Raw genomic sequence first — 64,009 nt, 5'->3', positions numbered from 1 at the left:
ATATCAGAGAAGAATTTGGTATTGTAAATGGATAATACACAAAATCTGTTTCTCCACCAACCTGTGTTGGAGACATTAAATGCCTACATTTCAAAGATTAATGCAACTAAACTAAGCCAAGAGCAGTTTTGGCTTAAAACAAGAAATACAAAGAAGAAAAAATATTTCTTACAAGCTAATGATCAGGAAGACCCAGTGGAATGGATAAATGTGTTGAACGATGCTATAAAAATCACAAAATCACAGGGAAGTCAGACTTAAAGCTTCATTAATAACCCCAGTCACCAAACTGAATATACATGTGGGGAGAAGCAAGTACCATATAAAATAGACATTGTTGGTGCTGTACCTACAATTACTTACTCTGTACCCATAAGAGTAAGGACTCCAACTAAACAAAAAGTAAATAAATAGAGTGACATAATTTCACATGATTCCAAAGCCATCTCCCTCACAGTAGCCTAAACTACCTCTACGTAATGAGATTTTCAAAGTCAAGTATTGTATTGAACAAGGGGCAGTGATGAAAAATTGTAACCGAAGGTATTTCCAAATGGATGAAAAACATAGTGTTTTGTTCCAAATATGAACTGGAAAGGAATGTCTCCACATAAAACTATTTAAAGAGGTTTATAAAGTAGAGAAATGTACACAAAGCCACATGAAGAGGGCAACCTCTTCATACATTTGTAGGCTGACGGTTCTGAAAGAGATGTATAGTTAGATTAATGCAATCTCAGTGCCATTGTATCCCAACAGGGACCAGGAAGTCCAGCATCCCCTATGTGGCAGGCCAGAAAGTTGTCAAATCCTGGAATATAGAGAGGACCAATACCACACTGAATTACTGACCTTGTCATTAATGATTGACTGTCTAACAGCTCCTTTTCTTTACACGAGGAGTCTGTTTCTCAGCATGTTTGGTCCTTCTGTGCAACTGCAGCCAACCTCACATTCCACGTTCCCTCACAACAACTCTTTGGTCTCAAGCTTTACTTTAGTGGAGAGAGGATTTTATGAATCTCTTGCCAAGGTCAATCCAAAGATCTTCCACTTTATGCCTTCAAGTGAACCAACTTCCTGAGTGACTGTTCAGGAGACCCAGAGGGTCATGCCTTAGAGGTAGGGCTAACGTGGCCCAGAATAGAGGCTACTCCACACATAGCCTGAAACGGTTTTAAAAGAAGTCATGAAAGGATCAAACCAATCTGATCTTCCAGTAACTTCACAGCCTTCTGGAACAAAGCCAACCATTTGTTATCTTTAAATCAAGATGGCAAAGTTCAGATACTCAATAACATAACAACTCAATGTTCAGCATCCAATCAAAAATTACTAGAACCCTGCCAAGAATCAGGAGAATGTAACCCACAACACAAAAGAAAAAAGAAGAGTCAATAGAGAAAGACCCATTAAGGGCAGAGATGGTAGGGTTATTAATAGTATACAAAGACTTTGAAATAGCTACTATAAACACACTTGGGATGTTTAAGGGTCTTTAAATAATATGAATAAAATTAGGAGAGACGGTGAAGATATAAAAAAGAGCCAACTGGGACTTCTAGAGATGAAAATTAAAATATCTGAAATGGAAAAAAATATACTGGATGGGATTAACTGCAGCTCAGACATGGAAAAAGAAAAGATTAGTCAACCTGAAGATGTAGCCATACAAACTATTCAATCTGTAACAGAGGGATAAAAAAATGGAAAAATATAAATGACACCTGGGGATAATATATGACCTGGGTTTATTATATGTGTAATTGGAGTCCCAGAAAAGTGTGTGTTGGCAGGAGGGGAGGAGAAAGATACAGAAAAGTATTTGAAAAATAATGACTGAAAAAAAATTCTAAATTTAATAAAAACTATGAACCTACATATGTGAGAACCTTAATGAACACCAAGTAAGATAACACACACACACACACACAAAAGAACAACAACAAAAAAACCATTAAAGCACATCATAATCAAATTGCTGAAAAACAGTGATAGTGAGAAAAGTCTTAAAATCAGCCAGAGAAAAAAGACACATCATGTACAAAGGAACAAAGATAAAAACGAGAGTAGTTTCAGAAATTATGCAAGTCATAAGACAATGGTATGGCATCTTTAAATTGCAGAATGAAAAAAAAAATACTGTCAACATAGAATTCTACATCCAGCAAAAGTCTCCTTTAAAAATTACAGTGAAATAAAGGCTTTTAAAGACAAACAAAAGCTGAGAGACTTTGCCTTTTAACATCACTATAAGTAATACTGAAGTTCTTTAGGCAGAAGAAAAATAAAACCAGATAGAAACTTGGATCTACATAAAAGAATGAAGAACAGAACACAAGAAATGGTAAATATGTGGGTAAATAATGAAAGGAGTTTATTTTCATTTTAAAATTTCTTCAAAAAGCAATTACCTATCTAAAGCAAAAATAACAAATATGTTTTGGTATTCATAACTTACAGAAATAAAATGTATGACAACAATACTACAAAAGATGGAAGGATAAAATGGAAGTATACAGTCATAAGATTATTACAAAATATACAATATTATCATTTAAAGTAGACATAGTGAGTTCAGGATATAGATTATAAACATTAGAACAACCACTAAAAACTAAAATGTACAGGTATAGCTAACAAACCATTTGCAGGAAATCAGGGAAAACGTAAACAGAGAACAGATGGGATGAACAGAGAACAAACAGCAAGATGGTAGGTTTAATCCCAACTATTAAATGTAAATGGTTATAAACCCTCCAACTGAAAAGAATGAATTAGATCCAGCTGATGGAGGGAATTCCATGATGTATTGTGAAGTGGAAAAAGGAACATGCAGACTTGTGTACTAGAGTATCATGCAATTTGATGCCATGTTTAGTCTCTGTCTCTCTCTTTCATTCTCTGTCTCTCTGTGGATAGGTAGATAGACGATAGATAAATAGATAATGCATACAAACATACATACATGATAGTCAGAGAATGCAGAAAGTGGGAGAATAAATTTTGGGTGGTTAACATTTGTTTATCTACGGGTAGTAGGAGGGACAGTTCAGCCTTATATATGCCTTAGCATTTTCTCTGGGAATAGCATACAACACTGGCTGTTGTAAGTTGTCATTAAACATGGCAAGAAACTCCACCTGAAGTAAGAAATGAGCCGGTCGAAGTTCTTTGGTTATAAGTAGCAGGAACTGACTTTGGCTGATTTAAAGGAAAGAACATAATTAGGAAGATCAGAAAATGAGTCTTGAAATCAAGGCAGGTCCACCAGGGAGAAAGCAGGAGCCCAGGAATGACCGAACGCAGGAGCAGCCTGGGCAGGTTGCTTCCACTGGAGTGAAAGGATTCCAGTCTTACTTCAAACCTGCATCACTGGTTCAAGTGCCAGAGGCCCGGAAGAGAGCAGCAAACTCATCATGGACACACACTGGGAACACCAGCATCTATGGAGGGGCTCAGGACCCTGTAGGGTCTTGGTAGCAGGACGGCTGCTTCTTGTAATCACAGTTCCACCGAGATCTCCACCGAGATCACAGGCACATAGAGAGGAAGGGCTACTTTCCCAGAAGAATTCAGGGTGCTCTTTGGAAGGGTTGATGAAGCATGGGTGATCAAAACGTACTAGAAAATGGCAGAGGAACTACAGGGAGAAACATGCATGGGGTTGAGTGTCACCCCAGAATACAGAGTCCACCGGCAGCACGTGCTCCAGCTGCATTCCTGAGTCTGGGTCCAAACCAAGGAGGGCAAGGTTTGCAAGTGCTTTTGTGTTATGAATCTGGGGGAATTTAATTTGTTGCCCTAAACCCGATATAATAGATAATGGCTTGCCATTAGCTTGAAGGAAATTGATACAGTAGTTTGTGTTGATGGCTTATTTATAGGTATTATATGAAATATTTCCATACAAATTTTATTTTCAGTCTCTTGAGTGGTGCCATGAGTATATATTATTATGGATTTTTTTTTCTAATAGGGCTCTAAGCCTGACCAGAAAGAAAATACATTAATAAATTTGGGAAAGATGTTCTAAATGAAGTAAATGTTGCTGAATGATATGAAGTGATAGGGCACGTTTAAACCTCACAGAAGAATATAGGCAGATGGGCAATTTGGGGAAATCATTAAAGAAAAGAAGCAGACTGTTGAGATTCCATGCACCACGAAAGGAGAATAGTTTTCTTCCAGATAGGCTTATAGTTGAAGAAAGCAATCAATTAATCACTGAAGGAAAAGGTAAGCATTAAATTAAAGAATCATTATGGAATGGAAGTGGGAAGCTTTTGCTTTTTGAAATATTTGGACTCAAGATCCATCTCCCAGCTTCTCAGAATGTCGGGAGGTCCTGTTTGCGCTTGCTCAGAATGATGCATTTTCTTTCCTCAGGAAGAGAAGTATTATTTACGATTTTTGTTTTAATGAACCCCAGGGCTCCTATGGAAATGTACTCTGACCTTTGACACATTTTTATTTAAGCCAGAGCCAAGTAAAGAAGACATAGATCAAATGCCTGCCTTCCACTCTGTTCCCTTTAAATATCAATAACTCTTTTTGTTTTATTTTTGTTATTTTTAAGGAAGCAGCATTTGTCTTTATGGAATTTGAAAGAGTTAAGCATCCTATGCTAGTTATTTTGATATTTAAATATGATTACGATTGGTAAATGACAACTAAATTGGCACCATTTGAGTCAGAATGAGACTAATGAAAAACAGGGAAACTGAACCATACACAGTTCAATCTTTGCAGCTCATTCTGTCCACCACCCCCATTGCCGTCAAATAGATGAAAACATGAAGTTACACGATTTGACACAATTTTACTGTTCAAACATTTGTGGAACTTTTCTATATAATTTCTTATTTTGAAGTGTTAAATCTTAGAATTCTGTTATGACAGTTTTATATGAGGTTAGAATTAACATCGACCTTACAGGTAAATTCTGTTACAATAGGATTCATCATATAGAAATATGTGGAGAGACATGTATCTGCATTTATGTTAAGTTCATCTTTGGACTAAATTAATCAATTGATTTTTGGACTAAATTTAGATAGGTAAAGGATTAGATACACAGCCTTTAATCGTTTTCTCATCCTCAGAAATGGGCCCATTTTCAGGCCAGACATAGGCTTATGTCTTAGAAATTGGTGCCTATCTGCAGCATGCTTAAGAAGACAATTCTTTCCAGGAAAGCTCTTAAAAGAGTTACTTTTAAGCCAGAGTATATTCAGTAACTACTGTGGGCTTCTAGTGTCACAGCATATATGTGCTCCCAGAATAAAGTAAAATGCTTGATAATGCAATGGGGTGACTTGTTTAAGAATTCTGTAATAATACCTTTCATGGATGCACGTCATATGAGTTATTTCAGAAAAATTGTCTTAGTTTATCATGAATGTGCAATTTTTCAGAAGTTTTGGATAAGGAAATGAAGCTAATAGAGGCAAGTGAATTGTCTAAGATCTCATGTTGAGTGAGTGTCTGGCATCTAGCAATCAATTGGTATGTTTTGCTAAATAGATTAATGAAGTAGTGTAGCAGATCTTTTGTCTCCTGGTCAACTGCTCGCAAAATGTATAAATAAATGCAATCATAGCTGCCATAGTATACAGCAGTTTTGGAAAAGAAGACAAGTGTAATGGAAATGTCACTTTTAAAAACTCTTGCAGGACCTGGGGGTAGCCTTTTGTGTGCTACCTTTGAAAACATACTTGTGGGGGAGCTGTCCCTGGTGCTGAACCTGCTATGCTGCAAATAGGTCAGGGCATGGCCTTCATTGACTTTTGTACATATTTTTTTCCAGGTTTCTATTACCAATCATAATACTACCATGTTTCCCCGAAAATAAGACCTAGCCGGACAATCAGCTCTAATGCATCTTTTGGAGCAAAAATGAATATAAGACCCGGTCTTATATTCTAACATAAAAATATATTCTAACATATTCTAACATATATTCTATATTCTAACATATATTCTAACATAATAATATAAGACCTGGTTTTATATTCATTTTTGCTCCAAAAGACACATTAGAGCTGATTGTCCGGCTAGGTCTTATTTTCGGGGAAACACAGTATTAATAAAAGGTATATTTACAAAATGTTCTTTAAACACTTAGGGACTGTTTTAAATTGTAGGTTTGTTGAGTTATTACTGACATACCATTAAATTTACCTTTTTTAAAAAAAAATTATTGGGGAATAGTATGTTTCTGCAAGGCCCATCAGCTCCAAGTCATTGTCCTTCAGTCTAGTTTTGGAGAATGCAGCTCAGCTCCAAGTCCAGTTGCCATTTTCAATCTTAGTTGCAGGGGTTACAGCCCACCATCCCATGGTGGGAATTGAACTGGCAACCTTGTTAAGAGCACGCGCTCTAACCACCTGAGCCATCCAGCCGCCCCTCTGGAAGCTCAGCAGCAGCTCGTTGTCTTCAATCTAGTTGTGGAGGGCGCAGCTCATTGGCCCATGTGGGAATCAAACCGGCAACCCTGTTGTTCAGAGCTCACGCTCTAAACAACTGAGCCACCTGGCCACCCCTTAAGTTTACCTTTTTAAAGCATACAATTCAGCAGATTGTAGTATAGTCACAAAATTGTGGAATTAGCACCACTATCTAATTTTAGAACATTTTGATCACTGCAAAAAGAAACCTATCCCCTCAGCCTCTGCCAAGCAGGAATCTACTTCCTGTCTGTACAGATTTGCCTGTTCTGGACTTGTCATAAAAATAAAAACATACAATATATGGCCTTTTGGGATTGGCTTTTTTCATGTTGCATAATAGTTTTGAGCATTATCTGCTGTAACATGTATCAGTACTTCATTACTTTTTTTTTTATTAGTTTCAGGTGTACAAGACAAGGTAATACTTAGACGCCAACCATCTACATCCCTCACACTGTACTTCATTACTTTTTATTGACAAGCAATAATCCTTTGTATGGATATACTATATTTTTTCATCAATTCATCAGTGGACAAACATTTCAGTTGTTTCTACTTTGTGGCTATGCTGCTAGGAACATCCATATACAGGTCTTTTGTGTAGACATATGCTTTCAGTTCTCTTTGGTATATACCTAGGAGTGGAATTGCCAGGAAATTGCTAGGTAAAAAGGTTTCATAACCTTTTTCATATTTCAAGGAACTTCCAAACACTTTTCCAAAGCAGCTGCACTATTCTACATTTCCACCAGCAATGTATGAGGATTCAAATTTCTCCACATCCTTTTTAACATTTGTTATTGTCTGTCTTGATTTTAGTCACCATAATGGGTGTGAAATTGTATCTTGTGGCTTGGCTTGCACTAGCATTTCCGTAACGACTAATGATGTTGAGCATTTTTTCATGTCCCTATTGGCCATTTATTATCCTCTTTGGTGAAATGTCGTTTAAATATTTTGCCCATTTTTATAAAGTTGGGTGACTTTTCTATTTATTGTTGAGGTGAAAGGGCTCTATTCATATTCTAGATGCAAGTCCCTTATCAAATATATCATTTGCAAATATTTTCTCTCACTCTGTGGGTTGTCTTTTCACATTCTTGATGGTATAAAGAACTATATTCAATACAGTGATCCTTCTCTGCTTTCTCCCAATCCTTCCCTCAGGAACTCTCCAAGGGTTTGTTAATAGAATGTAACAAGAATTACAATATCTATGCTCTGAGTAGCTCATTCTGAAGCAGGGAACTCATTTACAACGTAACTATTAGGAAATATGATTATTAAAGAAAAATTTTGGTGGTTCTCTGGTAAAAGACTTGTTTATGAAACTGAAAGATGCAGAGTAGGTGCCATCCGTTCCCTGCAGGAGAAGAAGTCCTCAAATGCTGTACTTTTCTCATTATAATTCATCTACTCTCCTGTCAATAAGAGAAACTCTGCTTGGAAATGATAGCCAGGAAAAAAAGTAAGTGGAAGCACAGAACTCGTGTCTATCCTAACAAGTATTGAGCTCCTATTTTCAAATTCTGTTCTTAGGCAGGAAAATAATCCCTTTTGCACAATCAGAGAGAAATTAAACTATTTTTTAATTGGAAAATATTACCTTCTGCAAGATGATTTTCCCCTTGCTGAAAAGCGGAATAAGAGACAGAATCTAGTGAGTTAACTGAGAACAGTTTTATTCCCTTAAAAAGTTCCAAATACAGCATTTCTCCAACACTTACATTGAACCGAAGAAATACCTTCGAACTCTGATAGTCCTGAGCTGAAAATCTGTCTCCCCTATGTTGGTAGTTTTCCATTACATACTTAAGTTAAGGCGTTGTTCTTTCTCCTACTAAAATCAATAATTGCTATCAATATAACTGAAGACTCATTCAAACATTGAAATTTTAATATATCCATGATGGTAGATAATATTTATTAATAGGGATTTTAATGCTTATTTTGTTGGACAGAAATGAAAGTGATATAATAGTTTCATTTACAAATATCTGAAATCCCTGCTTAATTTTTATAACGGTCAATGTGTTTTATCCTAGTAACTTAAAGTTATAACAGTTAGGGTACTCTAAAGTACTTTTCATATTTTATCCAAATAATTCCTGTATAGATTTACTATTTAAATTAAATACACAGTGGGAGTGAGAAGACCTGAGTTCTGTTTTTGATGTCACTGTGATCTCTAGAAGATAGTGAAACTGCTGCTTTCATTCTCCATCTGTTGAGGATGCTACATGGATGAGTAAGTAAAATTGGCTTTGAACTTTTCTCTGGTGGTGTCACCAGAATCACAGTAAAGCAAGAGTTTTTCGTTTTGTTTTTATTATTTTAAAATAATTAGTACATATATTTAAATTTCTCAATTTCAATATCTAAAACAGTAAATATCAATATATAAAATCCGGGTGAGCAAAAGCTCACAGAAGTCCTGTTTTTAAATGAAGGTTGTATTATAGGCAGACCTCAGAGACATGCAGGTTTGCTTCCAGACCGCTGGCATAAAGTGAGTATTGCAATAAAGTGAGTTGTAATTTTTCTTCTGGTGGAAGGCCTTATATTTGTAAAAATCACACAACATCTATAAAGTGTAATAAAGCAAAGTACAATAGAACGAGGTATCCCTGTATCATTCAGGTATGGTTAGGCTAATACATCAGGAAATGCCTGGCAGGGAAAGGATAGTTTGGTCTCAAGAGGAGGGGGCATGCCAGGCCACACAGGGCCACAAAGCACCGTAGTCAATCAGGAGGTGGGAGTGAGGGGAAACATGGGCGGCGAACAGAGACTGTTGTGGTTTTCACAGAGAGGAACTGACAGGGCACGCTAAATGGGTTTCAGATTGACTAGTTTGAATAATTTCAGCGGCCTCTAGGTGTAGAGCTGTCGGGTTGTCCAGTGTCTGGTCCCAGGGTGACGAGAACAGGGGCGTATTGGCCCAAAGTGTAAGAGCCCTGGGAGAGCCTGACAGAGAGGGTGGGTGGGGGGTGGGGCATGGACTTTGGATTGGTTAGTGTGCACATGAAAGTGTGCTCACAGGGGACTAGTTTGTTATCTGCAGGAATCAGCTGGTCCTGGGAGGGGCTGTCTCTCCTGGGCCAGCAGCATCCCAGATGCCAGAGCACCTAGAATGCAGAAAGTGAGAAAATATAGTTAATACAGGTCCTTAATAGTTTTTAAGAGAGTGAAAAGTGTAGAGATGTTCAGAGGCCAAAAAGTTTGAGAACTTTGGGGCTAGGTTATGCACAATAAGAAAGAAGCCCCAAGTCTCAATGTCTTAACATAGCAAAGAGGTCGTCTTTTCTTGCTCGTGCAAAGTCTTCATGCTTTCAAAAGGCAACATATAAAGAATCTCTGAACATAGTTTTTTAAAGGCCATATTGTCAGACGAAAAGTAAATCATTTAAATTGAATTACCTTAGCTTGATGAGACACTCCTTATGTTATTCTTCTTTTTCTCATTTTTTTTTCATGAATCAGTGAACTTTCATCACTAAGCAGGAAGAGTTCAGGGACTGGTGCGGGAAATTTCAGATGTCTGGGACAATTATGGATGGAAACAATGTGAAGGGAAGGTAAGATCTTACTTTGTTCATATGCTGAGAGAAAGAACCCAGCAGAGAGAGGGGAGGTTGAAGATACTGGGAGAAGAGACACCTGATGGAAGTCTTGGAGGAGGTGGAAGGACAAGGGAGGGGACGGTCTCACACAGGAGGACAGACAGACAGACATCTCTTTGGAAACCGATAGGAGAGGAGGATGAGAGGGTGCCCTTGAAGATAAGTTAGTTGGGGGAAGGAGAGAAGCTAAGAGAGTCCCCCCTTAATGGCTCTGATTCTCTCTATGATTCACAGGCTAAAAGTGAGCAGGGCAGGAGCCGATGAGGATTTTGGAGGCCCATTGCAGGCGTTGGGGAAGGGAGTGGACCAGACCAAAGAGCATGGAGCAGCCCCGGGGACCCAGTTGAGTTTAGACCTGAACTAGGAATAGCATGAAACACATGGCAGCTGAACTTTTCTAACTGTACTGTTTAACGCCTGCAGTTAAGAGCGAAGGGGTTAGGGAGAGTGGAGGGCATTGGTATTTACTGAAGGGCTGTGTAGCATGATGGTTCAGAGCATGGCCTTTGAAGCCAGCTGGCCTGGCTTAGACTCCTGACTCTGTCACTTACTTTCCTGTTCTGTAAAATGGGACCAATAATAGTCTGTGGTGGTGTTTCACTATGGGTAATAACGGTTTTGTGGAGTTGTTTGAGGTCTAATGGCTTAATACATGCTGTGGATTTCCCTTCCACACCCTGTCTGTTGGAGGTCAAAGGCCCCACCTTGGCTTCATGGTTTCACGCTTAGGTGGGTGTTGGACTTTTGAAAATGCCCAGACCCTGCTCCTCTCCACCCCTGCCCATTTCCTTGGAGGGCAAGCCCTGCCCAGGCTCCTCTTTCGTGGCCATCACGGTCCTCTTTGGTTATGGTGGGTGAATAAGGGGCAGGTACACCTGTTTCTTCCCTATTGTCTTTCCAAACTACATTTTGCCATAATCTCTAAGCCCTACTGTTCTTAGGCCTTTAGTTCTGAGTCTCAATGACCTATTTAGAAGTAAGTTACACCCTCCCTCTATTTGCATTGTTACCCTAATAATCCCAGTCTACCCATGCATCTGCTTACCCTCCAGATAGATACCCCTGGGTCACAGGGAAAGGCCACAGATGTGGAACGGGCAAAAGAAAAAATAGATATTTCAAAAACTCTGATATCATCTGTTACTGCTCTTAACTCTCCTGTGAGGAGATGTTGGGCCTGAAACGCCTAAAACGCCCAAGCCTGATGCTCAGAGGGATTAAATCAGTACTGGCCCCAGGCTCTTCCCACTCAATGTCGTTTGCTTCCAACAAAGGGCGGCTCTGTCCCTGTGGGGGCCACAGGGGTGGCACTGGAGGGCGAGGCCCTGTGGGTGGGAGTTGTGGGTGTGAGGAGCCAGTAGCTGCTTCCTGTAAACAGCATAGGCAGGAAGAGCAGGTGGGGCTGATGAACAGGGGGAGAAGGAAGACGTGAAGGACCTGGGAGTCCCAATGAAATCGATAAGCACGTGGGAGAGGGGAAGGAGGTGCCTTCTGCCATAGAGTAGGGAGTGATGCTGACCGTGTGAAGGGGTTTACTTCCAGAGGACGCTAAGGCCACTGCCTACGTTGCTGAAGAGAAGTTGAGTGTCGTTGCTGTGGGGAGCACTAAGGCTGTGCGTTTCAGTTGTTTGAGGGGATGTTGAAATGGGTAGATCGGGTGTCAGAGTCCTTGATAAATGTTGAGAATGAATTCGGGGTTGGTGAAGAGCAGGCAGGGGCTGGGCTAGCGGAGACCCAGGGCTGGGGCAAGGCCGGAGCCTCCCAGGGAGAGGAGGCTGCAGCGTGGGAAGCACCTTGGTTTTCAGTTAGCACGTGGCAGTTCTCATACATGACTGCGTATGGTCCTCCCAGAACCCGAGGAGATGCACATAGGGCAGCAAATAGACTTTCTTCACATCAGCTGTGGGACTCAGATCAAATCTCCTAAGGTGATCCATGCTCTCTGTAGGTAACTGCGAGAGTCTTGTTTTTCTGCGTAGTATTCACAGCAGGAGATCAACCTTAGAAAGGAAAGTTGCAGACTCTACGCAGCAAAGGAGGTTTATGTTTTTCTAAGTTTTCTTCACCCCAGACACTGCTAAGAAGCCTGCAGGCCGGCAGAGCTGCTGGGCTGTGAGGAGCTAGTCCAGGAGAGGTTCTTAGGGCGCCACCTACTGTCCACGAATGGACTCATCACGAAGCTTCGGTTAGACATCTTCCGAAAAATCATTTATTTGAGGAAATTGCAAGTTACCGCTTAATTTTCCAAAAGAATAAGCTACTAAAACACCTAACATTGTTCTCTCCCTACCAGGCAGATTTCTTAACCTGGCCTCTTGATTACCCTGATGGCTAGACAGACCAATTCAGTGAATTACTCCCTTCCATAAAACAGAAATTATGACCTAAGGAAGTCCAAAGTTATCTTAAAATTAACACTTTCTGTGAGGTGTTAGGTCCCTTAGCATAGTGAAAAGATCACTAGGCTTGGGGCCAGGAGTGTCTGAGGCAATTAGGTCTTGACTCAGTGGGATGGTCTATGCAAAGGTGTTAACCGTAAGGTGTTAAGAGAAAGTATTAAATATAGCAATTATTTCACAAGCACTATCCTAGATCTGTGACACCCCTCCCTTCTAATCCTCATGACATATCTATAAGAAAAACATTCTTATCTAGACTTTACATCTGAGGAAACTGAAGCTCAGAGAGGTCAAATGACTTGGCACTTAGCTTGTCTTCTCTTTGCTATACACTACATTACCACTATCACACTGATATAAAAAATTAATATGAAATCATTCAACAAAAATGTCTTAATGGTCACTGGTACCATTGGGTTAGAAACAAGATATATAAACGTTTATGAGTGTTATGGAATGAATGTTTGTGCCCAACTGAAATGCATCCGTTGAAGCCCCAACCCTGTAATGTGACGGTATGTGGAGATAGGGCTTTTATGGAAGTGAAGTTAAATGACGTCATAGTGTTGGGCTCTGATCCAATAGGATTAGCATCCTTATAAGAAGAAGAAGAGAGACCAGAGCTCGCTCTCCTCACCAGGCATACCATCAGCGGGCAGGCCCACACTCCAGGAAGAGACCTGTCACCGGAACCCGACCATGCTGGCACTTCATCTCAGACTTCTAGCTTCCAGAACTGTGAGAAAATAAATGTCATCCAGTCTATGGTATTTTGCTATGGCAGCCCAGCCCAAGAATATCTGCTTCCCTCAAGGTGCTTCTAACTTTGTTAGGGAAGTCGATAGTTAGATAAATGGCAAGCCAACTTGCTGAGATAGAGTGTGGACATCTCCTATTTTTAAATGATTGCTTTAGAAAGAATCCCGACAATGGATGAGATAGTGGTGACAGGCGACCACCATATGCCACACAACAGCTCTAAACCCAAATACATTTCAGAGAGAGAACCTCTTACCCGAGGGACCTGGTCACGGGTGGACGTGCACTTTCTCACAGACTGCATGGGCCTTATGCATATCTGAAAGGGAGATGGATGGAGTTGCAGAGCCAGTGACGGCACGTGGCCGTAAGTTCTGGTTCAGGAACAGAACTTCTGGTCTTCAGTCCCCACATCTACAAAACGAAAGGGCTGTCACACTTGCCTAAGGCAGTCATCTGAATGTGTTTGCTCACCTTCTCCTGGAAGAGTTTTGAAGAACTGGGAAACTGTTCCCACATCTGAAAGTTGACATCTAAAATTTCCCACTAGAAATTTAGTTTGAAAGGGTGTAATTTCCACCTTATTATACATAAATATTGACATTTCAAAATAAAATCATCATGTAACTTAAGTTTCCAATAGAATCCACATAATGTGTTCATTAGCACTTTACTATCATTTATTCAAAAGACTGCAACTTTACATTGTTCTTTTTTCACATTGAAATCTATTTCCACTTTATTTTCCACTCCCAGAATTTTATTTAATACAGTATATTTTTACGTTTGCAGGTCTTTTTATTTAAAATTACTTGAAATTTTATTTAATGTTATAATAATTAGTAGTAAAAATTTGATTGAAACAATATATTATAAATTTTAATCATTATTACACATACTTAGTAAAATTTTATTGGCTACAACTCAATGTCTATTGATGAATGCTATTTATTGTTAGAAAGTTATAGGATTTAATCTCAATTCTATTTCTATTTCTGGATTTTATAGATGCAGGCATGGAGAAACACTGTTCTCATAAGTAGATGAAAATAGAATTTTGTTATAACGAAAGTCATTCGATTCAATTTCTGAATTACATGCAGGGAGTATCTTAGTAATCTTACATTAAATATTATTTTAACTCATAACAAACCACTTGTGGTTCTCCTTCAAATTTGTTGAAAGCAACGAATTAGAATCCACCTGAATTTCTGAAGGATTGATTATCCAATCATGAGTCAATTACTTCCTGGTTCTGGGAAGTAACAGAAGACAATCATCTCACAAACACTCATTCTAAGTCTGAGTGCTAAGTAAGGTGCACAGCCTTGCATGAATTTGTCACCTGGATGACATAAGATGCCATCAGTATTTCTCACAGATATTCTGCTTTGTTCTCTAGGGACAATGGAGCAGTGCTTTCTTTGAGTGAAATTATCATCATTCTTATCACCCCACTCTACAAATATCTGAATTAATATGTTGACCAAATACTCGATTTAAATACCAAACTACCCACTCTTAAGAGAAGACAAGGAAAGACTAGAAGCCTGAATGCAAGTTTTTGGTGCCTTATGTTGGAGGCTTCTCTGAAAGCAATATTGAAATTGTCCCTTTGATGCTCTAGAAAAGTGCCATCCAATGGAAGTAAAATGCAAGCCACATAGGTAATTAAAAGTTGTACTATATTTTAGAAAGTTAAAAGAAACAGGTGATATTAATATTGTATATAATGCAGTATTTCAAAAATATTATCATTTCAACATTCAATCATTATGAAAAATTTTAGATGAGGTAGTTCACATTCTTTTGTTTTGGGGTACTCGGTCCTTGAAATCATGTAGTATTTTACACAAACAGCAAATCTTAATTCTGACCAGCTGCATTTCAGGCACTCAGTACCCATGCATGACTCGTAGCTACTGTATGGGTCCACAGAGCCCTTGAAGCACGCATTGTAGTGGGATTTGGGATGGATGAGAGGTAAGACTTTGTTTTTGTAAAATAAGAATATGGTGAACAAGAAGGTAGTGGTCAGAAATGAGAACAGACCTATCCATGCCTTCAAAGAGCTGTGAAAGTTACCTTTTACCCCAGGGCCTCTGCTGTACAGCCATATAACCTGGCCCTAGTGTACCCCAAGACATTGGGGTACCCAACAAGTTAGGAACCCAACAAGTTCCTAAGTTTGATGACCATTATTTTAAGATGGATTCTAGTTGCCAAGGTCTTTGGGAATGACACAATAATAATGAAATTATATGTCCTTATCTTCTGAAGGAGACCTAGTCGGCTATCCTTCTAAAATTCTGGACCAAGTGAAAAGAAAAATTCATGAGGCAAAAGATTAGCAGAAGATCCAGAAATCCCTTGTTACTGTGTCAGCAATATCCTGCTATAATTTTTTAAGATGAGGTTGACAACTATCTCATCACAAGGAGAGATGTGTTTGGTGATCATTGGGGGATGCTTTCCCCTCTGACTATTCTGGAGATCACATGGGGTCATATGAAAGTCATCAACCTAACATCAGATTACTTGGGGAGGTGAAGGTTTCCTATGTTATGGCACGGAATTGACAAAGAATCGCTTTCTTACTTTGATTATCTTAGGGCACTTCTAGGACTTGTTGTAGCTCTTTCTAAGTTCTGGTGTGCAGTATGAATGATGGGCTTCCTTTTCAAAGGAACACAGATGCTTGTCCTAAAAGGTGAGTGTGAGGAAATATTTTGTGATACAAAATACCATTGACCAGGTGGTTCATAACAACATAATTTTATTTCTCACAGTTCTGGGGCCAGGAAGGCCAAGATCAAGGTGCTGGCTGATTTGGTTTCTGGTGAGAACTCTCTTCCTGGCTTGCAGATGGCTGCCTTCTGTGTCATCACATGGTGGAGAGCGAAGTCTAGTGTCTTTTCCTCTTCTTAAGAGGACACCAGCCCTATCAGATTAGGGGCCCACCCGTACGACCTCATTTAACCTGTATCACCTCCTCACAGGCCCTATCTCCAGATGTCTTAGTTCCAGCTACTCTAACAAAGTACCATTCCCTGGATGGCTTAAACAATACAAATTCGTCTTACAGTTCTGGAGCCTGGAAGTCCTAGATCATGGTGGTGCTAGTATGGTTGAGTTCTGATGAGGCTCTCCTCTAACTTGCAGACGGCTGACTTCTCCTTGTGTCTTCACAGGGCAGAGAGCAGAGAGGGGAAGAAACTTTCTCGGACTCTTCTAAGGGCACTTCCCATTCATGAGGTCTCCACTCTCTTGACCTCATCTAACCCTAATTACCTCCCAGAGGCCCCACCTCCTAATATCATCCCACTGGGGAGATGGATTTCAACATATGAATCAGGTGGCAGGGCACAAACATTCAGTCCATAACACTGAATATAGTTGCATTGGGAGTTCTGGCTTCAACATAGGAATTTGGGGGGTGGGGGGGCGGGTTCAGTTCAGTCCAGAGAACACAGTAAGGTAGTTAAGAGTATGGAATTCCATTTCAGAAGACTTCCAGATAAATAAATAAAGATTATCATCTGCCTGGATGATTTCCTTAGGATGAAATTCTGTTACCTGGAGGCCAAAGACTGGTTTAATATTTTCCAGAATCCCAAGTCTTTGTATAACATCATTCTCTGTCATCTCCGTATGTATGAAATAGTTTTATTTTCATAAAATAACTTTCACTATGACCCATATTTCTCCCAAGAAAAACTCTTGGGGACAGTTTTGGGGGTTTCCAGGTAAACTAACATTACTGCTAGATATTTTTTCTAATGAAGTATTTCCCCTATTTTTTTCTCTATAAAGTTATTTCTTCTAGTCTCAGAATTTCAAAGACATAGTTGGTTCCCCCACCCATCCTGTTTAAAAATGAGCATTCCACAATCAAGAGGCATGTTGGGAAAGAGGGTATTTAAAATAAATACTTGGGTATTTCTAGAGTAGTTAATTTCTAAATGAAACTAGCAATACTTCCTTTCAAGCTTGAGTGCAGTGCATGAACCTGTGAAACTACAATAAACTAAAAAGTACCTTTCCTATGAATACCTTAGAAACTGGTGTACAGAATACACTTGAAATCTATTGCTGTGACAGTGGGAAATTCCATAGAATAGAAATATAGGGTGTTTTGACTTTGCTGTAAAATATGATATTTATGGTATTGAAAAAGGAGATATGAATCCAACTTGTACTAAGCTCCTTATAAAGAATCAAAAAGCAGCCAAACAAACCAAGCAACACTCATATGGCTCTACAGTGTTCTTTGTAAACAGTTGTTGCAAGTAAAGTCTGAAGTGTTCATTGAAAAGGAACTAATTAACTATTCTAGGTAAAGCCACTGAAAAAGTAGTTAAAGTAATTCGAGGTGATTCAAAATGTAAGTTACCGAGTTCAAGGTACAAATTACAATATCATCATATAACTTTCAGTTATCTAATTTAGGAAGATTTGATACTAAGGGAAAGCTGAAAACTAAATGGAATTGTCTCTAGCAATGTTATTACCGTGTTTCCCCCAAAATAAGACCTAGCTGGACCATCAAGCTCTAATGCGTCTTTTGGAGCAAAAATTAATCAAAGAATTGGTATTATGTTTATATTATATTATATTATATTATATTATATTATATTATATTATATTATATTATATTATATTATATTATACCAGGTCTTATATTAAAATAAGACCAGGTCTTATATTAAGTTTTGCTCCAAAAGCTGCATTAGAGCTGATGGTCTGGCTAGGTCTTATCTTCGGGGAAACACAGTATATAGACTTTTACTTAAGCTTATAGATTTTTTGTTATTATCTATTCATCTTGACATAATCAGCTAATTGTAATTATATCACAGTTCATGGGCTAACTTCTAAGAAACTGTAACTTAGTTTTTTACTTATTTAGTTTAATATACTTACTTGCTAATAATTTAGTTTTGTAATATCCATAAAAAGTTTAGCATATCCCAATACGCACGTAAATATTAAAAATGCACACATGCACCTCTGTGTTTATGTATTATGTGTGCTATAAAACATATACACAGTAGAAATTTTTAAAAGATTAAAGATAAAATAATTAACATTTAAATAAAAATTTTTCTATTGACGTACGAAATAAGAACAATGTGACTTCATTATTTTGGAAAGTCTCGGTTTAACACTTTGTCACGTGGTGATTTGAGTTTGATTTTTTCTAATATAATAGAGTTTATTTTTTGAAGAGTTTTAGATTTACAGAAAAATGGAGAAGGTAGTATGGAGTTCCCATACACCTTGTACCCAATTTCCCCTGTTATTAATGTCTTACCATAATATGGTACATTTATTACAATTAATAACCAATATTGATACATTATTATTAACTAAATTCAATGGGTTCATTCAGACTTCCTTTGTTTCACCTAATGCCTTCTTCTGTCCTAGGATCCCACTCAGGATATCACTTTACATTTAGTTGTCATGTTTCCGTAGGCTCTTCTTGACAATGATAGTTACTCAGACTTTTTTTTGTTTTTGACGATCTTGACAGTTTTGAAGAGTGCTAGTCATGCATTTTGTAGGATGCCCCTCTAAGGGAATGTGTAATTTGTCTGATGTTTTTCTCATAATTATGCTGGGGTTATGGGTTTTGGGAAGATTACAGAAGGGCAGTGCCATTTTCATCAGATCACATTAAGGTTACGATCTATTAACAGTATTTTTCACCGAGCTCAGGTCACGTGGTACATTGGTGGCTCATAGATAAGCATTCAGTCTCTACTAGGGTCCAGTAGCAAGCCATAAGCTGTTTCTCAATAGGAGAGTAGTTACCGAGAGGGTGGCAGTGCTTTGCTCCAAAATCCTGAGGGTTTGCATTGTGATTGACTCATAGGAACTTGCCAAAGCCTACAAAAAGCAGCTCTATCCACCGCCACCATTCTAGCGCTATTAAATCTGCTGGATTGTATGACCCAAGTGACAGAGCAGCCTGGATCTGTTGTGGAGCCTTCTCATCTCTCACTAGGTGTTGTGCCTCTTTTTAAGTACTAGTAGGGGCCAGATGGAACAACTTATCCTTTACCTTTGAGGTGATATCTTGATATATCCCACACCACTGGACCCCTAGAAATTTCACTGAGGAAGAAGGCCCTTGAGTGTTGTGGGATTTATTTCCCATCCTGTGGCATGCCAATATCTTACCAATATGTGTACAGTAATGGCTACTTCCTGTCTACCAATCAGCGTATCATCAACAACATAATAGGCTAGTGCGATGTTCTGTGGAAGGGGAAGAAGAAAGGAATCGAAGTCCCTGCAGACTAAATCATGACATAGGGCTAAAGAGCTGCTAAATCCTCTGTTTGGACAGTGAGGGTGTATTACCTGCCTTGCCAGTTGAATTCAATTCCTTCTGGCAGTCTTTTTCAACAAGTATAGAGGGGAAAGCATTTGACAAATCAATAGATGTATACCAGGTACTACTTAGGAAATGTGTTGATATGCTCAAGCAATGAATTCACATCTGGAATGACAGTGCAACTGAAATTACCATATAATCAGATTTAGGAAAATCCACTCTCATATCCAACATCCAGTTGCCTTCAGAACATGCCAAATAGGTGAGCTGAGGGGCTATGGCAGCAGCAGCCAGACACCGAGGCTGTATTGAATGGGAAGGGCCTCGGCACTGGCACCCTTTACATTGCTGAGAGCCACCTGTCTTGGTTAGATGGCTCTGGATTAGGATTCTCACTAGAATACCCCACCATTAGTTTGCATGCGGTGTCCAGGGACCTAAATGCATACCCACGAGAGCATTTGCATGTTATGGTTAATGCCAAATTTGAAGGAATTGATATTTGGCACCCTTGAAGCTTGGATCAGTATACTTTGTGCTTCCAAGAGTTTAGGATACAGCCTGTTTTGTTTTGTTCTTTTCTCAGTGAGGGATGACGTTGCTCTCCCCCTACATTTGACAATGACATTTTGATTGATGTGACTTGAGCAGGGAGGAGCCTTCGTGGCATCTAGTGGTTAAGAGGCCAGGGAGGCTGCCAAACATCCTACAACGCACAGCACAGCCTCCCAGGACGAAGAATTATCCAGTCACATGTCAGTAGTGCTGGGGATGGGAAACACTAGGATACAAGATTCCCAGGTTTTGCTGTTGGAGATAATTATAAAGATTTATAACAACGTAGTGAAGTTAATGAAAGATGGAGTAAGAAATAGAAAAAATCCAGTTTTTAGGCTGTTGACTATAGGTTGAAAGGATTCCAAATGAAAAACAAGTTAGGCATAAAATAAAACCTTGTGTTTGATTTTTGTAAGTGTAACTAAATAAACAATTGATACTCTGTATTTTGTTTGTTTAGTATGTTCATTTCTTGTGGAAATACAGAACTTGGGGGTTGAAAAGACATTGATTATACTTTTAGTAAACTTTTGCTTTTAAAATAATGGGTTGCCTTTCTTTGAAATAGTTTATAAGAGACAGTCCCATAAGTTTGCCTGTTGAGCTATTGCACATTAAAATTTGGGATTCTAATGTGACTTCAGATAAAAGATGACCATTTATATTCAGTGTGACAATAATTACTTAGTCATTTTTAGGGCTTTTGGCAAGCCCTGCCTCATTAAGTGGTAATGATTCAGCTATTTGAAAATAATTTTGTTATAAGATTTCAAACTTTTGCCATTGGAAAGGTTCCAAAGATAGATAAAAATCTAGTGAAGTTTGAAAGGGATGGTAAGGAAAAGTAAAAGCCTCTGACCTTAGGTTATAGTAAGACTTTCAAATGAGGAAGTAACTTTCTGTTTAGTAAATACAACTATGATTTCATAACCAAGAGTATTATAGTTCATGTTCAGTTTAAAGCATCATTCATTCAGAGAAATGCAAAACTTTAGATGTACCGTTGTCTGTCAGTTCCAAATGCTGATGTGAAATGCCCATAAATAGTATACAGCAGTGGCACTGGGCAAAGGTCTATGTCAGAAAATAAGGCTAGAGAGGTAGAGTTTGAATAAAGCCAGCAGAATAGAAGAGCACACTGAATAAGGAGATTGTCCTTAACTTGGTAGGCAAGTCATTTTCATCTCCCTGCACCTCAGTTTCATGCAGAAAAATTAGGGGATTGTAGTAGTCTTTAGTTCTTAAACTTGGCTGTACTTTAGAAACACCTGGGTTCTTGTTAAAAATGCAAATACTGGGAGTCCCAGACTACTGTGTTTCCCTGAAAATGAGACCTAGCTGGACAGTCGGCTCTGGTGTGTCTTTTGAAGCAGAAATTGACATGAGTCCGTCTTATTTTACTGTAATATGAGACCCGGTCTTATGTTGGGTTTTGCTCCAGGAGATGCATTGGAGCTGATTGTCCAGTTGGGTCTTGTTTTCGGGGAAACATGGTAGGAAATAAAGATTCAGTGGGTTTGGAGTAGGTGTTTTTTAATTGAAATGGATGGGATGATGATTAATCCTTTCTTACTAAAATAAGTAGGACTTTTCTGTCTTACTAGAAAGTAGAATCCTCCTGGATTATATTTGTTTCAAGTTTTCCAGTTCTGTTTGTCTGGAACCACTCTTCTCATAAGTTACATGTGCTTGGATCCTATTTCCCAGCCTTTGTTCATTTCATCCTGATTCTCCAAGCTTCAGATTTTTTTTTTCTCTTTGCTTTACCTCCATAAACCTCTTTAAATTGAACCATCAGCTTATTGTTCTAGAGTGGGAGGGACTTTTTCCTTTGAGTCCATCTAGATTCTCAATCACTGTTATACGAGCGTGTATTATTTTTATAATTTAAAAAGTGATGTTCAGAGGCGGTCGGTTAGCTCAGTTGGTTAGAGCATGGTGCCAGGTAATAACACCACGGTTGCCGGTTCGATTTCCACATGGGCCACTGTAAGCTGCACCCTCCTTTAAAAAAAAAAAAGTGATGTTCTGTTACAGAATACTAATTACAGTATGATAATATTGTGGTTTTCAAAATACATTGAAAAAGTTTGGTACTACCATAATATATTCAACTATTTAGAATTATCCAATATTTTGTATTATTTTACTTGTTTATGTAAAGAAGACATATCTTATATTTAACAATGTAATAACAAACAGGACAGGGAAAGTCCTATTAAGTCTGTTATTTAAAACTGTTAATGTTGACTATTTAAAACATTTTCCATTTTTGCTTATCTGTATTTTTTCATTATTCTACAGTAAGCTTGTATGACTTATAAAAATAAAAGTTTAAAAAAAAAGAAAAAAGAAAAGGGGTGTGGTAGGTATCACAACTTCTGCAACTTTCAAGTCCTTGATGGTGGTGCCAATCCTTGCAATTCCTCCAAGAATGTGGTATTGCTTTTGCTTTATATATATTTTTATTTATTAAATGTATTGGGGTGACATAGGTTAATAAAATTATATAGGTTTCAAGTGTACAGTTCTATAATACATCATCTATATATCACATTGTATGTTCACCACCCAGAGTCAGTTCTCCTTCCGTCACCATATATTTGACCCTGTTTTCCCTCCTCTACCCACTCCCTCCCCCTTTATCCTCTGGTAACCACTAATCTGTTGACTGTGATGAAATACTGCCATTTGTGACAACATGGATGGATCTTGAGATTATCATGCTAAGCAAAATAAATCAGACAGAAAAAGTCGAGAACTGTATGATTTCACTTATATGTGCTTTATATTTTTATAGGTAGAAAGAGTTCTAGTGGCTTCCATTCGGCCTTTCCTACCACAACAGCCTTCACTTTACAGGGAATACTGTGGGGATTCTGCTAAGTTGCTGCTAGTTTCTGCTAGCAACTAGATTCTGCTAGTTGCTAAGCATGTCTAATCATGCATTCTGGAACTGGGAAATAACCACAGGATGTGTTCAGAGACCCACTGGGGCTCCTGTAAGATCAACCGGAGCTAAAACTCCTTTGTTGTCTTGACCTCCATAAGCTCCTACTCTGATAGGCAGACACAATGATATTTGGGGTTTCCCTGAATTAGTGTCAGGTTAGAGCCACTGTCTAATGCCACCAGAATCTCATTATTTCCTTTCCCCCAATGCACAGTCACCCTGGTAGATGGCCATAGGACCATTTGGGAATGGCTGGGGAAAAGACTAACAATATACATTTTTGGCAACACAGCAGGGGATGTCCTCAAAAGGACCCACATCCCTTTCATTCAGGGTTCTTGGTGTGTAAACTAGCTCAGGTCTGGGAACTGCAAGTCATGCATTTCTGATCACTGCTTTAGTTCAGCTGTCCATTGCAGTAACCACACCCACCTAGTTTTTGACAATTAAGTGCCCCCCCTTGGTCTCTGCCACCCTGGGATCCCGTAATCCTCGCTGAATTTAGAAATCCCAATTTGACGGTAGCAGATTCCACTGTAAGATACATGTGACTACAGAGAAGAACAACTGCAGATCTCTACGAGGACGCTGGGGCTCCCCTCGCCAATTTATTTCTCACAGTCCTTGTGAAGAGTCATGTCCTTTGGAGCCCTCGGGGGTGGGTGAGCAGGTCTTACATGACGAATTCACTCTAAGATTCCACTTTCCCCATGACTTTGGATAACTTCCTGGGCAGTTATCCTGGACAGTCTGGCACTTCATTTAGTGTGGACACTTTGGGATGGATGGAAGTCAAGTGCTGAATGGAGTTGTCACTCACGTCCTCCGCACAGTGGGCCCCGTGAGTCCCCAAACCCGTCTTTGGTTAACTACCCAGTTCCACATGTACAAGATGAAGGAAAAGACATACTCAGCAAGTAATTGAACAAACTGTTACGCTTTTTCTAACCCTTTACGGTAAAATGTACCTAGAATATCTTAGTGGGCTCTTATCAATAAATTCGGCTTGATAGCACTTTATAATCCTTTATCTTTGACCTCTTTATTAGTTTCCTATGGATGCTACAGCAAAGTACCACAAACTGAGCAGCTCAAAACAACAGAAATTTATTCTCTCGCAGTCCTAGAGGCTAGATATTTGAGATCAAGTCATCAGCAGAGCCATCCTTCTTCTGAAAGCTCTTTGGAATAAACTTTCCTTGCCTTTTCCTGGCTCCTCCTGGCTCCCAGCATTTCTTGCCTTGTAGCCACATCACTCCAATCTGTGCTTCCATCTTCACGTGTCCTTAGTCCTTGTACCTATGTATCTCTGCATCCTTTCCTCTTATCAGGACATCAGTCATTAGGTTCAGGGCCCATTCTAACCCAGCATTACGTCATCTTAACTGATTCTATCTGCAAAGAACCTATTTCTGAATAACGTTACATTGAGGATCCAGGTGGACGAGAATTTGGGGGACACTCTTCAACCCAATACACTTCATATATTCTTTTGTAGGCTCTTATTTTTTTTTAAGCATTTGTATTTATTATTATACAATTAAAGGGTAAGAAACCCCCTAGTTCTTTGCCTGAAAATGCAAATACTGTTGCCATCCACCGTCTCCCTTTGGCGCCCACGACCACTCGGTTCCCTTCCGCGGGACTCGCCGTCTGGCTCCTTTCCGAACGTTTCTCTAACTGGAGACAAGTGATCTTCCAAATGCATCTTGTTCCTCTTTCAATGAGGATGAGGCACGAGGCGCCGTGTTAGCCCAGGGCAGCTCCTCGTGGCCGGGCCGTCCCTTGGCGTCCTCCCGGCCCTCCCGCGGCGTCCTCCGGGCCCTCCCGCGGCGTCCTCGGGGCCGTCCCGCGGCGTCCTCCGGGCCGTCCCTTGGCGTCCTCCCGGCCCTCCCGCGGCGTCCTCGGGGCCCTCCCGCGGCGTCCTCGGGGCCCTCCCGCGGCGTCCTCCGGGCCGTCCCGCGGCGTCCTCCGGGCCGTCCCGCGGCGTCCTCCGGGCCCTCCCGCGGCGTCCTCGGGGCCCTCCCGCGGCGTCCTCCGGGCCGTCCCTTGGCGTCCTCCCGGCCCTCCCGCGGCGTCCTCGGGGCCCTCCCGCGGCGTCCTCCGGGCCCTCCCGCGGCGTCCTCCGGGCCGTCCCGCGGCGTCCTCCGGGCCCTCCCGCGGCGTCCTCCGGGCCCTCCCGCGGCGTCCTCCGGGCCGTCCCGCGGCGTCCTCGGGGCCCTCCCGCGGCGTCCTCCGGGCCCTCCCGCGGCGTCCTCCGGGCCCTCCCGCGGCGTCCTCGGGGCCGTCCCGCGGCGTCCTCCGGGCCCTCCCGCGGCGTCCTCGGGGCCCTCCCGCGGCGTCCTCCGGGCCCTCCCGCGGCGTCCTCCGGGCCCTCCCGCGGCGTCCTCGGGGCCGTCCCGCGGCGTCCTCCGGGCCCTCCCGCGGCGTCCTCGGGGCCCTCCCGCGGCGTCCTCCGGGCCCTCCCGCGGCGTCCTCCGGGCCCTCCCGCGGCGTCCTCGGGGCCCTCCCGCGGCGTCCTCCGGGCCCTCCCGCGGCGTCCTCGGGGCCGTCCCGCGGCGTCCTCCGGGCCCTCCCGCGGCGTCCTCCGGGCCGTCCGTCGTGCCCCTGCACCGCGCGGGTCCCTCCGCGGCCAGGCCTCCCTCCTCCCACGCCGCGCGTCTGGCCCTGCTGGAGCACGCCCTGCTCCTCAGATGACTGCTGCGCGCCCCCTCCTCCCCGGACACGAACACGCCACCTCTGCTCTGTTACACCCGCCGACCGGTCCCCTTGCTCTGGCTCCTCTTAGCAGAACCCGTGTGGAAGAATCCGGTCCAACAACACGCCCTGCTGCGTCTGCTCCACTGTCCGTGGCCGCACTTCGCCTTCGCGCCCTCCCCGGGGCGGGAGCGTCGCCTCCCAGGCCTGCGGCGGCCGGCCTGCCCCCACCCCGAAGGCGGCTGGGCCACGGTCCCTCGGGAAGGCCCGGGGGCCGCGCGTCACCGATCCGCCCACAGCCCTCGCCTCACGGCTGAGGAAACCCCGGCGGGCTCAGACCGCGCGAGGCGCCCCAACTCGTTAGCGCCCTTCCCAGCCCGGGCCGGGTTTCCTTCTCCTCCGCACCGAGGACGCGTCCCGCTGCGCGTCCAGTCCTCCCTTCTCCCACACCCCGGCGGCGCGAGAGGAAGGAAACAACCGGACCCACGGCACGAGGAAAGCCTCGGCCAAGCCCGCAGGCCCGCGCGCGCAGCGGCGCACGCGCAGGGGCCGCGCCCGACGCCCTCCACGCCCACAACTCAGCCCGCGCCCGCGCATGCGCAGGCACGCCGCCCCAGGCCCCGCCCCCGCGAGCCGCGCCCCCCTGGCTGCGGGTCAGAGGCCGCGGGGCGGGCGGCGGTGACGCGCGCGGAAGCGCCCTGTGCACCCGCCGGAGCCGGCAGGAAGCGGAGCGGCGGCAGCCACGGCCGTGCGCCCCGGCGGGAGGGGCGCCGCGTCGCTCGGAGGTGGCTGAGCCCCTGCGGCGCCGCCGGCGGCGGCCCCATGAGTCGGGGCACGATGCCGCACCCTGGCGCGTGGCCCGGCGCGAGCTGCGCGGAGAAGCCGGCGCCGGACACGGGGGCCTCCTCGCCGGGCGCGGCCAGAGCCGCCGTGCGGGGCCCGGCCGAGCAGTGAGTGGCGGGCCGCGCTGGGGACGGGCGGGAGCGTGGGCGGGCCGGGGGCCTCCGTTCTGCGGCGTGGGGGCGGGGGGCGGGAGCCTGGGGACGCCGGCGGGGACGCGCCTCCTGCCTCTGAGCTTGGAGAAGCTCCGGGACCTCGGGAAGCACCCCCGAGAGGAGAGGCGGGTTGCGTGGTAACTGACTCCCGTGGGCCCTCCCTGCGGCCCGGGAGGAAGTGAGGTTGCTTCTGCCGCAGCCGAAGGGAGACGGAGCCGCGCGACAGGTGAGGCCCTTGGGGACAAGTCGCCGCGGGAGGAGCGGCCCGCGGAGCCCGAGCCAGTTGTGTGCTGCGTGTTACGGGCTGAAGTGGGGGTCCCCGCTCCCCTCCGTTTTAAACGCGCCCGGCAGCGCCCGTGAGAGCCCTCCTCCCAGAGCCGGGGAGACGCGCGTGTCGTGTCTGCAGGGCGGTGGGGGCGGCGGAGTGTAAACGTGGAGGCCGACACTTTCTACGGTTTCCGAGTTCTCAGCACGTGGAAACGCTGTTGAACTCCAAAACGGAGGAACCTCTAAGCAGTTTGACCGAAAGCTTGGGTGGTGGGAACGCTGAACGGTGACATGTGTTCCAATGCGCTTATTTCTTCTCGTGCGTTTCCTCCCCTGGGACCCGTGGCAGGCCTGTCACCGCAGACCGTATCGTAGTAACTTGTGTGCGTGCTTCTTCACCGTGGGCTGTGACATTCTCATGTACTGCAGCGGAGTTATCCACACTTGATGGCCCCTGGGAAAGACTTAGAGTCCGAGGTCTCAAACTCCCGCCCCCAGGAGTGCGGCAGGTAACGTGAGTGAAGCTGGCCAGGTGCGGACCCGGGTCTCTGGAGAGCCGGGCCCCTCTCTACGGGGGACCGGGTCCGTCTCTTACTGAACGGTGGTGTTTTGTGTTACGTTTTCATTGAAACCACCAAGCAGACCCACGTGCAAGCTGCTGTGACCTGTGGCTGCCGTTCTGCGCGCTGTGTTGCGGAGGCTCTGCCGCCAACGAAGGAGCGGGCGTCTTCTGCGCCTGGCCCTCCACGGCCCATGCCCGTTGGTAACTGCAGCCGCCAGACCCACTTAGCGGCCCTCGGAGGCTGCTCCTCAGCCTCGGCCCGAGCAATTCCATGCCCTGTGGGTGATGCAGAAACCACGAAGCCAGATATGTTCCCAAAAGTCTGCGTAGTGATTTGGCCACGTTCTCTGCGGGCTGTGGGTCCCGGAGTCTGAGCACCTGGGGGAATGGGTCATGGAGCACTCCTTCCTGATGAGAGGTTTTGCGGCACAGGTGCCTCTGCTGTCTGTCAGTAGGATTACAGGTTTATTGCTGAAAGGAATCTAAAATCCCTGCCGAGGTGTGTCATGTTACACATTAGGAAACTGTTACAGATTCGATAGGTACAGTTTGGCCAGAGAGATACAGGCAGGAGTTTGGGGCCAAGTTCCCTGATGCCCCGGTGGGAACCTCTTCCCGTCTCTGGCTTCCTTAGCAGAGCCAGGCAGAGGGATATGATTTATCATGACTGTTGACTTCAGACTTTTTTGCCCCCCCCCCCCCCCCCCCGGAATAGGTGTTTCAGTTTACGGTTTATTTAGAACTTAATTTTTTTTCTTCCTGCTTTTGTTGTCTTTGACGACTTCTCCCTTAACTCTCATAAGAGAACAGAGATGAGGAAGGAAAAGGAGGTGAAGATAACGTCAGATGTCTTCAAGTTCTCAACATCACATCTTATGTTTTGGGCTTTCTTGCCTATTATATGGGCAGTGGGTCTACTTCTCTTGGTTCTGTGATCTTTTCTTAAGGGCGAGAGAAACTGCACTGTATCATGTAAACATTGCTTATCCTATGGTTTGCAGTATAATGTGCACATTAGTTCTTATGTGATAATATGTGCAGCCTAATCATTGGATGTAGATTTCAGTATATAGTGTAATGCCTAAATTACAATTTAAAATAGTTTTTCAACTCTGGTTTTCTGTCATGGGAGCCAAGTACATTCTTTCCACCAAAAGAATTGGGTTTGCCCTACACAGGAATTGAGTAAAATATTTGCTCCTGGATATTTGAAACACCATAAAACTGCACCTATTTTGAGATATCCTGTGGAGTCATTTTTAATACATTCAGTGGACAGTAATTATGAATACAAACCTTAGCCCAACTTTTGCAGCCATTATTCATTTGGGATGTGACTCTTTGAAAGGTGCGAGGTGCGTAGAGGAAGGGATGGCTTATTTCGTAGGCCGTACTCTAGGGTACTTAGTCCTTTAGACTGAGCTCTCTGCATTTCACGAGGGAGAGAAATAGTGGGGAAGAAAGACGTAAAAAATCCATGGATAAGCAACTTTCTACATCTCCTTCCCTTCATTCCTCACCACCCTCCCCCCCAATCCTTCCTTCCTTCCCTCCTCCCTCCCTCCCTCCCGCCCTCCTTTCCTTTCGTAGCTCATTTGAGAGCTGTGGTTGGCTGGCAGCCCCTGGACAAGCCCTGAGGTAGGCTCACAAGATGACTTAGGGTCCTGTTTAAGGACATCTTAGGTCAGACCAGATTTAGTTGACTTTGTTTGAACCTTCCTCGTTGGTTGTATGTGCAGGTCTGTTATGCTTTATCTCCTGCTCACGCCACCCCCCCACTGAAACTTAGGCTATGTCTACTTCTTGCCCTTATCTAAGTTTATCCGTACTATAGTCCTTGAGACCAAGATGGTCCTGGGACGTGGTTGGGGCCAGGCCAGACATGCTTAGGGGATTGAGAAGCGAGACCACACCATGGCCCTGCCTGATGGTGGGACAGAGTTTGAATCTGAGTCCGCAGTCTGGCTGTGGGTGGTTGCCGGGAAGCGTATGTCTGTGAACACCTCTAAAATTGAAGACAACATTTTATGTGTGTTTATGTAATTTCTGGGCTGAGGTTCTGATGAAAACTGTGGATTCTCAAAAGGGCTGTGAATACAATGTATTGTTAAAGCATTGTTCTTAGGCGTGGCTGAGTATACTATGGTGCCAGTGTGTTTCTCCACCCGCCTCACACCTCAGCAGCTCCTAGGGGCTGTGTTTGGTGGGGTAACAGCGACTTCCTCCTGCCCCTTCCTCCGCCTGGATGAAGAGCCTGCTTCAGGGTCCAGAGTTGGGATGTCTCTGAGAATGAAACCCCATTGTGGAGGGTTCTGTGTTGTCCCCAGGTACCTCTGGAAGTCACGTGGAGTAGCATGAGCCAGTCACGGAAAGTCCACTTACAGGAGGGAGGTGGAATTTTGGCCCGGGTGCCGGTACTTTCCTGTATTTGATGTGTTGTTCACGCATGTGTACAACCGCTGAGCAGTGGAGAAAGGCTGGGTTGAGTGGTCTTTGCTTTTCCTGTGCTCGTGTGGGAAGGCGCGTTGGTGTCACGGTGGTTGACACTGTCTCATCGGCACTGCCTGGGCCATTAGTCTTCTAGGACAGGCCACGTTGAGCGTGACCTGCCGTGTTCGAGTCCAGAGAGCTGAACACAGTCATACCCAGTTTAGCTTTTCAGACAACTAAGGGGAAGTTGGTACAAATGTTCACAGTGGTGAAGGGTTAAAATGCTATCTTGTCAGCATAGACGTCAGCACTGACTTTTTTCATATCACACATTTACTTGTATCAGAAATTGAAAAATTAGCTTCACAGAAGTGTCTTCTGCTTCACTGAGCTCTGTGTTTTTAGCTTATAGCTTTTGTTCTTGGAAATAGTCCACTTTTGTCTATATGTGGTCAACATTTTTAAATTAAGTTTTCAAAAATGTATTGTATGCATGTCTTTGAACAGGAAGAAGAAGGTTGTAATTTGGAAGGTGTCATCATGTAACTTAATGGTGTCTATTGCTTTACTATTAAAAACAAAATATTTCACCTCTAGCTTAAGAGAAAATGGGGGCTTGAATATACACTGATGCTAAACTAAAAGTTTTCCAAGTAGGAATTATTAGCATTTTGGTTTTAAAATTTAATTCAACTGTATAATTGTGTGTGACTGGTCCCCAAGAAATCAGGTCACATTTATGACTTTGTTTTACTTCAGAACTTTTCTGGATATCTGTGTTTTCTAGAAGGAAAGTTTTCTGTGGGGATCGTTTAAGTCTGTGGGCTTCAGTGGCCTCTTTTGTTCCAAAGAGTGGATTTTATCTTATCATGTAATAATCCCTTGTCCTATCGTTGCTTCACTATTCCCTTCCCATAACAAAATTCAAACCTCTAGCTATTTCAGATTCACAGCTTTAAACATAATTTCATTTTGTTATTTTTAGCTTTTTTTGATACTTAAAAAGAAGTTAAAACAAAAGTTTATTGAGTAAAGTATTTTCTTAAATAAAATTAGTTTTATTTTTCTTGCTCTCATACCTCTCTCTTTCTTTCCAGCTGACTGTCCTTATGTTGGATGAATATTTCATTTTGGTTGTTGAATGTCTTTTCTGACCATATTGATTGAGTTTTATTGCTTAAATTTAAAACGTATCTTCTCTCCGAGGAAGTGCAGCTCACGGATCAGTTTTAAGATGGCTTTGAAGGCCCTATTACAGTTTCCTTGGTGGCCTTGGAAAGTTAGCAGGTGTCACTGGTGGCCATGGACGTTACCAAACATTTGTGCACAGGATCTGAATGAAATCTAATGTGGCTGAAATACTTTGAATATACTCTGAGCCCCATTCATTAGTTTTCTGCTCTGCTACTTTTGTGTATCAGAGTCAGTGCTTTTTTATTTCTAATAATCTCATTTTCTGTTTCTGTCTTCACTTTGCATTTAGTTCTATTGATTTCTTTCTGTTCCCCTCCTGTTGACCTTTGTGGGCATTTGTATTTGTGGCTGTACTGAGCACTGTTTGTTTAGAGAATCCCATCTGGGCACTGGTGTTGTGACTGAAGTTTGGTTATGTTGTAGATTAAAAAGGAAGAGGACAGAAGTAGAGCCAAATGTGTGTGCAGCATAGCCAAAGAATTCTCTGGAAGTAGACTTTTTAATGACAAATACGTTCGTAGTCTGTTAGAAGTAGGAGCTGGAAGAGGAAGCATGTCAGTCACATAGCAGAACTGACACCTTTAGTCACTTTTTATTTTAGGTGTTCGATATATACGTATTATCCCTGTGAATCTGGTTTCTGTTTGTGTTTAACGCTGGCACAGGCTCTGGGTGACATCACACCTTTTACTTGAAATCTGACTGAAGCCGGAGCACATGGAAAGTACCTTTTCCCTAATATGTCCCCTCGACCCCGAGCATTAATAAAAATAGGCACACACACACCATCACCTTTATTTGAGAGAGGAAAAAAAGGGTAAGAAATGATCATTGGGCGAATTGTTTATTAATACTTTGCACAAATGGATATAGTGTGAGAATTAATAGCAATAGCTAACTTTTTTGAGTGCTAAGCGTTTTACATGTATTTATTCTCAGCAATCTTTTGAGGTGGGTGTGCCTACTGTCCTTTACAGGTGGTTACATTTAGGTGCTGAGAGGTGTAGTTACTTTGGTTCTGTGGTCACGCGTAAAGCTAACAAGGGCGGGAGTGAGGACATTCTAACTGCTGGGTCCCCACACTGCAGCAGGGTCACCGCACAGCGTGTGTCCTGCTGTGTCAGGCAGTGAGCGTTCAGGCAGCGGGAGGGGCAGAGCCCGACACAGGTGTGAGTGTTTGGATTGGTGTGCGTGTCTGGGGAAATCATGGAGTACCAGCTTAGGACCACACGTAGACTCCTGCTTACTTGGGACCCTTTGAAGGGTTTCAGTGGGGTGGGCAGACGCAGTTATGTTAGAGTCTCCACTTCTCTCAGCACCCCTTCATCTGTCTCTTTCCCTCGCACCCCGTCCTCTCTCCTACACCTGTGCTCGGCCGTGGACAACGAGCGGGGGTGCTAAGGGACCTGGGTGTGGGAGGGTTTCAGTCATTCATTTAATTCCTTATTTTTTCTTGCCCTTATTTATTAGCTACCCCGTCCTGGAGCCCCGGTCTGGTGTTAGGACCTGGTTAGGTCCTAACCGGGTTAGGATGTGCTGTCTTGCAGAAGGGGTATAGGAAGCCGAGGGTCTGATTATTCCTCGTGTCTGCATCAGCCCCTTTCCTTGTTTTCAGCTCTGGGTGTCTCCTGGACCTTCTGAAGTACCTGCCACCTCCATTTCCCAGGCCTTTCTGGGGTTCTGCAGGGTTTACTGGTCTCCCCTTCAGGCAGATGCCCCTCTGCCGACAGCGAGACCCCCTGTCCTCCGTCGTTTACTACTCCTTCGTCCACATTTGGACTGTTTGGGTTATCACGTGTCTTTTTTTTTTTTTTTTTTTTTTATTAATTAATTTATTTATTAGTTTCAGGTGTATAAAACAAGGTAATACTTAGACGTTCATCATTTATATCCCTCACACTGTGAACCCCCCTCCCCCCATCCACTATCCCTCCGACCTCACACTGAACCATCACATTATATATATAAAATTATTGTTGGCATTCATTAATGTTTAGCTTCTGGTGTACAATGCCATGATCAGGTATCCACAGTATCCCTGAGGTGGTCTCCCAAATAGGACGCATGTCCATCGGATACCCAACAAAATCTTTACAACATTATAGAATACCTTCCCCAAATTAATTTTCAAAAGAAAAACCCTGAGGCCATCTTGTGGTTACCAGCTGCTTCCAAATCCCTTCACCTTTCCCCTTATCCCCAACCCCCTCCCACACACCCATCTAACCACTCTCGGTTTTTTCTCTGCGTCCCCAAAACTGACTCTGATTAGTTCATTCACATAGTCTTTTCTTTAGATTCCATATATAAGTGAGATCATATGGTACTTGTCTTTCTCTTTCTGACTTATTTCACTTAACATAATGTTCTCTAGATCCATCCATGTTGCTGCAAATGATAAGATTTCTTTCTTCTTTATGGCTGCGTAATACTCCATTGTATAAATGTACCACAGCTTCTTAATCCAGTCATCTACCGATGGGCATTTTGGTTGTTTCCATATCTTGGCTATTGTGTAAAGTGCTGCAATAAACATAGGAGTGCATACAGATTTTTGAATTGGAGTTTTGGATTTCTCCGGGTAGATGCCTAGGAGTGGAATTACTGGATCATAGGGTAGTTCCATTTTCAGATTCCTGAGATACCTCCATACTGTTTTCCATAGTGGCTGCACTAATCTGCAGTCCCACCAACAGTGGGTTATCACGTGTCTTGTGGTTTTAGCAGAGATAGTGGTCCCATCGTTGTCATATGGTGTGTCTTAAAGGGAAAGAAGGCACCCTAAAACCAGAAGTCCCGTTCTTCAAACTCGTCTAGCACCCAGTGGAGTTTTCTCCCTTCCTAGTACTCAGTAGGTTCTTGTTAGTTCACTAAGTGACTAGGAAGCAGTTATATAAGTACCAAGTCAGCAGTGGTGGCAGCAATTAAAGTATGTGGGACATAGGGATATGCTCAGCAGAACACGGGCGGCTCCTTGAATGTGGGGGTCCAGGAGCAGCAGGAGCCTCGGAGGTTTTAGCTTTGGTAACAATCGCTGCTCTCCTATCGTTTTTAGAGTAGCTGTTGTAAAATTTGCTTGTGCCATTTTAAAGTCAGCAATTGGCCTACACACCTATAAAAATACTCTCAACAGCACTGTCTCCATTCTTAGAACTTCATAGAAACGTGACGGCTTCACAGAGAAGACGCATGCTAAGATGCTTACATATGTAGTGGGGACATCAACAGACATTACAGTTAAAATAGCCGGGTAGCAGTGGAGTGATGTAAAATGTCCTATTTAAATGGAGTGATAGGAATATGAGCATCTAAAATGAAAGACCCATATTTTATCAGATTGTTAGCATGAAATGTGAAAAAAATTAAGCTTTGTCTTACTAGTTTTTGTAAGCACCTGCATACTATGATAAAGGGGAAAATGTCAGTGCAGCAAATTTTTGAAATGTCTCATTTTGTGTGATTTCAGAGAGGAGGACATATATCGTTCTGAAGATGAAATAGAAAAGGAGAAAGAATTACTTATACATGAAAGAGGGTCATCAGGTATGTTTGGAATTATTTATAGAGTTCTTACTGTTTATAGTAGAAAATGCTTATAATGGGTATATCCGTTCTCGTAAAATGTTAAGATGCGCTTCCTAGGAAATGATGACCACTCTGATGCATGTGGTCTTAGCTGCATCCGAGTATTCATTTTGCTAAAAGTGTGTTTGAGGAACACTGACTGTTTCCTGAGGTTTAAACATTTTAATCCAAGTAGTCTCCCTGCATTCTTTACATTCATATCATTTTTTGCACCTGGGAGATTTATTTAATCCTTTCACGCACGCACCCTCAGTTGATTTCCTTACATTCTTAGAGAAAGTTTGGATGTGTGATGTGGTTTTCATTGCAAATGGGAGGATTTACGGGGAAGCTGGCCTCTCGGGTCTTCGCATCAGATGGCCATGTGAGTTTGACGGCCTTGTAAGAAAGACTGGTCATGATCATTAGCACTGCTTCTCTTGTCGTTTCCTGATTTTGTGTCTGTGTTTCTGCGCAGTCCTGCCGGCTCTCCTCACCCCCAGCAGGACACGTGTACCCATCGCTGCTCGGGGAGCCTCACTCCTGGCCTCGTCCACTGCGGGCACCCCTAGCTAGGCTGCATGTGCAAAGTACCCTCTGCCATTGCCCGCTGGCCTCATGCTGGAGCCGAGTGGGGCTGTGCTATTGGTGATTCATGGGGCCATTTGCTCTCTCATTACCTGTGTCATGTGTGTGTTCCACTGGTTTGTTTTGAGAGCTAGAGCTAGCTGCTGTTTACTTTATGGTTAACAAAAAGTATTATGTGTAGTTAGGAACAAATGGTAAAGTGATACGAAGTGCGATTTTGTTGATAATTTTCAAGTCTCCATCAGCAGGGCATTAATTGGTGGACTCCACTGTGGTGGCCAGCGGAGGGGTTCTCCGCAGTGGTCCAGTTAGATGTGTTCCTGGGCCACGCCGGCCGGGCCTCCACAGAACCCAGGAGGACGCTTGCTTTCCACTGCTGCGGTTGCACAAAATTCACTTCTGGTGCAGACTCCTTCATCGTCACTTTCCTGCGGAGGAAGTGTGCCTTGGTCACTGCGTTCCTGCTGCGTGCGCACTCGCATCTCGCTTTCTCTCACTCAATGTGATGGTCTGCTGTCCGCAGGGGTAACCCTGCGCAGTGCTTCAGCCCGTCCGGGGCCTGGCCACTTCCAGCTAGACTCTGAGATTGGGATGGACCCCCTTGACTCCTGGCATCTCAGTCCACTGGTCACTGCCTTCCGGAAATAACACCCATTAGACGTGCCTCTGTAAGAGTCTCTTGGGGGGAAGCTGTTTGAAAATTTCTATATTTCACTTTCTTTCTTGAATAACTCCAGATGAATAGTTGTTTTCTCTCATCTTTTTGAAGATTTTATTCCATTGTCTTCTGGTTTCTGTTGTCGTTAAAAACTGTAGTCAGACTCATCCTTGGTAGATAAGCTGTCTTTTCCCAAACTCTTTCTTCTCTTTGTGTTCAGTGCTGCTGTTTCTCCTGATGTCTCTTAAGAGTGGATTTGTGTTCTTAGCGTATTGCTTGAGGTTTCTTTCTGTTTGCCTCCTTGGATGCCTAGTTTCCATCAATTCGGGAGAATTCTCTACCATTGTCTTTATGAATATTGCCTTTTCCCTGTTCTCTGTTTTTGCCTTCCAGAACTCTAACTAGGTGTTTGCTAGCCCTCGTTCAGTTACCCAAGGCTTTCACGTATCTTTTTTACCTTACGGCTTCTGTTGCATTCTGGAGAGATTATTCAGATCTATTTGCTTTGTCTTTTTTGGATAAATTCAGTGTCCCCTACCTCCAATTTACCTGGTCTTTTTGGGTAGTTTATTATCTTTTGTTCATGTTCTTTATTTCTTTAAGCATTTTAAACATACTTTCCAGGTCTAATTATGCCAGCTGCTGTTTTTTGCTTGTTTCTTGTTCCTTCAGAGTTTGAACTGTAAGCTCAGCTCTTGAGTGTTTGTGTAGTTTGTGCAGCGTGGCTTGAGTGCGAGAGAACTTGGCCTTATTTCTGCCAGGCACCCAGCTTTCATCTCCCTTGGGACATTTCATGTTAATTTCCAGGCTCAAGTTTCCAGATTTGCAGCGTCTTAATTCCCACCCTGTCCTGATGAGAGCCGGCCTGTGGTTATGAATTCTCAGGGGAGATTTCCTCTTCGCCACACCACGACCCAGGGCAAGACAGAAAGTTTCTTAATGCTGTCTTTGTTAGTGGAAAGGTTTTTTTCACCTTCTCCAGAGGTCAGCAAACTATGGTTCCCTGGCTGAATTTGACATGCCAACTGGTTTTGTAAATAAAGTTTTATTGGAATTTCTTTTTTTTTTTTTTCATAAATTTATTTATTAGTTTCAAGTGTACAAAACAAGGTAATACTTAGACGTTCATATTGTCCATGGTGGCTTTCACCCAGGGTAAAGTTGAGTAGTTGTGACAGACTTGGTGGCCCTCAAAGCCTATGTTACTTACTGTCTGGCCCATTATAGAAAGGGTGCCCACTCTCTGATTCAGTCTCAGCTTTCTGGAGGGGTTCATTTTTAACTTCCCATCTCCCGAGTGTCTGAGTCCTTCTGAGGGTCTTTGTCACCCATGGTGGCTAAAGACCAGACCTTTTGTTTATGTCATCTCCTGGTTGCCATGCTGGTTTTCAGCTTCCCCCTTTGGGTCATGTTTTTTCCCCTTGTTAGAAATGGTCTTCCTTGGAAACAGTGTTCAGTCTGTGTAGTTTGCAGTTCAACAAAGAAAAGAACATGCTAAGCTGCTTGAGGTCAAGAGCTGCCTGTTTTGTGCCCCCAGCCCCTGGCCTAGAGGGTGGTGTGGCACAGCAGTGGCTGTGGGAGCCCTTGTGCCAAAGACTCGCCGCAGGGCGGGAAGTCAAGTACCATTTCTAGCAGCTGTGCAAGCACGTCATATCCTCACCCTCACTGCCGCACGCGGACACTTGACTCAACACAGGCGGCCTGTGGCCTGGCCCTGTGAGGCCTCCTGCCCTCCCCTCCCCACCAGGGCCGGGCTCTTAGCTTGGCGTGTGCGGGACCGAGGCCTGTGACCAAGGAGAGCAGGAAGGCTGGACCTTCTTTCTGGGAGGCCCTTCCTGAGCGGGAAGCGTGCTCCACCAGGTGGGAGAACGTGGCCCGTGTGTCCTGGGCTCACCGTTAGCAGTTCCTCGTGCTCTGTGGGGAGGTGAGTGGTAAGGCAAGATGCACGGCAACTTCCCTCCGCTAAGTGACACTCAAAAGATGTTTCCTGAATTTCAGCAATGGTGGTTCTATATTTGAGGATTGGCTGAACAGCATTGGTGTTTGTGTTCTCTGTACATTATGGTTCAGGGGTCTGTTTCACTTTTAAGCCAGTCCTGACTTGCGCCACAGATAAATGCATCTATGTTATCTACATATATGTTACCTCCCCTTTTACATAAAAGACTTATTTTCTTTATAAAAGGATTCACCATGAGATTTTAAAAAATAGGCAGTTCTTAATATTTTGCGTTAAAAAAATGATTTACCTCAACTGCAGGAAGGGCTCAGGGTCTCTCTCCTCTTTTGTGCTCCTGAATCATGCGGGCGCTGTCGCTCCCTGGCTCGTCACTGTCGGGGGGCTTTTCTTTCTCATCAGTCTCTAGACCCGTGCAGGACAGAATCTGGGTCTGTGTTCCTTGTATCCCCAGTTCTTAGCTCAATGCTTGGTGTGGATTATACTCAGTCAATACTGGGGGTGCCAAAAAATGTATACACGTGACTTGTGTTCATCTTTTGTTACCGGTATACTTTGTGTGTTACAGTTTTAATACAGTTTTTTCCTTCCTTAAAATGTGTATACATTTTTTTGGCACCCTTTGTATTTGTTGAATTTGCTGACTATAATGTTTTTATTTTATGTACAACTTCCTCTGCAGTAAGTGTGTTGTAAAGTACTTCTGTGTTTGGATCCTAATTTCTTTGCTAACATTTTCTTCTTCAATAATTTAAAAAGGAAGTCAAAATGTGCTGGCGAATTTACTTCTCTTTCTCCTTAAAACACGCATGTCCACACATGTGTGCTTGCTTACACATACACCACAAAATCCAGCCCCAAACCTCTTATGGTAAACAGGAAGATCTAAAGGCCATATTCTTCCTGTATCATTTGTCTGATCGTAAGTCACATTTTTAATTTGGGGGGATATGTTTTAGAGTCAAATGAGGTCTGTAGTTCCACTAATATTGAGACCGTCCATTAATTTCTGGCTTATTATCAATAACTTGTAGCCTTTGCGGATCCGGGTAGGATATAAATAAATAGAGACAGTTAAATGTGCCATTTGTTACAGAGGTGTTACCTCCTTGTACCATGGATGTAGAAAGCCGATGACAAATCATCGATGTACTTTTCACACCGCTGAGACTGTGCCGGTGTATTGCCGGTGCTGAGGACACAGCCAGGAAGCAAAGGCAGCCCCTGCTCTCAAGGAGCTCGTGTTTTCCTGGGGGTGGAGCGAGGGGATTGGGGGTGCAGGAGAAGAAATGTGTCAGATGCTGCTCAGTGCCAAGAAGGGAAAGGGAACAGAGTGAAGGTGTGTGTGTGACATTATGACATGGGGTGTCAGAGGTGAGCAGAGACCTGCGTGGATCGTGGGAGCAGGTGCCCGGGCAGGAGCTGGTGTGGAGGACAAGTAGAGGGGAGGCTACAGGTGAAGCAGGAGCCGGCAGTGCGGGGAATGGTGGGAGTGGGGGCCACGGCAGGGGCCTTGGAGGTAGTGAGGACATCGGTGCCCCTCCGAGTGCCGGGGGAGGCCCCTGGAGCACTCGGAGCCCGGGGTGATGGATGTCATCTGACTTAGGTTAAACATGAGTGCATCCCACCGGCTGCCATGTGCAGAATGGTCGGAAAGGGGAACCCATTGTGAGACCTCTGCGGTTATCTGGGAGCCAGGGGAGCGTGGTCTGGCCCAGGTGGTAGGCAGGGGTGGGCTCCTGGGTGTGTTTTGGAACGAAGTGAGAGAGAAAATAAGTTCCACATAAAGCAATACCATTATTCTGATTTGTTTCATTATTTCCCACTCCCCCCTTTTGTTTGATTCTTGAACAGAACCCAGATTAAGTGTAGCTCCTGAAATGGATATCATGGACTACTGCAAAAAAGAATGGAGGGGAAATACGCAAAAAGCAACATGTATGAAAAAGGTATGAGGCCTAGATGCACTGCAAGTCTTTCAAATAGTCCACCCTTGGTGATTATTTAATGTGTCCTTTTGTATTTTTAGACATGAATTATGAAACTGCTATAACACTGTGTATATCTTGGTGTTGTAATTTTACAGGTGAGGAAACAGACTCCAAAGATACAGGACTTTTTTTCAAGTCACAGTCTTAATATAGAATCGGTATCAGTTTTTCAGTAACTTGATTTCTTTGAAAAGCACGTAAATGACTCTGTGCTATTCAGAATTGGACCAGCCACTGCTTGTCCTCTTGGGGTCATTTGAGAATGCCCTTCTGACTCAGTGAGCTACAAAGTGTCCTATCTGCTGCTGTCACCTCACTTTGGGTTTCGTGCCCTCCAGGCCTGGGGGTCTAGACCCTCCCCCACTCCCTTCGCAGAGGGATCTGGAACTGCTCCCTCCATTTAGGGCATCCCATTGCCATTGCATAGATTGGTTACCCTGAGTTAGTGTCCAAGGCCATGGGACGTTGGGGATCCCCATGACGTGATCCCCCAGATCAGGCCCCTTGGACCCCTCCCACTGCACAGCCAGCCGGGCAGCACACCGGTTGGTCCCCCTTGAAAGCATTCTGAATCCAACATTCCCTCGTGCTTTGAAGCGTGCGAAATGCTGCTATTCGACTGTGTCTGAGCTATAAAAATGGCAGTTTCAAGCTCATACTTCCACTACCCCTCTTGTAACCTTTGCGTTATATCCTTTGCTCATTTTTCTCTTGGGATTATTTACATTATGAATTTGAATACACTTCTTGTGTATTAGAGATATTGACCTATCGTATTTGATAAAAATCTTTCTAATATATTTTGTTTGGCACTGTATTGTTTAGAATTTAAAATTTTTAAATATTTGAATACATTCGTTCTTTTCCTCAGATCTTGTTTTTGTAGAAAATATGGCACCTCAGCTGTCCTTGCCGGCCCTGAAGTGGGCGGATCTTACTCAGTGTAGCTGCCACTCCTCAGGCTCTGAGAGCAGATGTCAGCTCTGCTCCCTGCGAGTTGGACTGTACGCTCTTTGTGTCACAGGTCCTTGTCAGGGAACTCAATCACGAAATGCTGGGATTCTCAGTTCCTGCCAGAGGTTAAGACATTAAGATTTACCAGGGTGTCTGGTGGATATGCATGTCAGCCAGTCAGGTTTTCTAACAACCTTCAGCCCAGTACCAAACTAGATAACCAGAAGGCCAGGCATCTAAACTATACAGGCATACCTCATTTCATTGTGCTTCGCTTTATTGTGGTTTTTTTGTAAATTGAAGATTTGTGGCTGCCCTGCGTCAAACAAGGCTTATGGGTGCCATTTTCCCAACAGGCTCAGATGATGGTTAGCATTTTTTAGCAATAAAGTGTTTTTTAATTAAGGTATATATATTGTTTTTTTCAGACATAAGACCATTGTACACTTAATAGAGTATAGTGTGAATGTAACTTTTAAATGCACTGGGAAACCAGAAAGTTCCCGTGGCTCGTTTTATTGAGGTAGTCACTTTGTTGCGGTGATCTGGCCCTGAGCCTGCAATGTCTCTGACGTCTGCCTGTGTTTTGTCATCTTCCCCAGGAATACTTTCACTGACAGCAATTTTAGTTTGTGACCTCAGTCTCTTTCAAAGGTCTGTTCTAACACTTGGCACCTGAAGGTCCGTAATTGAAGATGACAACTTAGTTATCCAAATATTCCGTATTTGGAACTCATGCTGTAGTCACTCCTCTGTGATTTTAGTTCAAGGCAAAATTTGGTCGTCTAGTTGGACTTTTTGGTGACCAAGTAATCAAAGGCACATCAGTAAAGTATCACGTCAGGACCTGAGGCAATAACTAGGGCATCTCAGGGCCTGACAGCTTGGGCTTCAGTTCGTTTTTAGTCTTAATTTGTCTAATTGTCAAATTTTTATTTTGGCTCATCTTTTGGAATTGTGTAGAAATCCAAATTTAATTTTAGGAGTTTGATTCACCTCTGAAAGTAGCATGAGTAATTTATGCATTTGGAAAGGTGCAGTTGCTTTGAACTACCCATTGTGAGTGTTCAGGATAATTGGGGGTCCTCCGTGGAGCACACTGATAGGTGTGAGTCAGCTTGATGGACCCTGAAATGTTGCAGTGGTTGGACCACTAAATAAAAATGTGACTCTCAAAATTGTATTGCAAAGTGTAAAGAAGTACTTTTTCGTATCCACTTAGAACAGTCCTGTGATTGAACATTGAAAACCACTAATAATGAGGGTCCAGTGCTTGTACACAGGATGAGTGTCTGCATGGTGTCCACCCAGCATGAGAGGGACACTCCTTTTGTGTAAGTGCAGGGTTTCTAGTGACTGTCAAGGAAGAGCAGGACGAGCGAAAGGACTGACAGGATGGGGGCGAGCGAGCTGGGGGGGCGGTGAGTCTGATACCCAGGCCGTGTGGGCGCCTGTGTGCCAGATCGCTGGGATCCTCTGCTGACCTGTTTGGATACGCTTCCAGATGGTTCCTTCGGATGGCTGCTTTGGAGTGACAAGCATGTCACTGAGCATTTTCATTTCCTCCTTTCACTTCTAGTCTGAACAAGAATAATTAAATCCTCTTTTTAAAAAAAAGTCTTAATAGAATTATCCAGATAGTTCCCAGCATGTGGACTTTTTTATGTACTGTGGAAATTTGGGATTTTAGTGTTTTTCTTTTTTTTAATACAGAGATACAAACTTAGTATATCTCTCCTGTCCCGTCTCTTCATTAAAGAGTGTAGGGTCAGTTTAAACACAGATTAAACTCTTCAGAATATTGCTTATCAGTAAGTGAGTGTTGCCACATGCTGTAGTCACATGCTTGGAAAGGGACGTATACCCTGTTTCCCCGAAAATAAGACCCAGCCAGACCATCAGCTCTAATGCGTCTTTTGGAGTCTTATATTATAATAATATATATAAGACCCGGTCTTATGTTATAGTAAACTAAGACCGGGTCTTATATTAATTTTGCTCCAAAAGACGTTTTAGAGCTGATTGTCCGGCTAGGTCTTATTTTTGGGGAAACATGGTTAAATCCAACTTTGGGGGTCGTTAGTGTTTTAATAATACTTGGTGTATTTATGTTTCAGTGTGTTGTGTCTGTTATATATTCCGATATTTTGGACAGTACTAACATTTGTTAATTTCTTTTGATTAATAAAGAAGGAATTAGAATGTCTTACACCGAGGAGTCAGCCAGCCTTCCTTCTAGTCTTCCAGTGAGCAGGGGCTCATCTTTTCTGCAGGAATGAACCCCCGCTGAAGTCAGTGACGACCATGTTGAATTCTTTGATGCTTTCACCCAGGGCTATGAAGAGGTATCTCAGAAGTTCACCTCCATCAGGCGAGTCCGCGGGGACAATTACTGTGCGCTGAGGGCCACGCTCTTCCAGGCCATGAGCCAACCGGCGGCGCTGCCCCCCTGGCTGCAGGACCCCGAGCTCATGCTGGTACGCTGCTGCTGCAGGTTTGAGTCCGCAATGTTTCCAGCCATTTTTGTGAGAAAGACTTCTCGTTTCTGCCCGTGCTCTGTGCTGGTACTGTCTTCAGTGTTACGTCACCACCATGTGGGTTTGTTGGCTTTTGTGTGGCCGGGGTAGTTTTGCGTAGTAAAACGACCAAAAATAGTTGGTATTCCCAGAAGAGGAAAATGATAAAATGTAGATGAACAGTTGAGCTGAATTAGAAAGCAGGTGTTTAGTTTATAAGAAGTGCTTAGGAGCGGATTGGCTTCAGTGGTGGGGTCTGTATTAAACGGGTTGTGTGTTGTACTCTGAGAACCTGCTGGGTTTTAGGTGCACATTTGTGCAGTTCTGGCTCCAGTTCCAGAAATCAGCGCCCTCTGCACAGTGAGGCAGATTGGCTTAGTAGGTGGTTGAACAGCAGCACGAGAAGCAAGAGGATTCATGTCACCCTGGGAGAGGCTCCGTGTGAGGTGAGGGTCGGGCCTGTGTCCCATGCCAGGCCCTCTGCAGTATTTTAAATCCACAGTGTGGTGGTGACACCCAGGAAGTCACGGTATCAGTGTGTCAGGTGTCTGACACACATCAGATGAGGTCACGTGATGGGTTGGATGATAGAATATCCCAAAAGAGTTTGGTGGGCGGGAATGATTGAGCAAAACTGACACTGACATTAATTGGAAGGAAATCAGAAGTCATGTGCTTACATTTTTTTAAAAAGCCAAAACAAAACCCAAAGTGCTAGCTGTGAAGCTCTGCCTTACCTACCAGCAGCTTATGAGGGGAGGAAAAAAGGCATCAGGATCTTAATTGATTGCAAGCCCCGTGTGAGCTCACGTGACATGATGGCCGGCAGTGATAGGGGAGCCCTGTTTTAAAGGCGTGCTTCTGAAACAGGGCGTGACGGTCCCCCCTGGAACTGGGCCAGTCAGGCAAGCAGCGAGGGCAGCTGTGTGCCTGTGTCCTCAGGACCTACGGGAGTGCGGCCCAGACGCTTCATCCCGTCTGGGAACTGTTGAAGGAGCTGGAGTATTTTGACGTCGAAGGAGCCTAGCGTGAAGAGGACTTGCAGCGAAAGCGGGTGGCCAGCTAAGCTAGTTAGAGGGCTGTTAGGTGGGCGAGGGCTCATATTACCCTCAAAGGGCAAAAGCAGGCCCAGCGCGTAGAGGACACTGCCTGCCTCTCCTGTGATTGTCCGTTTTATAAACCGGTAGAAAGTCAGCACACCTGTATAAAGTGGGAAAGGTGGTTTTGTCTATCAAAGATACGAGTCATCTTAAGCAGATTTCTCAGTTAGCTTATTTATTTATTGTTCTGATATGGAGGCAAAAGCAGTTTATCCACTAGGCTTTCTCTTTTGCAAATCATGACTTTTCTTAGTAGTGAAATAGTTCAGAATTGTTGATCCCTTCGCAGCAGCATGCCTGTGGCCCCAGGTTACACACTGCTAGGGAGCAAACGCGTGATTCCCCTGCGTTTTGCTTTCACCTCTGTTCGACGACCATAGCTTCATTTATAGATTGTCACAGAGAATCCTCCTCAATTTTAGGGTGACTTTTTCTTTGAGCCTTTTCTGTTAAAAGGGGCTGTTTAGGTTTATGGACATTAATGAACTTCAGTGTGTATATTTTCCAAAAAATTCTGTGCAAGCAGTGCTCTACACAAGAAAACATGTAAAATATGCCCCATCAAAGTGACGCACAGTGTCCCTTTTATTTTACCAACAGGATACGTGTGGGTAAGATCAGCTGCCGTCTGACAAGCCCAGCAGACGCTGGCTTTCTGATCCCTGCGACAGTCTGCGCCGTGTGTGAGCTGTGGGGCTTTCAGGCGGCTTTCCTGACTTGCGTCCTGTGGAAATAGTTTTCAAATCTCAAGCGCTCTTTCCAGTTCCTTCCCTTTTCTGTGTGTATCAGCCAATAAAGACAGCTCTTCCCTTGAGAGCATAATCAGATTAGCTGGTCACAGTGGTATTATTTCTGCCATGTAACCGTCACTGAATGCCAGGGGGCCCGTGTCACAGAGAGAAAGCCCGTTATACCTGTGAGTTTCCTATTTCAGTTTATTAAACTTTGCTTCTGTTAAATGCCAGCCGAGCAGATGGACTTCGTGCTTTCCCTGCTCTCCCTAACCGGGAGGCTTGTCCTCCTGTTGACTTTCCCAGCCCCAGCCATTTCCCGTGGTTTGAGCACTTTCTCTACTGGGTCAGTTCTGTTGTGTCGCTTGAGCAGATGACAGATGCCCCACCATGTTCACGTGCAGGCGCCAGTGCAGGAGGGGACCCAGACTTGGCCACGCTGTTTGAAGCACCGTGGATGCCATTGCATCCTGTTCTCACCGACAAGGGCCTGGTTGAGTGAGCGAGTGGTGGGTGGGTGTCGCCGTGGGAGTGAAGGCGTCCGGGTGGGGACGCTGTGCAGACGGGCGGCCGCTGAGGCCTGCAGAAGCTGGCCGCGCGCCCGGGGTGGTGGGTACCCAGCCACCTCGCCCGGAAGTGGCGTCTTCCCACCTCCAGGTATTCCTGTGTAGCTCTGGTAGGTAAACATCGTTGTATTTATTTGTTAACACGCATGCTTAAGACAAGCAGATCAGGTGATTCTTCAAAACTATGGCTACAAAACAAGACAGTCTTACAGGAGTTTTGGCATGCAAGTCAGTGTGCCCGTTTCCTCGCCCCCTCCTGCTGTATCAGAATTATTGTATCCTGTCACATTAAGCAAAACCCTGCTTGCCATTAGGAACTGGTATACGTGATTTGTGCTACGACGGGGTAGGCTTGCTATCAGAAACACTTGGGCCAGACCCACAATAAGTCTCTGACAGTGGGTCTGCCTCAGTTTACCCTGATCCTTGGTCCTTCTGAAATGCCCTGTGTCTAGTGACAGTCCTGTGTCCTGGCTGGTTCATGGCACAAACACCAATGGTCACTGTGTGTCCATGGGCCTTTCAGAAGTTCTGGGGACACTAAACGCTGCTCAGCAGGCAGGTGGGAGGGAATCTGGTTTCGGCATGATTGGGGGCTCCTGAAGGCACTGGCTCTAAGGAACCCGCCTCAGCTTTTGGGGTCAGACAGGGCCTGGGACACCTCGGTTTTCGCGTGAATCTGTAGCCGCAGAACTAGCTTCAGCCCCGGCCTGCAGGCCACACGCTGTACCACACATCCTGTCCTTGAGCTCAGTGTGCATGTCATCAGGAATGATTTGGTGAGCCCCGAGGAGCCATGTTTTGTGACCCTGGGACGTGCAGCCTTTAGCTGTACCTGAGGGTGTGCTCTGGAGCACTGCGCCCTCTTCCTTCTCCAAGAACAGCACGCTAAAGGGGTAGGACAGCGGGGCTCAGAGACTCTCCCCATCTGGGCTCGTGGAGGGGAGCCTTTGCCTTGTGCCGCTGCTCAGCCCCTCTGGCCTTGCTTGCCTTGTCCCTGGGAGGTTGAGCTTTGTGCTCGTGCCCTCTGACCATGCAGCCCCCCTCGCCTTCTGTTGTCCCGCCGGGGCTCTCTGTGTGTTGCTCCGGCTTCTCCGGCAGACTTGGTGTGTGACGGCAGTCAGATCGCCCACCATGACCCTGACCTTGGAGGTGGCGTGGCCTGGCCGTTTTCAAACATGGAACAGTGCCTGGGTCCCCGAGAGGTGGTGTCCTCCCCAGTGGGGTCCTCGGCGTCCACGTTTGCTAAACTTTAGCATGTCTCAGTGTGTGGCAGTTGGCTTAGAGTGGGTTAGACTGCAGTGCATCAAAACTCATTTTATGAGTTGGTTTCAGGGGTGCCACGTTTTCATTATTTGCTATCCATTTAATCCTGGAGGTTATTTCAAGAATTATGGACGCTTGGCTAGAGAAAACAGGCAGTCACAAATGAATTCAGTCACAAATGAATTCAGTCACAAATGAAATTATACTTAAGCTAATGATTTACTTTATTCTTAAATATTTCCCATTATTATTTCTTGCTTAAATCTTGTGTCTTGGTCAAATTTTCCTTATTCTAACAGAAGTCCAGTCTCTGTGTATAGAAGAAAAGAAGAGCTATTTATGTGTGTTCTATGTATTATGACCCCTAAAAGCATTCAAAGTTACATTCATTTTTTTCCTTCTGAATAAATAATTCCAATTCCTTTATTCCCTCGTAATTTCTTTCTCACACCTCATTTTTTAGACTTTCTCCACAATCTCTGCATCTCCCAGAAGCATACATCCTGAGCTGAAGGGTTACTCTAGCAACAGTTTACCCATAACACAGGAGGGACAAGGAGACAGACTTTTATTTTGGTTTCCCTCTGTGTGCTCAGATCTCGGGGGGAACCTAAGTTTCCACCTGAGTGTTGCGCCTGCTGTTTCGATGCCCGCACAGGTGTCCCGTGATGCTCAGCGGGGCTTCCCTTAACACCGCCTCCCAGCTCACATCTGTGTACCAGTGTCTTCTGCTCACTTGCATTTCGTTGTGCCCAGCTGTGATTTCAGCTTATTGCCACATGAGGGCATTTTAGGTTCTGGTGATGAACCTGAGAGCCTAACTGAAGGTCTGTAGCAGAACTGCCCCCATGCTGCCGAAATGCAGGACAGCGTGGGCGCAGAGTTAGCTGGCTCTTGGGTGAGTGGGTGGTCATGTGTCATCAGGATCAGATGAGGCAAAAGCCCCTCCTCCCTCAGTGAGTAAGTGGCTTGTTGTCACCGGTAACCTGAAGGGGAATTCATATCCCTATTGTGGTTTTGGTTTTTCAGAGATGAAACTATCTTCGTTTTGCATGATTGCTATAGATTGAGAAAGTAAAACTGGAATTATTATTCATGAAAAGGTCTTCAGGGTCTTCCAGAAGAACTGAACATACGGTCTCATTTAAAACTGTTTATAACTGTCACACGATCTCAGGGTCCATGTAGACTGTTGTAGGAATTAATTATTCTTTGCTAATCTTTTGACGTGGAGGTGAACTTCTTTTTCCTTTCTAAATCGTATAGCAGTGGTGCGACGTGCCTGTGCCCAACCTAATTACGTGGATTTTCTCCTGACACACCCGACTGTTAGGCGGGGCTGAGTTCCCATGCTCTCACTGATCAAGTTGTGTCCCAGCTTGCCTTTCAAACTCTGGATTCCACTGATGATGGGGGGAAATGACCAATGCTCCAGGAAAAAAAAAGGAAACGGCCAAGTAGTAGTTCAGCTGTCACTTCTTTAGTGAGCTAGGCCATCACAGCTCCCTTAACCCCTATCTCTTATTCTCAGGTGTATTTTTGTTATCTTACTACAGTGATTAAGCAATTAAACTGGATATAGTATTGTTTTCTTTGAATAGTAAAACTTTAGGTATATGTGCTAATACCAAAATTAGGATTTATTTTCCTCATCAGCAAGGGAGCAGGTTTTACTTTCCCCTGGACCATCTCACATGTCCTGAAGAGCCTTCGGAATCAGGCCTCAGGGAATGGCAGGGAGGCTACCTGGGTGGGCTCTTTACATGCTCCCACAGACTGCTGTGTGGGTCCTGGCTGGGGCTGTCATGCAGCAGGGGAGGTCGCACCCTGGTATCTCAGCCAGAACCACCGTGTCACTATAGCGGGACAGGGTGTACTGTCTGAGTTCCTTACTTCCAGATGTAGGTCCTCTGTCCTAAACTCACAGGACAGACCTGCAGCGGTTAATTCTGGAAACGAAGGTGGGGTTCGTAGGCTTTGTGGTTTCTTACAGCTAGGACCGTGTGATGGCCATTTTGGATGTTAACATCTTTTCTCTCTCTGTGTCTTGATATTCCAGTTACCGGAAAAACTCATGAGCAAGTATAGCTGGATCAAGCAATGGAAACTTGGATTGAAATTTGAGGGGAAGAGCGAGGACCTGATTGATAAAATCAAGGAGTCCCTCAGTCTGCTGAGGAAGAAGGTTTGGACATGAAGTTTCCTTTCTCTGACTAGTGCAGACCCCTTGCTCCTCACTGCCGCAGCAGACACTTCTGACGCCTCACTTAGTGGATTACCAAGCGTCATGGCTGGTTTTTAGGCACAGTAATTTCAGGTGAACACACTCTTCCAGTGAGGTCTTGGGTAACATTGAGAAGTATCAGCATCATATGTTCTTGGAGGAGATATGTTTAATGAACTGTTTAACTTTCTTCAAAGGAAACCAAAACAAATGTAGTCTTTGTGCTAAGTCAGACTGACAAGTTTCAGGGACACCTTGAGTCTGTATTTCTCATGGTATTATCAATGATACGACTTTGTACTCCTTAGCTCCATGCCACCCCGTAGACTTCCAGCTCCATGAGAGACTGTTCTGTTCATTCTTTTATACCCAGTGCCGAGACCCGAGCCTGATACGTACCAGGCATTCAGTAAATATCTCGATGAATGAACTGAGGTCCCTGACTTCCTGGAACCTGGTTTGTATTTACAAACATAAGAAATGTTTACTGGAAAATACACTGTCCAAGGAAGACCAGTGATAAGGAACTGGGAGGAAGGGAATTCGGGAAGAGGGGTTCCATTGTTGTTGCTTGTTAAGTAAAGCACAGGATCTGTCAGGTGGAGGCCCGTGTTCTCTGTCCTGGCGTCAGTGGAGGGTTGAGGGACGGTCTCTGGCCCTGTGGGAGCAAGTGGGTAGGTTCTTCAGCTCAGCCACTGGTGACAATTTCCTTTTTAGCTCTTAAGTTCTCATGAAATTGCAATTTTTGCTTTTTCAGGTGTGCCTGCTGTAACTAGATCCTTATATTTGGGAATGTTTAAGTGATTTCAATTTACAATAACATGAAAATTATTCATTAATAATCCGAGCCAGCATTGCTAACACTTCCTACGTGCCAGGCTGTACAGTAAAAGTATCAGTGTTATTTAATTCTCACTACTACCAAGGTGTTGCTGTGGTTAGCCCCATACTCCAGATGGGAAAACTAAGGACCAGTAATTGAGAATGCCCTGCAAAAGCCACCAGCTGCTCGGTCGCGAGGGCTTCATTCCATCCTGGCTCTGACTCTAGAGCCATGATCTGACTGACAGCTTGGTCTACTTCTGGAAAATATGAGATGTTCCAACTTTCAACCAAAATATTGGAGAGTCCTATTGCAGTCGTTACCGTTAAAATTTACGCTTGAATTTAAGACTTGAATGGTTTTTGAGATGAGCCGTAGTTACTGGTGATTCATGAGGACTAGCTTTAGGTTGGCATCTCATTCACTTGAACTTTAAAGCACATATATTAATATTTGTAGGGTTTCCTTGTTCACGTAAAGAGCTTGCCTGTGTTAGCTGAATATCTAACACTGCTTTTTGCTTAATCAGGAGTCAGTAAGGATTACCTGAATGGATTTATTCATTTGAAACTCACGTATATTTTTAAGAGGTTAGAAGGTTAAGTTTAGTAAACTAATGTTCAGGAGACCACACAATCTTCCTTGACCTTCTTTCATTTTTGAAGGTTGGCTCAGTGTTTGTGAGCAGTAACTGCTCCTGGAAGCTCCTCACGGGGAGGAGGAATTTTAGCTACCCTTCACAGCCTCACACATGCGTCACACACATGCGTCACACACATGCGTCACACACATGCGTCACACACACACACGTCACACACACGTCAGGTCTTCCGTCAGTACTTCTGATTGACTGGTTCAATCTCCTTGCCTGGGAAGATAGGGATTCAAAATTTCCATTCCTCGGCCCCAGTGCTTCTCCTAAGTGCATTTTGTGTTCATTTCAGATTAATGGGGCAAAAGCTGAAGAAGGAATTTGTGTCATGTAAAGAGCAGTGCTATTGTTTGAGCTGGAAACTTGAATGTTGTGATCACTGCTACGTGACCCACGGTTGCCTACTTTTGAAAATGATTTTGTGCTTAAAGCATGGAAGTATACCTGGGACTTTTAGAACAAAATGTACTTACTATGTAATTTTCTTACAGTGGGCAGGCTTGGCTGAACTGAGAACTGCCGAAGCAAGGCAGGTAGCTTGTGATGAACTGTTCACAAATGAAGAGGAGGAGTATAGCCTTTATGAAGCTGTAAAATTTTTAATGCTGAACAGAGCCATTGAACTATACGATGACAAAGAGAAGGGAAAGGAAGTGCCGTTTTTCTCTGTGCTTCTGTTTGCTCGGGACACGTCGAGCGACCCTGGACAGCTGCTGAGGAACCATCTAAACCAGGTGGGACACACCGGTGGCCTCGAACAGGTGAGTTGTACCTTTGGGAGTGTATTAGCCCCAAACAGCAGTTTTAACCATCAAACATTATCTCACAGTTTTTGTGGGTCACGAATTCAGGAGCAGCTTGGTTGGGTGGTTCTGGCTCGGGGCCTCGGGGGTTGTGGTCATCTGAGGGCTCGACTGGGGCTGGAGGGTCCACATCCAACTGGCAGGCGGCCTCAGTGGATCCTTGTCATGGGGGCCTGGCTGTAGGCCCCTCAGAACATGGCAGCTGGCCTGTCAGAAAGTGATTCGTTAAGTGAGTGAGGAAGAAGCCATCGAATCTTGGAAGTCACACACATCACTTACACCACATTCTGTTTGTTAGAAGCAAGTCCCTAAGTCCATTCCACACTGAAGAGAAGAGCGTTAGGCTCCACCTTATCGAGCCAGGAGTGCCAAAGAATTATGAACCTGTTGTATAACCAGCACGCTTGTTTCAGCCTGGGCTTTCCTCTGCAGGCTGCTGGGGGGGATCAGTATCCTTGGCTCTGGTCGGCTACAAGTAAAGGAGCGCTTGGAAGAGTCATCTGAAGGGCCTAGCTGAACCCTGGCGGCGGTAGCTGTATCAGGCATCATGCTTTAAAATAGAAATGGAGTCACCTTAGCCAGTCGGGCCCAGCCTGCTCTTGGATCTGTGACAGATGTGCTAAGTTTGGAGTGTTACACAGAGACCCATCGCAGTGCTGCCCCAGGAGCCAACAGTTGACTCACCAGACCTTGTATTCTCTATCTTTGGTGTATTCACTACATTGCCCTAAAAAGCTTAAGTCTTTTTTTTTTTCCTTCCAGTAGGATAGCCAACCACTAAAGTAGCATTAATAAGGCTATCCATCCAAAGTGCTACCTTTCTGCTTCCACGGCTGACTCTTGTGCTTGCCTTTTCTTGTGCTTAGGAAAGAGCAAAGATGATGGTTACTCTGGGTCTGGGAGGATTGAAGATAATTATTTTACAAAATTATCTGTACTTAACAATGTAGATTATTTACATCTCCTGAACGGTAGCAAAAACCTTGCAGTGAAAAGCCTAGTAGAGCCTGTTTTGCATATGAGACTCAAGTTGGTCCTTTCTGAAATCCCCACAGATCTGTTGTAAAGGCTTTTTTTTAAACACCTTTATTGAGATATAACTTATGCACCATAAAATTTATGCTTTTAAAATGTGCAACTCAGTAGTTTTTAGTATGTTCAAAGAGTTTTGTAGCCATCACAACACTAATTTTAGACCATTTTTATCACCCCTAAAAGAACCCTCATGCCAATGAGTACTCATCCCCCCTTTATCCCCAGTCTTAGGCAACCACTCATCCATGTTCTGTTGCCATAGATTTGACTATTCTGGACATTCTATATAAATGGAATCATAATATGTGGTCTTTTGTGACTGGCTTCTTTCACTGAGCCTTGTTTTCAAGGCTCACACCCCTTGCAGCATGTATCAGTTCACTCCTTTTTATTGACAAATACTATTGACTGTATGGATATATCACGTTATTCAAGCATTCGTCAGTTGATGAGCATGTGGGTTATTTCCATTGTTTAGCTATTATAAACAGTCCTGCTATTAACATTACTGTACATGTATTTTTGTGTGGACATATGTTTCCAGTTCTCTTGGGTATATACCCAGGAGTGGAATTGCTGGGCCATGTGGTAATTCTTTGTTTAAAATTTTGAGGAAATGCCAAACTTTTTTAAAGCAGCTGCATCATTTGACATTCCTGCCAGCAATGTTTCAGAGTCCTGTTTCTCCACATCCTCACCAACACTTTTTTTATTAAGTAGAAGCTCATATAACATAGAAATAACCATTTTAAAGTGTACAACTCAGTAGCTCTTAGTACATTTACAATGTTGTGTGCCTACCACCTGTATCAAGTTCCCAAACATTTTAGCACCCCCTGTGTCCCCGCCAGAAGTCCCTGTAACCTGTTAAGCAGTCGCTGCCTTACCGTTTGTCTTTGATCATAGCTATTCTGGTGGGTGGAAGTGGTATGTCGCTGTGGTTTTGATTTGCATTCCCCTGGTGACTTTCCATGTGCATATTGGCCATTTGCATATCTTCTGGTGAAATGTCTGCTCTGTTCAGATCCTTTGCCCAATTTTTAAACTGGTCACTTGGTTTTTTAATTATCGAATTATGAGAGCTCTTCATAAATTCTCATACAAGTCCCTCATCGGACATGGGATTCATTGTTGGTGATCTGCTTGTTTATAACGACCAGGTGAGAAAGGACTGGGGCTGGACCCGCGGGGAGGAAGAAGGTGTGGGTATCACGCTGCGCTCGGTTGGGACACCTGGCGTGGAGGGCGGCGCGCGGCTGCTCCCGCGTGGCTGCCCTCCGCATCCCTGCTGCTCTTCCCGCAGGTGGAAATGTTCCTCCTCGCCTACGCCGTGCGTCACACCATCCAGGTATACCGGCTCTCCAAGTACAGCACCGAGGAGTTCATCACCGTCTACCCCACAGACCCGCCCAGGGACTGGCCGGTGGTGACCCTGATTGCCGAGGACGACCGGCATTACAACGTCCCCGTCCGAGTGTGTGAGGAGACGAGTCTGTGACGCACGCCGGCACGGCCTGACCGTGGGCTCCTAGGTCTACTTCCGGGCCCCCTCGGGCCCTGTGAGCCAGGCTGGGAGGTTCTGAAGACCAGCTTTTGATAATAAGCGTTCAGCAAGTTTCCAGTTAGCTATGATGCAGTGTTTTAGTGTGGCCTTCAGAGCACGCCTGTGGGAAGGAAGGTACAGACTACGTCCTTTCCAGAAAACAAACAGTTCCGTTTCAGGAGACTCACTTTGGAGAGGAATAATGTTCTTTATATCTCAAATCAAACTTTTTCCGAGTAAACTGGCTTTTTTTTTTTTTAAGATAGTAATTTTTGTTTGTTTGTTTTGGTGGTACGGGGTCCCCGTACTGCTCTTCCACGCAGTCTGCGGATGTGGGATAATTCTGGGATGGAGTCTGTGGATGTGGCACAATCAGAACATCCTCTGGTAGTCTCAGTAAGCAGTGCTTTGGATTTGCATATTGTAAACAGATTATCTAATAGAAGGTAAAGAACTGGGTCCAAAAGTGAGTTACTTAAAGTCTGGAGAAGGAGCTGCACCTGGAAATCCTTGCTCTTCGAGAACGTGACGAGTGCCAAGGTCGTGGACACGGCAGCTGTGGCGCTGGGTGCACGTGGTGCCGTCTGCAGGGCTGTTCGTCCTCAGGTTCCATAGACTCAGCCTCTCCAGCCAGAACATGGCTCAGACCCATGCTCTTTAGAGGAGGCAGCCAAGGCCAAGTGACTTCAGGGGCCCCTCCGGGTTCAGGGGTGGGATGAGCGGGACGCAGGCTTTTTGTGCCCTCTTGACGCTGTTTGTTTTCAGGGTGTTTCCATTGCCAGATTCATGTAACTCATCTGCCGGCAGGGGATGAGCAGCAGAGTGGCCGGGTTGTCAGAAGTAAGCTTACTAGAGCTGAGTGCAGAAGTTGGGCTGAGCGGCGCCGCCCTTGGTTTGCTTTGGGAAGCCCGAGGGCGTGGTGTCCCTGGTGGTGAGCCATGGCCTGCAGTGGCTACGGTGGGGACATGGCAGCCTGGCCGAGCGTGGTCTGCCCTGGGCCTGCGGCGTCCACAGGGGGCGTGCACTGTGGATGGACATTGTCACAGGAGCCACACACGTCTTTAGGACTGTGTCAGCAGCTGTGGAGGGGGTGTTGCTCTGAAGTGCCGAGCTTTATTTTAGAATAATTCAAATCTTTATTTAGTCCAATTTAATAAAATTTGTAAGCTACCTAATCTGTTTTTTTTTCCAGAGGGGCAAATCTTTTTTAAAAATAGAAGTTTTGCTTTCACTTAAAAATAAAAATTCTTAGTTGAGAAAACTCAGAGGACACAAAACTATGCAGACTGTTACATTAGTATTTCCCCCTTTACCTCATCAGTAATATTCACCACATTTTGGTAGATGCTGACTCATCCAATCAAATTCTGCTCCAAATGTGTGTGAACCCATTGGGGAGGCTTGTGTTTTTCACTGTGAAATGCGGTGGTGCCTGGACGCCACATTAAAGTAATAATAATGGCTTCTTGTTGGCTTTAATGCATCATTGTAGTGTTTGTAACTCGTAACAGCAAATACCTGCTCTGCATTCTTGAACATTTTTAAAAGCACAACTTCAAACATTTAGGTTGTACCAAGCAGTAGGGGTCTGTCCATCTGACTGCTGGTTCATACCCACTATTGAATTTAATATTACTCATGATGATGACACTCATGATCGTCTGTCTTTGCATTTGGAAACTGTTCTAATCTCAGTGGCCTTGAACTGGACTTCTGGGCAACTTAATTGTTTACATTTCATGCTTTTCTCTTGTCCTTGTGTGTGACATTGGTGGAGTGTGTGCAGAAATCGTGGTCTGAACCACCACATTGGTAAAAATTGAGAGGGGTGAGTTTATAGTTTGTTTTCTGTCCCGAGACCTTATTATCCTCTGCTCTCTGACTGTGTCTTCCAGGCTGAGAGGGATCATAGCATCAGAGAGCAAAGCTTTCAATGGAGCAGCACTGCAGGAAATACAGATGATTGGCCAACTATTAAAATGCCATGTCTGTGTTGGAACATGCAGCTCCAGTTGCCCGGAGTCCTAATTCCATTTCTCACCCCTGGTCTTGGGTTGATCAGGTGACATGAGCAGAATGGAAATTGAGTTGAGACCAAAATGGATTCAGGAGGGTCATCTGCTTGGAGGGATCTCTCCAGTGGTAGTGTCCTAGAAGACATGTAGTGGGCGTGTTCTAGAAGGAGGCTAATGGGAGCCACACTGTGCTCACTTTCTGACCCAGAGCTGATTGCCACAGGTCAGAGGTTTGGGACCCCATGGTCTCTGCAGAACCACGATCTCCACACCTTTGAACATAGTTAAGGTGCACTTACAACTAAAAGAAGTTCCCTGCGACAAGTTCCATGGAATTAACATGGCTCCTTCAGAACTTTCTGGTTTCCCCTCCTCACCTCAGCTGCTTCTTCATACACAGCGTCCACTGACTTCACTGTTCGCTCGGAGCCGTGATGGCAGCATGAGCAAGAGGTCAGCGTATGGCTGACCATCACTTACCAAATTCACGTAGCTGGAATTTGATCTGCAATGTTTACAATTTCTTTTCCTTAGAATACGGCATATCTGAAAATATTTTAAATGCACAGAACGGGATCAACCTGCTTTCCTTATGTAGCCATTTGCACTTTTATTAGACTGCTATGGAGTCATTTCATCCTGATGAAATTTTTCTTTGACTGAGGAAAACAGGCATCGCCTTTTGTGTCCTTTCATCAGTCTTTTCCCCTCCAATTCTAGAGCCTACCAGGTAAAATCTTAGTCCACGTGAATGTAACAGCTCTGTGGCAAGAAACCACCTTCCTCGGTTGTTATGTACTTGTTTTCTGTTGTTGTTTTTCAGAGGGTTCTTCCTCCTGCCTCTCACCCCCACCCCAACGTGCCATTTCACCTAGGAGTTCATAGTCTGGCTCTTGAAGATCTTGCAGAAATGGCTGTAAAATCTGTGTCGCCTGAAGAGATCTTACCATCCCGGCATCTGTATAGGACCCAGATAGACTTCCTGGCTGTGTCTCCTTTCTTTTGTTAAAATATAGTTAGATGATGTTCTTCTCTCTCTGTTGAGCACTACTTTGCAGGTACTCCCTTTGAAAGCCAGAAAGTGTTCCCAGAAGTATAAACCTCCCGGGCATCTCACTTGTCGGAATACATAAAAATAAATGCCTTTTTAAAAAAGATCTGTCACTACTTAAAAAACAGTAAAATGGAAGCCCTCAGTGTGTGTGACGTGAATCTGAAATGTGTGAGAGGCCTAGAGTCCCCAAATAGCTTAGCCAAAGGCAGGGCACGATGGCAAATAATTTAAAAGTGGCCCAAGGAACTGTTAGAAGTGAACTGAAGTAAAAGGAACTGATTTTAGATCAAAATGCCACTTAAAACAACAGATGCCCCACAGACCTCCTGGGCTTAAGTTATAAAAGGATAAAAATCTGAAGGAGTGAGAGGGCTCCTGTGTGTGATTCTGCCAACTCCTTCTCTAAAATGTATCAAGTTCCCAGGTAGCAGCAGTATACTTAATGCTGAACTCTTCAGGGAAGCCTGGGTGGTGGTCTCTTCTGAGGGGGTGCAGACCAGGGAGTCAGTGCCCAGGGGTGCAGAGAATAAATACGGAAAGCTGACGGTTAGTACTTGAGGACTTCATTTTATAACCTGGGGCCACGAAAAGCACAAAACTCAAGTGGTTTGGCTGCCCACCACCCCTGGTGGCAGTAGCATTGGGGGCAAGGTGGGCTCGCCATGCCCAGGAGGGGAGAGAGAGTGTGTGTGTGTGTGCGTGTGCGTGTGCGTGCATTGTGTGTGCATGTATGTAAGTGCGCACGCTGGTCTGCAGTCACATTGTGACTTTCTTACATGCAGGAGGTCCCACAGCAGGGGCCCCAGCAGAATTTGGGAGGGTGGAGGTGAGTTGTCCCTTTTGTATTTTTTTCATGGTAACTTGAAATTTATGACTGGGAGTGGTAGAATGGGTTAGCATATATAATGAAACTATACAGAGTGGCCATTAAGCCTGGAAATAAGTATATTAATTGTATTGAGATGTCCTACCGACAGACGATTTGTTGTACACATCTCTGTTCCCAGGCCTTATGGCCACCTGTATATTTAAATGTTTTGAATGCTCATTAATAGCCAGAGTGGAGGACACTGACTGAAGTTTATCTCAGTCTTGTGTTGATTTCTTGGGTGTTACTCTGGTGAAGAATGAAATTGCTAAAACATAGGTAATATAAGGAAAAGATCCGGAACTTGAAATATCCACTCTCTTGGCAGTCATTTTCCCAGTGGTTGGGCTTAATTATGAACTTCAAAATAATGTTTTATACTTAACTTTAAGAGCTTTATATATTGAAAATATCTTGCTCTGTGTTCACATAAATGGTGCTGAAATATGGTACCCCTTCCACAATAACTATTCTGAGTATTTCGAAACAGGAACAAAGCCAAGATGACTGTTTACTGAGTTCCCTTCTCGTTTCCCTTGCTTTTATAAAAATGTTTGGTATTGTCACCTGCACTTTAGCAGCTTCTAACTTTCTATATTGTGATTTTGAAGAGGAAACCTCGGTGGCCGCCCTGGGGGTGATGTCCCCCCCAGCAGTCTGGGCTGAAAAGGGAGGACAGCAGGGCACACGCCGTGTGAACCTGGCCCTGCTCCTCTTGGCTTGTTCAGCCCAGTCTCCTCTGTTTACACTGTAGCATGTCAACATTTGTCACAAAATTCCGCTGCTCTGGAAAACATGACCCCGGCTGGCTCAGTTTGGGGCCTTGCTTCCCACCTGTGTCTGCAGCCCGATGCCTGGCTGGGGAGGCTGGTGGCGGGGAGGCGGGGATGGAGTTCCCTCTGACTTGTTGAGTTTCGTCATCTTCAGGGTCAGAGGCCCAGATGACTCGGGGCTTTGCTGCTGATCCCCTTTAGCAAACCTGGCCACTGAGGATTGTAAAAACAAATAACTAAAAATAAACTGAGAAACTGAAAACTCAGAAGCCTTGCTGTGTTGCTGTGATTAAATGCCTGTCTTTGAGGACTTCGGGACCTCGGGGTCCAATGCTTTAATTTTCCAGCACCCCCATGACTATGATACCCCGTGACTGTGGTTCCAAACCCACAGGACGTGCTCCCCAGATTTAAGCACCTTGTTCTGAACTTGGATCTGAGTTCAGGACCAGGCCCATCACCTGCTCTCAGGGTGAGCTCGAGCCAGTGACGAGCTCCCTCCATCTTCGTCTGTGTCTACCACACAGTCTGTCTTGGGTGGGGCTGGGCTGAAGTGAGGTGCAAGCGTTTACCAGAGGCTTCGAGAAGGATACGCTAGGCCTGCAAAGCTGCAGCCACAGCCCAGACCCAGCCTTGCTGGGGGTTTGCAGAGGACAGGCCTGCAGTGCCTGCTGCCTTCATAGGTGTCCGTGAACCACGCAGACTGAGCCGTTCCGGCGGATGGAAATGCACCCAGGAGTGTGATAGCAAGTGCCTGTGTCCCGTCGCCTTGGAAGAAGTTAGTGGTCTGATGGGGAGACAGTGGGCTTGCAAAGGCGTCCCTGGGCATGGGGGGTGGGGGGTGAGCCAGGGAGGCCTGCCTGCCTGCCTGTCAGTGGAGTATTGAGCCCGGCAGTCTTTGAACATGGTGTCAGCTTCTGGAGAAGGCCCTGGTTAGGCACTGAGCGTCTCTGAGAAAGCAGGGCCAGCTTGGTAATGGGCAGCAAAAAGACCTTCCTGTGACAAACGCCAACAAACTGTTTTCTTCCTCACTGCCCCATTCAGTTGGGTTAATAAACTAAATTTTAGATATAAATCCATTTTCTCCCTCCACAAGTCTAAATAGGGTATTTCCACTTCTGAGGGCAGTGTTCCTGGCAGTTCTCCGTGCCCTCCCCCCACCCAAGGAAGTGTAGATAAAAACAGGTCCAAGCTGTGAGTCCTCGGGAAGCCCTTAGCAATATTTTTACTATAATGCTCAAGAAAATACCAACTGTGATATGTGTGTGTAAATACAAAGTATATTTATACAGTACATCCCCGCTTACCATCTCTGTCTCGCTCAAAACCTGGGCATTCTTCCTGCAGTTTCTCTAAATTGTCTCCCCTCCCCACGCCTCCTACCCTCGCCTCTTGTCTGGGTTCAGTGTGAGTGGGCTGGTAATGAAGGAGCTTCTGACTTTCAAGATCTGGAGGTTGATCCCAGACTTGCGGCCCCCAGCACAGTCGCAAAGAGGCAGAACAGATTTGGCTGTTGGGGAGGTAGAAAGCCCTGGGGGACACCACCCCTCAACTCCCTGGAGCTGATGGGCGATTCTTCTGCCCCTCCTTCCACCCTCGCAACGTGGCTGGGACGTTTGGTGACCCGTGCTGCTACTTCACATTCACTGTGACTGGTTAGGATATTTGACAGCCTAGCACAGTGCCTTTTAAATACTGCAGTGCCATCTCCCAAATCAAGAACTAGAATGCAGTTGAGGGCAGACGAAAAGCAGTCATGGTTTGCTGTTCATTTAGGAACTGGCACCCCTCAAAATATCAGAACGCAGAGAAGATAAAAAGCACTCCAGTAGTTGTTGGTTCATTCAGGGGTCACATCCTACTTGTGCTATGTGCTGAGGCACTAGGAAACCTTGTATAATTAATACTATTGTGTATTTCCAGTTTGTACAGTGACAAGTAGTGCTACAACGAGTGTTCTTACTCGTGAATCTTTTTAGGTGTCTCTGAACATGTTTAAGGCTCTTGAACACATTTCCAAACTACCCTCCCAAAAAAGTTGCAGCAATTTCACTCTCATGAGCTAGTACTGAGAATCTGCTTCATTGTCCCTAGGTGACACGAGGGGTCATTTAAGTTTGAACGTGGACAATTCAGCATACAAAAAAGACGTCTAGTTTTAATTGGCTTTTGATTCTAGTAAGGGTGAACATTTTTCCTAGATATTTTGTCAGTCACTTGTATTTGTTTCCTGCTTTGCTTTTTCATGTTCTTTGCCCTTGACATGACTCTTTCCTTAGTTGAGCGTATGCAAAAATATCTTGCCCAGTTTTCCTCTGAAGAGGCACCATTGCTTGGCATTCCCAACCAAGAGGATGAATGCTGGGGTCTCCCTAGGCCCTGCTAATGCCGAGCTCTGTCAAACTCTTTGATCTTTGCTGGGTTGGTGGTTGGATTTCCAGTTCGCATTCCTTTACTTGAGCAAGGCTGAGCCTGTTTGCGTTTGTAGAAGTCACTTGTGGTTCATTTTCTGGGCACCATCTGCTCCTGTCCTTCGCCCATCTGTTCCAGTTTCTAACTAGGCTCCTATGGGAGCGCACTCTTGGTTTCCCTGTTTGTATTTCACAAAGGAATTTAGGGATGCGGACATCTGGATGAGAAGGCTGACAGAGAGGTGCTCAGGCATCCATGCTGAGCCCTTTGGGTGTAGAACTGTCTCAGGTTATCTTGGCTCCTGGAAGTCTCCACCGTTGTTGTCCACAAGAAGAGGGTCTTGGCGATGAGAAGCCACAGGAGGGAGGATTGATATGCAGGTGATCCTAAAAGGTGTGAATGCCTTCATTGACTGAAGAATTCCTGCTCTGGGAAGGCACAGTTCTGAGCTGGCCCCGCCCTGCCCTCCAGCCCTCCCCTACCTTTGCAGAACTCTTGTGCATCTGGAGCAAATGAGCTGGCCTGGCATGACTCCAGGGGTAGAATCACAGAGCGACTTGACTTTTGTCTTCACCGTTTGAGAGTTAGTGGGGGAGCTTCTCCCCCGACTCCAGAATGAAAACTCAACCCAGGGCATCCCACAACTTTTCTGACCACCCTTGGATAATAAAGAGATCTTACGGTCATTTTAAGTTGCCAGTGCTATTCTACTTGTAAAAGTGGACTATCCCATCTCGAGTAGGAGTCAAAGCCACGACTGATTTCTCACTGTCCCTCCCAGCCCCCTGGAGTTGGGGTTAGGTGGAAAGAGGCAGAGTGGGAAGGCAGGGGGAGCAAAGGTCTAACTCCTGATGGTTTCTGTCCCCAACCGTCCTCCCCCTTGGGCCTGACCAGGGCTTGGTTCTGTCTGTCGTTCTTGCTTGGGGTTCTTTCAGGCATCTTTGGAAACCCCTCTGCCCCCACCTGCTGCTGCCAGCTCACAACCTCTCGGCGGCAGTTCCCTTGCCGTGGCTGGGGCTCTGTCCGGTAAGCCCCCTCTTCCTCCTTTGCTGCTCCTAGGAATCCAGTGATACCTCTGGCTCCTGTCTTCTGTTTACCCCCTCAGGACCTAAGGCTCCACAGGTCACGTGTTCATCCGTGTGGCCCAGGTCTGCTTCATGGGAACAGCACGTTCTGCCCTGTCCACATGGGCATGTGCCAGCCAGCCTCAGTGCCCCCTCTCCAGCCTCAGTGTCCCCTCTTCTGTCACATTTGACGGGTGAGTCAGACACCCAAACACCCACCATGGGAGGGGCCCATTTCAAGCTGAGTGTCTCCTGAAGAGCCCCATCACCAGGCTGAGGGTATTGGGGGACTCCCCCCTCCACATACACACATATGCACACATTCCTAGGGAGGGAGGGGCTCCTTTGCAAAGAAACCATCTCTACAGATTCTCTTCCTTAGATGTCTGCTGCTGGTCCTTCCTTGCCCTCATGATGGGTGAGGACTTCACCAGGTGTTAAGACGCCTGGAGCAGGAGGCTGGCGCCAGCAGGGGCCCCCATTTTGTGTTGCTGCTTCTCATTGGGTGTTAGCCGCCTCCTCCTCCCTGGCTGGGTGCTTGTTGACTACCTGTAGCCCAGGCTCAGCCTGGTGCCCACCCAGGTAAGTGTGTGGCCCTCCTTGCAGCAACCCAGTGTCTAGAGTGAGAGGAAGGGCTAGCCTGGAAAAGCAGGTGGTCAGACTGCTGGGATGGTTATGTGGGTTGTGCACTGCAAAACTCCAGGAGGCGTCATTTACATCATATTCGGGCTCCAGGTGACCAGAAACACCTGAGCTAAGGCTGTGGGATTACAGAGGACAGAGGGAGGGACAGAAGGGAGACAGACTAGGCGTTTAGGGACTTGCTGAGGGGGGTGGGGCGGGTGTGGAGTAGGTTTCTGGGTGGGTGATTCATCTAGCCAGGAGCAAGTATGGGGAATGGGGGAGAACTGTGCGGGGAGACTTGGGGCCAGAGCCCCTCGGGACCCCTCTACGGAGCTGTTGGGAGGCGACTGGTCTGCAGCTCGGGAGCAAGTCAGGGCTGGGAGAGCAGCCCGGGGATGAGCGTTTGGAATTGGAAACAGGCCCATATTAAGTCACGGGAATGGGAACTTGTAGAACTAGATTCCCAACAAAGGTGGGAGCCGGCCTGGGGCCTGGGCTTGGGGGCCATCTTTATTTTCCAAAGAAGGTGGAATTAAATAGCATTGAGAAACACAGTTGCAGTTGAGTAAGCCTGCTGAAATCTGGGCAGGGGGAGCGTGTGGGGGAAAGGCACAACAGAGCTGAGTTAGGACGCGGCGTTGCCAGGTATGGTAGAGAAATCGCGTCTTGACTCTATCTTGTGAGGGCTTGCAAACCTCCCTCCTAACAGGGCCCAGGGACTGGGGGACACAAGCGGACCATGACCAGCTTCCCTCAGTCGCTCCATCAGAGCGACAGAGCTTTTCACGTGGATCAGATGGAAGCACTTCAGGTGTGTGGTGTCATGGAAAGTTTACTGATAATTATTGTATTTGTTTGTTCTGTTTTGGTCTTTGGATTCAAAGCACCCAAGAGCACCTGAGCTAAGCCAGTGGGACTAAAGAGGGTGCAGAGGGAGGGGTGAAGTACCGTGGTTCCCCGAAAATAAGCCCTAACGTGATTTTTCAGGATGACATC

The 64,009-nt window shown here is 44.9% G+C and overlaps 1 protein-coding gene across 2 annotated transcripts; it reads left to right on the top strand.

Annotated features, from left to right (window-relative positions):
• The first annotated feature begins 26,473 nt into the window (after window positions 1–26,473).
• On the top strand, window positions 26,474–59,178 carry OTULIN (OTU deubiquitinase with linear linkage specificity). Of its 2 annotated transcripts, XM_081052985.1 has the most exons (7): window positions 26,474–26,734; window positions 34,699–34,775; window positions 39,854–39,948; window positions 43,278–43,421; window positions 49,183–49,308; window positions 51,314–51,583; window positions 53,964–59,178. In XM_081052985.1, the coding sequence occupies exons 1-7, from the start codon at window positions 26,607–26,609 to the stop codon at window positions 54,156–54,158; spliced, it is 1,035 nt and encodes a 344-aa protein (XP_080909111.1). In that variant the 5' UTR covers window positions 26,474–26,606; the 3' UTR covers window positions 54,159–59,178. The 2 variants fall into 2 exon arrangements, with proteins under 2 accessions (XP_080909111.1, XP_080909112.1); XM_081052986.1 differs by lacking the exon at window positions 43,278–43,421 and having other exon boundaries at window positions 53,964–59,131.
• Window positions 59,179–64,009: the final 4,831 nt, after the last annotated feature.

Source organism: Rhinolophus hipposideros (genome assembly GCF_964194185.1).
Source record: "Rhinolophus hipposideros genome assembly, chromosome: 7".
NCBI classification, from domain to species: domain Eukaryota; kingdom Metazoa; phylum Chordata; class Mammalia; order Chiroptera; family Rhinolophidae; genus Rhinolophus; species Rhinolophus hipposideros.
This window is presented reverse-complemented; position numbering and strand designations above follow the sequence as displayed.

Excerpts from the sequence above, each read along its gene's own strand:
- OTULIN (XM_081052985.1), top strand. The coding sequence starts at position 26,607 with ATGAGTCGGGGCACGATGCCGCACCCTGGCGCGTGGCCCGGCGCGAGC. Across the intron at positions 26,735-34,698 it reads GTGCGGGGCCCGGCCGAGCA|AGAGGAGGACATATATCGTT; the intron begins GTGAGTGGCGGG and ends GTGTGATTTCAG. Across the intron at positions 43,422-49,182 it reads AGGACCCCGAGCTCATGCTG|TTACCGGAAAAACTCATGAG; the intron begins GTACGCTGCTGC and ends TTGATATTCCAG.